At 46.5% G+C, this 72,089-nt stretch overlaps 2 protein-coding genes across 6 annotated transcripts; one reads left to right on the top strand and one right to left on the bottom strand.

The window, feature by feature from the left end:
• Positions 1–33,221: 33,221 nt before the first annotated feature.
• Positions 33,222–52,736, top strand: LOC103653218 (uncharacterized). Of its 5 annotated transcripts, none has more exons than XR_565331.3 (4): positions 33,274–35,255; positions 38,913–38,988; positions 48,204–48,278; positions 48,405–48,978. XR_565331.3 is itself a non-coding variant. In XM_008680179.3 (2 exons), the coding sequence occupies exon 1, from the start codon at positions 33,561–33,563 to the stop codon at positions 35,247–35,249; it is 1,689 nt and encodes a 562-aa protein (XP_008678401.1). In that variant the 5' UTR covers positions 33,274–33,560; the 3' UTR covers positions 35,250–35,255; positions 39,917–39,979. The 5 variants fall into 5 exon arrangements, 1 of the variants encoding a protein (XP_008678401.1); XR_002269083.2 differs by lacking the exon at positions 38,913–38,988 and adding an exon at positions 44,695–44,776; XR_565330.2 differs by lacking the exon at positions 38,913–38,988 and having other exon boundaries at positions 33,222–35,255.
• Positions 46,169–49,900, bottom strand: LOC103655267 (vesicle-associated protein 4-2). The gene is made up of 4 exons (XM_008682046.3): positions 49,738–49,900; positions 46,956–47,026; positions 46,686–46,767; positions 46,169–46,587 (listed from the first exon to the last, which is right to left on the bottom strand). The coding sequence occupies exons 1-4, from the start codon at positions 49,898–49,900 to the stop codon at positions 46,436–46,438; spliced, it is 468 nt and encodes a 155-aa protein (XP_008680268.1). The 3' UTR covers positions 46,169–46,435.
• Positions 52,737–72,089: the final 19,353 nt, after the last annotated feature.

Raw genomic sequence — 72,089 nt, forward strand, 5'->3', positions numbered from 1 at the left:
CCTGGTGTTAAGCCGAAGCTCCTTCAGCCACAACTTCGGAGCCGGTTTATCCTTCCTTTAGACCGCACCTTCATACCATGCACACCTTCATCTCAAAGCCGAAGCCTCCTGTAACAGTCTGTTATACTGAAAAATATGTTGGTTAAGTTTTTGAGGACCTTCGGAAGAGGAAGGCCCCCAACAGGGCACAACTTGCCTTATACTTGAGATCCCATGTACCAAGTTAGTCTTCAGATTCTCGTGACCTCACCGCTATTCGTAGCAATACATACAAATAGTCAAGAAGTACATAAAAATAACAGTACACCTAACAAGAGAACAAACAGTGTAAGAATATTCTATGCGATGCTACGAGAGCGTAGATTCGAGAACCACTAAAATCGGAGTTTCGGTTAAAGAGTTATGATTTTTGGAAGATTTTCATGATTAAATAAGTAAACTATATTCTATGTTGATTAATGTAAATCATATGAGAAAACCTATCAAAGAATTAAATAATTCAACTTTGATCTAAGTTATAACTTGATTCTAGATCATATTTTAGTTAGACTACACTCATAAGCCGACTAACCTTGATTAGAAAGATCTAATCTACTAAACATTGGGGTAACAAATAGCTAACCATAAAAGTATGTGATATGATATAATAATGTTTGCAACAACGTAGTAAATATTTATACGAATATAGCGCAACTAGAACGAATTAAATCGGTGTTTAAACGAAGGAGATATGGATTTCCTAGGTTTCTAGAATTATCTGTATACCAAAAATCAATTTCATTATCTGATTTTATGAATATCATAGCACTAAGGACTGCGGTTACAATTCTTTAGAAATCCAGGGTCGATTTTATAAGGTTTTGGACCTGGTTGTGAAGTTCTTCGAACAAGAGTGGAGCACGGATTTATATTCTAAACAACACAGGGGCTCTTATGAGAACGACCACGACCGAAGGGGTATCGGCAATCGTGAGCCGTCAGATCTATATCAGACCGCCCAGATTAAATCATCCATTATGTGAACCGGTATGCACCCTTGGCCACCAGATCCACGAAGGACGGACACGACTTAAAACAGGGCGAATCATTCTCTACGTCTGATCTGAATTGGATGGTCTAACACGCACACACCGAAGCGGTACGCACAACCAGATCTCGGCCGCCCAACACATAGTCTACGGCCACGATCAAACTGAGCTTGAAAGGTGCCATCTTCTAATATCCACCGCCGATGCCCGATCTAACGGTTCTGGTCGTTCTCCCCAACATTCCCCTTCCACCACCGGCCATCCGTGCGGCGGAGTATAGAGCCCCCGCGGCGTGAGCTCACCGGAATCATGCGGACCGACGATGCAAGGCACCATTCCATCATCTAACGGTTGCTACGCGATGCGAAGTGGTTATAGGAACTTCTGAGGATGTTCTTACCCGCAGTGAGGTTATGGAGAAGCTAGCCCACGACATGAAGCGGATCCTCGGCGGAGTTGGATTCCGACGAGGAATCCCCGTGCTCCAGCTGCACCATAGCGCTCAATCCAACCATGAAATCATGCGGTGTAGTGGGTCAACCTTCTTTGACTAATTTCTGGTCACCTTACAACGACGAGAGGGAGAAGCGACGGCGGCGACCCTACTGTGATCCACGGCAGGGCACAGGGTTTCTAGGTCCCATGGTGGCCCAACTTCTTGGGTTATGAGTCAGGGAGGGGTTGCAGCCTTGGCTTTTATAGCCCAACGAAGTTCTCGACAGGGGCAAGGACCGACCGTGCGGATCACACGCGGCCACCGGGTAGCGCGGAACACGCTGTCTATTGCGGCGTGCGAGAGGACGAAGCTGACCCGTAGGGCCCACATGTCAGAGATAGCAACGGCGCGGTGGCACTGGCGCGCGACGTTGCGAGTTTAGACGCTGACAGCTGGACCCGCCCATCAGGAGGCCACCCGCGCGGTGGGTAGCCGGGCCACGACAAAGCCAGGGCGAGGTGGGCCGGTTACCAGGTTTTAGCCCAAAAGTCGTTTTCGCTTTTTTACCCTTTTCTTTTATGTTTTGCATTTCTTTCTACATTTCAAAATCTATTATTTGAATTTAAATTTGTTAGTGAGTTTGACACATAGGTCAAGTGCACAATTAAAAATACCAGTATGAGAAGATATATTTATTTATATATCATTATTACTTTCCTTATAGTACATATTTTTTTCCTTTTTCTTTTCTTTTCTTTTCTATTTCCTATTTTCAAATTCCAATTATATTTAAATTCAAATCAAGTTATAATTTGCACAACAAAAATATTCCAACATGAATGCAAGGGTCATGTATTAAGTTTATTCATTTATTTATTACCTTACTTATTTATTTAGGCAATGTTTTCAATATGCAACACATAATATTCATTTTACAGAAGTATTTTGAATGTGTAGTTCATTAGAAGTTCATTCCAAAGTTTCAATATTTATTACTCATTTTATTTTATGAGGAAATACTTTCTAATATATAATCAATTTTATGAGAGAATACTCTTATTTAGATTTCTGGATTATATGTATATATATTTCTAAATCCCAAAATCAGGATTTTGGGTGTTACATAATACGGGCCATATACAAAATACATCATAAGCACAAGAGTGGGAATAGAACTATATGACCAGCAAGTAAACCAAAAACAAAGTGAGATAAAAAAAATTGTAAGGTGAGTATATAGATAGTAATATAACATAGAATTGGTCAATATGACCAACTTTTGAAGTGACACCAAAGGTCAAGGTAAGGGTAGGGGTCTATAGTCCTTGATACTTTGATACCACTTATGTCACACCTGGTTTTAGAAGGCAAACCGAATGCGAACCATGTACGTGCCAGGATCAGAAACTCACGTACATGGCGATTACATAATTAGACATCATCACACATTGCTCAAAATAAATAGCGGAATAGGTACTTTATTACATCGAGATGTCCAAGACATCCACAGAGTCATTAACATAACATCGTAATTAACATTATCAAAGTGTGGAAAGCGAAAGTAGCAGATAAGGCCTTCACAAGTAGCTGAAAGGCGTTTGCCACTAACATAACTAAAACTCGTCGTAGTCCTGGAACTCCTCAAAGTCCCCCATGTTGCCTGCATCTCCTCCTAAGCACTGAATATAGTGGGGACAACCTGGGGTGGGGTGGTTTTTAAAGCAAGGGTGAGTAGACATCAACGTACTCAGCAAATGTCCCGTTTGGTTAAAGTGGACTAGCTGTATGTATAGTTAAGGTTAAGCAGTTGCTTTTAGTTGGTCAAGTATTTATTACTAACAGTATAGCCAAGTTTTAGTAATAAACCCAGTTATTACCCAAAAGTACTCCCTCCAAGAGGAAATACCAGAGACCAGAATTATAACCATCAATATTATTCATCATCATAAAGGTATCCAAAGTTCTTCTAATCAAAGAGGATCCCAAGACTGCTCTTAACCGTGAGCACAGATGACATACCAGTTTCTAACACTCTACAGAGGTTGCACACTTTACCATGAGTCGTGATTTCTGTTCTGCCCGGAGATCATGACTCCCTATTGATCACTACCAAGGTGACCTGGCAGGGTCTCACTACGTAGCCTTTACAAAGACTTCCCTGGTGCATAGCTACTCGTTAGGTTTCGTCAGTCGTACAAACACAGTACCCCTCCCTAAGGTGGGTGACTAACAAAACCAAATCGAATGAACTGTAGCACCCACCCTTAGCAGAACGAGCACTATACCCCGGCCCCCATTGACGGCCCTCCGGCAAAGCTAACTACACCACCAGGTTCATCTAATTATTCAGCTAAGGGCATCCCATTCCACCCTCATGGTTGACTGTTATCCCGGGTGGTCACTCAACGAACAGGTCCTTATGGAGAGGTACTCAGGAAAACAACCCAAGTCCCCTAAAGTATCACAAGATCATCATTAGGATAACATCATCATATCATAAATATTCACATCATGTTCATTGATTAAAGTAAAGCAATAGCATAAAGCTAACCATAATAACCCAAAAGGTAAGCAAGGACAAGATAAATACAGACTAGTAAGTCCTTAGGTTTCAATAAAGTAATACGGGACGGTGAATTATTAAGTAAGTAGGACATAATAGGTCAGAGGACACTTGCCTTCACCAAGTTGTTGCTTAGGAAGATCTTCGACAACACACTCAGGAACCACGGGCTGCTCGTTGTCTAAATAAAGCGATCATGCATTTAATACATTTGGATAAAGACAAACGAATAATACACCAAACATGTACAAATAGGTGAACACATCTCAAAAGAACAATATAAACTAAAGAGGTAAATTGGGTTCTAGGGTGAACTAGCACACTTAGAAGTTTGTGATTATCTAAGTATTATCTATCTCCATAGATTACATAATTTAATTCCACTTATTTTAATGAGGCACAAAGATTATACCAGGGATAGATTCATAATATTATTAATCTCACAAAGTTGAACATCTAATTACCATTGGGGTTTCCTTTTTATTTTTCCTATTTAATAAATAAACCATTACCTAAACTAATCTATAGTCTATGCATAAAATTAGAATGTGCAGACAGTGAACGATCATAATTTTAACAGATAGAGAATAATCTCATGAACATTTTGCAATTTGAATCACTCAATTTGGAGTTCATATGCAAAAGATATGAAATAAACAAGTTTTGGAATTTAAAACCCTAAATTAGGTCTAATTCTATGATTAAATAAAAGTCTAAGGTTCTATCTGCAAGAATACAGGGGCCTGCGCGCGAAACCCAGGGATGACAGGTTGATTCTTACAAAGCCGAGGGTTTCTTTAACAAATTTACCGCGCGAAGGGGTACGGGTTGTGCCAGCCATTCGATCTCCGATCAACGACCCGGATTAGATTTGAGCGCGAGCGCGCGCGGGCACACAGCGAGCGCTGGCAGGCGGGCTAGGGTGGTCAGTGGCTGGGGATGGAGGTGGGCTGGCTGGTCGGGCCCAGCGCCAGGGGGCGCTGGCGACCAACAGATGGAGCCCAGGGGCAGGGCGCGCTTGCGCGAAGCAGTAGCCAGTGATCCGAGCCATTTGGATAGGTATCAGACGGTCGAGATCAGACACCGGGGGTTAACGGCTGCAGGCGCTACCGCTCCTGCCCACGACGGTAGGTCGCCGGAGCTGGGGCAGGTGCAGGCTACAGGGGCTCCGAGGTCACCGTAGATGGCTAGGATCGGCAAGAAGGACCCAGCGAACTCGCTGGTGGGGTTCTGGCCACAAGATCGAGACTAGGGGCGAGAGAACGGTAGAGGGAAGGCTCCAGACAGATCGGGGTAACTCCGGCGAGGAATCCCGGTCGCGAGGAGGCGGAATCGGGCGCGCTAAGGCTTGGACTGGCTCCGGTAAGGGAATGCTATGGACCAACGCAGGGGCACGGTGCGAGGCTTAATTGGCCAGTCACCGCGCGGGGCGCGATGAACCGACGCGAATGAACTCCGGCGAGGCCAATTTGGCTAAGATCAGGCGCGAATAAGGAAAACCAAGCATGGGAATGAGTTCTTCACCTTGGGACGGAGCTCGGGGTGGCTTGGCGTAGCTTCTGGCGGGCTGGACGGCCAACACAGCGTACGCGTGTCTCCGGCGAGCGCGAGCGGCGAGGGTAGAGCGTGAGAGAGAGAGAGTGAGCTTGCACGAAATGAAGCAGGGGAGAGAGAGCGGGTGCGCGCGGTGCTCAAAAGGGAGCTGGGGTGCGTGGGTAGGTGACGTGGCTGGGGTTCTCGGTGTGCGTCCGCGCTGGTCCACGGCGGTTCGCGGGGAAGGCGGATCTGACAGGGAGGCCCCACGACGCAGCGAGAGGAAATGAGCGCGCGGAGGGAATGGCTCGGCGCACTGACGGGTTGGGCCCGCGAGACAGAGAGGGAACGCGGGCGCGCGGGCGAAGGCAACCTGCGCCGACAGACCGGCCCCACTAGGCGGAGGGAGAGAGCGCGGGGGCATGAGCGTGGCACCGACAGGCGGGAGCGAGGGCGGACGCGCGCGCGGCTGGACTGGGCCGGCTGGGCTGAAATGCGGTTTTCCATTTTATCCGAATTTCCAATTGATTTTATTTATATTTTCTCTAGTGAACACAATTCAAATTATTCAAACGTGTGCATCAAATCAAAGAATAATTTAGGCTCATCATGATGCAACAATTCATGCCTTACTTAGTTTTGACAAAATAAATAATTAACCCCTAACCTAATTAACTTAACTCTAAACAAAAGGAAGAGAGAGGATGTCACACCCGGTTTTAGAAGGCAAACCGAATGCGAACCATGTACGTGCCAGGATCAGTTATTCACGTACACAGCAATTACATAACATGGACATCATCACACAGTGCTCAAAATAGTATTAATAAGGGAAATAGTCGATTACATCATACGTCTGAGACGTCCATATAGTCCTTACAGTAAATCAAAGTGCGGAAAAGAAACGTAGATAACCGCGGCCTTCACAGGCAGCCGACTGGGGGTTGCCGCTAACCCACACCTAGAACTCGTCGTAATCTTGGAACTCCTGGAAGTCTCCTTCCACAGCTTCATCTTCGCCTGAGCAGTGGTTGCAATGCTGACAACCTGGGGATGGGGGGGTTTGGTGTGTAGAGCAAGGGTGAGTACACATCAACATACTCAGCAAGCATCCTGTTTGGCTGTAGTGGACTAGCTTTATGTGGGGGATAAGTCAAGCAGTTGCTTTTAGTTGGTCAGATTATTACTTACTAGTAGAAAGCCAAGTTTTAGCATTAACCCAAGTTATTAACCCCAACGTACTCCTTTCCAAACGGAAAGAGTACCACTTACCAGCACCATAGTCGTAACCAGAATCATCAATCTCATAACCACCTGTACCAAAGTATCTCTGATCAAGTATCACTAATCACTGGAGCTCCCTTGGCCGCTCATAACCGCGAGCACGGCTGATATATCAGTTTTCAAACACTCTGCAGAGGTTGTGCACTTTACCCACAAGCCGTGATTCCCTCTTGCCTCGGGCCGATCAAACCCTTAAACACTACCAAGGTGAACAGGCAGGGTCTCACTACGTAGCCTTTACAAAGATTCCTCGGGGCTGTAGCCGCCCGTTAGGTTTCCTAAATGTACCGCACTCCTCCCCAAGGGACGAATCAACCTTGGCAGAGCGAGCCGCATACACCGAGCCCCATTGACGGCACGACGGCGAAGCGAACTACACCCCGGATCCTCTAATTATTCAGCTAAGGGCACCCCATTCCACCCTCATGGTTGCACTGTTTTCCCGGGCGGTCATCCATAGAACAGGTCCTTACGGAGAGGCACTCGAGAAACCGCTCGAGCCCCCTTAAAGGCCACGAGTACAACATCATAAGAAGAGAAGGGAAAACAGCGTATCATAGATAATCTCATCATGTTCATTAATTAGAGTTGAGCAATAGCATAAAGCTAAACAATAATAATCCAACCCGAATAGGTAAGCAAGGACAGGGATAACAAAGCTAGTAAATCCTTAGGCATAAATGTATAAAGCGGGAGGTGAATTAGAGAATGAATAGGACAGAGATAGGTCAAGGGACACTTGCCTCCACCAACCGACTGCTGCTCAGGGGCTTCTCCTGCGAGCTCTTCGGGTTCCTCGACCAGGTCGCTCTCTATGTGAACACAATCATACATTCATATTTCAAAACAGAAAGGCAAACAATACACCATACAAGAAGGTGAAACCCATAATCATACGCACGACATATGGCTTAGTGCTAACGACCCTTCGAAGTAGTGAGAATAACGTAACCCTTACCATACTCGACAACTCGCTATATTCATGATAAGAGGGAGAACGAACTTAGCCACTACATTTCATGTAGTCATACTAACAGACATTAAACATAAGTGTAAAGATAGCTATTATCTAAGCATAAGTAACCCATCCCCAATTATTGCCGCTTCTCGACACAGTTCGACTAGTACTAACACTTTTAATTGGCGAAGAACATCGTAGCGCGACCATTCCCATCTAAAAGATAAATGGCTAAGCGTGATGGTTAGGCGTTGTACGGGCGAGTAGACTACGCGAGTGAGCGAGCGGGATCGCGGACCGCTGCCGCACACACGAGCGAGTGAACGAGGCCACCACGAGCAAAGCGTGTGGGCTGCCGCGAGCGAGCTGGGACGCCCGGGAGCACGCCACGCCGCGACGTCGCGGCCGAGCCACGCGAACAAACCGTGCCGGGCGGGGCGGGGCGCCGTGGCCGAACTCCAGCCACCGCGGCCGAGCTAGGGAGCAGGCGAGCTGCGCCGCCACGGCCGAGCTGGGGGCAGGCGAGCTGCGCCGCCACGCCAAGCTGGGGGCAGGCGAGCTGCGCCGCCACGCCAAGCTGCGCGCAAGGCTGGGGCCGGGTCGACCACGGGCGGGCAAGCCGCCACGGCCGCGCGCAACGCCGAGCCGGGGCTGCGGCGGGTACGCCGCGCCGGGCGAGCCGGGGGCCGCTGGCGGGCACGCCAGCCAGACGGACGCGGGGAAGAAGGGGAAGGGGAGGCGAGCGCGCAGGGGCCGCACCCCATGGGCGAGCGCCGGGGGCCGGACGCGCAGAGGCCGCGCCCCATGGGCGAGCGCCGGAGGCCGGACTGAAACGGAATTAGGCTTACACCTAGTTCCTAAATAGTTTTGGTGGTTGAATCGCCCAACACAAACAATTGGACTAACTAGTTTGCTCTAGATTATATGTTTTACAGGTGCCAAAAGTTCATCTATAACTATGCTAAATCGACTGTCCGGAATACCGTAGATTATTCCGGACAGGAGAAGCTTTTTGGAAAAACAGGCCAAGCGCGGACCGTCCGGGCCCTTGCGGCGGACCGTCTGCAACACTAGAATGACTCTCGGACAGAACCAATGCAAAAATACAAGTTTCCATTACGGACTGTCCGAAGGAAAAGCAAAGACCGTCCGAGCCCTCGCGCGGACCGTCCGGCCTTAGGCGCGGACCGTCCGGTCGGTAAGAAACCGAAAAACCCGAAGGTAACGGGTTCGGAGAAATGAATTATAGGGGGCCTCGCGGACCGTCCGGGGTGCACGACCGGACCGTCCGCGACTGGCTCTGTCTGACATCTGACGACGCATTAAATGCAATATAGCCGTTGATATAGCCGTTACTGCTGACCGTTGCATTTTCAGCCGTTGATCTACAGGGGCGGACCGTCCGCACCAGGAGGGCGGACCGTCCGCACTCAGCAGAAAGGCCCAACGGCTAGGAAGTGGTTGGTGGCTATAAATACAACCCCAACCACCTCCATTCAATCCATCCAAGCATTCCAACCTTCAACATTCAATACAAGAGCTAGCAATCCATTCCAAGACACATTCAAAGCCTCCATCTCTCCAAGTTTCACAATTGAGAAAAGAGATCATTAGTGATTAGTGGCTTGAGAGAGAAAGTGATCCGTGTGTTATTTGTCGCTCTTGTCGCTTGGCTTTTTCAATCGTGCTTTCTTGATTCCTTCATTGCGATCAAACTCACTTGTAATTGAGGCAAGAAACACCAAACTTGTGGTGGTCCTTGTGGGAACTTTGTGTTCCAAGTGATTGAGAAAAGAAAGCTCACTCGATCCGTGGATCGTTTGAGAGAGGGAAGGGTTGAAAGAGACCCGGCCTTTGTGGCCTCCTCAACGGGGAGTAGGTTTGCAAGAACCGAACCTCGGTAAAACAAATCTCTGTGTCTCACTTGCTTATTCGCTTGGGATTTGTTTTGCGCCCTCTCTCGCGGACTCGTTTCTTTATTACTAACGCTAACCTCGACTTGTAGTTGTGTTTATATTTGTAAATTTCAGTTTCGCCCTATTCACCCCCCCTCTAGGCGACTTTCAATTGGTATCAGAGCCCGGTGCTTCATTAGAGTCTAACCGCTCGAAGTGATGTCGGGAGATCACGCCAAGAAGGAGATGGAGACCGGCGAAAAGCCCACTACAAGCCAAGGGAGCACTTCATCGGAAGAGTCCCGCACCAAAAGGAGGGAGAAGAAGAAGAGCTCCTCCATCAAAGGGAAGGAGAAGAAATCTTCTTCTCACCACAAAGAGAAGAAAGAAAAATCTTCTTCCCACAAGCCGCATCGGAGTAAGGACAAGCAAAAGAGGATGAGGAAAGTGGTCTACTACGAGACCGACACTTCATCAACATCAACCTCCGGCTCCGATGCGCCCTCCGTAACTTCTAAACGCCAAGAGCGTAAGAAGTTTAGTAAGATCCCCCTACACTACCCTCGCATTTCTAAACATGCACCTTTACTTTCCGTCCCATTAGGCAAACCACCAACTTTTGATGGTGAAGATTATGCTAGGTGGAGTGATTTAATGCGATTTCATCTAACCTCACTCCACAAAAGTATATGGGATGTTGTTGAGTTTGGTGCACAGGTACCGTCCGTAGGGGACAAGGATTATGATGAGGATGAGGTGGCCCAAATCGAGCACTTCAACTCTCAAGCGACAACGATACTCCTCGCCTCTTTAAGTAGAGAGGAGTATAACAAAGTTCAAGGGTTGAAGAGCGCCAAAGAAGTTTGGGATGTGCTCAAAACCGCGCACGAGGGAGACGAGCTTACAAAGATCACCAAGCGGGAAACGATCGAGGGGGAGCTCGGTCGGTTCCGGCTTCGCAAAGGGGAGGAGCCACAACACATGTACAACCGGCTCAAGACCTTGGTGAACCAAGTACGCAACCTCGGGAGCGTAAAATGGGACGACCACGAAATGGTTAAGGTTATTCTAAGATCTCTCATTTTCCTTAACCCCACTCAAGTTCAATTAATTCGTGGTAATCCTAGATATACTAAAATGACCCCCGAAGAAGTTATCGGGAACTTTGTAAGTTTTGAGTGCATGATCGAAGGCTCGAGGAAGATCAACGAGCTTGATGATCCATCCACATCCGAAGCTCAACCCGTCGCATTCAAGGCGACGGAGGAAAAGAAGGAGGAGGCTACACCAAGTCGTCAACCAATAGACGCCTCCAAGCTTGACAATGAGGAAATGGCGCTCGTCATCAAGAGCTTCCGCCAAATCCTCAAGCAAAGGAGAGGGAAAGACTACAAGTCCCGCTCCAAGAAGGTTTGCTACAAATGTGGTAAGCCCGGTCATTTTATTGCTAAATGTCCTATATCAAGTGACAGTGACCGAGGCGACGACAAGAAGGGGAGAAGAAAGGAGAAGAAGAGGTACTACAAGAAGAAGGGCGGCGATGCCCATGTTTGTCGGGAGTGGGATTCCGACGAAAGCTCAAGCGACTCCTCCGACGACGAGGACGCCGCCAACATCGCCGTCACCAAGGGACTTCTCTTCCCCAACGTCGGCCACAAGTGCCTCATGGCAAAGGACGGCAAAAGGAAGAAGGTAAAATCAAGATCCTCCACTAAATATGAAACCTCTAGTGATGAAAATGCTAGTGATGAGGAGGATAACTTGCGTACCCTTTTTGCCAATCTTAACATGGAACAAAAGGAAAAACTAAATGAATTAATTAGTGCTATTCATGAAAAGGATGACCTTTTGGATTCCCAAGAGGATTGTCTTATTAAGGAAAACAAGAAACATGTTAAGGTTAAAAATGCTTATGCTCTAGAAGTAGAAAAATGTGAAAAATTATCTAGTGAGCTAAGCACTTGTCGTGAGATGATTGACAACCTTAAGAATGAAAATGCTAGTTTAAATGCTAAGGTTGATTCCCATGTTTGTAATGTTTCAATTCTCAATCCTAGAGATAATAATGATGATTTGCTTGCTAGGATTGAAGAATTAAACATTTCTCTTGCTAGCCTTAGAGTAGAAAATGAAAATTTAATTGGTAAGGCTAAAGAACTAGATGTTTGCAATGCTACCATTTCCAATCTTAGAGATAAAAATGATATTCTTCATGCTAAGATTGTTGAACTTAATTCTTGCAAACCCTCTACATCTATTGTTGAGCATGTATCTATTTGTACTAGATGTAGAGATGTTGATATCAATGCTATTCATGATCATATGGCTTTAATTAAACAACAAAATGATCATATAGCAAAACTAGATGCTAAAATTGCCGAGCACAACTTAGAAAATGAGAAATTTAAATTTGCTCGTAGCATGCTTTATAATGGGAGACGCCCGGGCATCAAGGATGGCATTGGCTTCCAAAGGGGAGACAATGTCAAAATTAGTGCCCCTCCTAAAAGATTGTCCAACTTTGTTAAGGGCAAGGCTCCCATGCCTCAGGATAACGAGGGTTACATTTTATACCCTGCCGGTTATCCTGAGAGCAAAATTAGGAGAATTCATTCTAGGAAGTCTCACTCTGGCCCTAATCATGCTTTTATGTATAAGGGTGAGACATCTAGTTCTAGGCAACCAACCCGTGCCAAGTTGCCTAAGAAAACTCCTAGTGCATCAAATGATCATAACATTTCATTTAAGACTTTTGATGCATCCTATGTATTAACTAACAAATCCGGCAAAGTAGTTGCCAAATATGTTGGGGGCAAGCACAAGGGCTCCAAGACTTGTGTTTGGGTACCCAAAGTTCTTGTGTCTAATGCCAAAGGACCCAAAACCATTTGGGTACCTAAAGTCAAGAACTAAACTTGTTTTGTAGGTTTATGCATCCGGGGGCTCAAGTTGGATACTCGACAGCGGGTGCACAAACCACATGACAGGGGAGAAAAGGATGTTCTCCTCCTATGAAAAAAACCAAGATCTCCAACGAGCGATCACATTTGGGGATGGAAATCAAGGTTTGGTCAAAGGTCTTGGCAAAATAGCTATATCTCCTGACCATTCCATTTCTAATGTTTTTCTTGTAGATTCTTTAGATTACAATTTGCTTTCCGTATCTCAATTATGTCAAATGGGCTACAACTGTCTTTTTACTGATATTGGTGTCACTGTCTTTAGAAGGAGTGATGATTCAATAGCATTTAAGGGAGTATTAGAGGGTCAGCTATACTTAGTAGATTTTAATAGAGCTGAACTCGACACTTGCTTAATTGCTAAGACTAACATGGGTTGGCTCTGGCACCGCCGACTAGCTCATGTTGGGATGAAGAATCTTCATAAGCTTCTAAAAGGAGAACACATTTTAGGACTAACAAATGTTCATTTTGAGAAAGACAGGATTTGTAGCGCATGCCAAGCAGGGAAGCAAGTTGGCACTCATCATCCGCATAAGAACATAATGACGACCGACAGGCCACTAGAGCTCCTGCACATGGATCTATTCGGCCCGATCGCTTACATAAGCATCGGCGGGAGTAAGTACTGTCTAGTTATTGTGGATGATTATTCTCGCTTCACTTGGGTATTCTTTTTACAGGAAAAATCTCAAACCCAAGAAACCTTGAAGGGATTCTTGAGACGGGCTCAAAATGAGTTCGGCTTAAGGATCAAGAAAATTAGAAGCGACAACGGGACGGAGTTCAAGAACTCTCAAATTGAAGGCTTCCTTGAGGAGGAGGGCATCAAGCATGAGTTCTCTTCTCCCTACACTCCACAACAAAATGGTGTAGTGGAGAGGAAGAATAGAACTCTATTGGACATGGCAAGGACCATGCTTGATGAGTACAAGACTTCGGATCGGTTTTGGGCCGAGGCGGTCAACACCGCTTGCTACGCCATCAACCGGTTATATCTACACCGAATCCTCAAGAAGACATCATACGAACTCCTAACCGGTAAAAAGCCCAACATTTCATATTTTAGAGTCTTTGGTAGCAAATGCTTTATTCTTGTTAAAAGAGGTAAAAAATCTAAATTTGCTCCCAAGACTGTAGAAGGCTTTTTACTTGGTTATGACTCAAACACAAGGGCATATAGGGTCTTTAACAAGTCCACTGGACTAGTTGAAGTCTCATGTGACGTTGTGTTTGATGAAACTAACGGCTCTCAAGTAGAGCAAGTTGATCTTGATGAGATAGGTGATGAAGAGGCTCCATGCATAGCGCTAAGGAACATGTCCATTGGGGATGTGTGTCCTAAGGAATCCGAAGAGCCTCCAAAAGCACAAGATCAACCATCCTCCTCCACGCAAGCATCTCCACCAACTCAAAATGAGGATGAGGCTCAAGTTGATGAAGTAGAAGATCAAGCAAATGAGCCACCTCAAGACAATGGCAATGATCAAGGGGGAGATGCAAATGAGGAAGATAAGGAGGATGAAGAACAAAAACCGCCACACCCAAGAGTCCACCAAGCAATCCAACGAGATCACCCCGTCGACACCATCCTCGGCGACATTCATAAGGGGGTAACCACTAGATCTCGTGTTGCACATTTTTGTGAACATTACTCTTTTGTTTTCTCTATTGAGCCACACAGGGTAGAGGAAGCACTCCAAGATTCGGATTGGGTGGTGGCGATGCAAGAGGAGCTCAACAACTTCACTAGAAATGAGGTATGGCATTTAGTTCCACGTCCTAACCAAAATGTTGTAGGAACCAAATGGGTCTTCCGCAACAAGCAAGATGAGCATGGTGTGGTGACAAGGAACAAAGCTCGACTTGTGGCGAAAGGATACTCCCAAGTCGAAGGTTTGGATTTCGGTGAAACCTATGCACCCGTAGCTAGGCTTGAGTCAATTCGTATATTATTGGCCTATGCTACTTACCATGGCTTTAAGCTTTATCAAATGGACGTGAAAAGTGCCTTCCTCAATGGACCAATCAAGGAAGAGGTCTATGTTGAGCAACCTCCCGGCTTTGAAGACAGTGAGTATCCTAACCATGTCTATAAGCTCTCTAAGGCGCTTTATGGGCTCAAGCAAGCCCCAAGAGCATGGTATGAATGCCTTAGAGATTTCCTTATTGCTAATGGCTTCAAAGTCGGTAAAGCCGATCCTACTCTATTCACGAAAACTCTTGAAAAAGATTTGTTTGTATGCCAAATTTATGTTGATGATATCATATTTGGGTCTACTAACGAATCTACTTGTGAGGAATTTAGTAGGATCATGACACAGAAATTCGAGATGTCAATGATGGGGGAGTTGAAGTATTTTCTAGGATTTCAAGTGAAGCAACTCCAAGAGGGCACCTTCATTAGCCAAACGAAGTATACCCAAGACATTCTCAACAAGTTTGGAATGAAGGATGCCAAGCCCATCAAGACACCCATGGGAACTAATGGGCATCTCGACCTCGACACGGGAGGTAAGTCCGTGGATCAAAAGGTATATCGGTCGATGATAGGTTCTTTACTCTATTTATGTGCATCTCGACCGGATATTATGCTTTCCGTATGCATGTGTGCAAGATTCCAAGCCGACCCTAAGGAAGCTCACCTTACGGCCGTAAAACGAATCTTGAGATATTTGGCTTATACTTCTAAGTTTGGGCTTTGGTATCCTAGGGGATCCACATTTGATTTGATTGGATATTCGGATGCCGACTGGGCAGGGTGCAAAATCAATAGGAAGAGCACATCGGGGACTTGCCAGTTCTTGGGAAGATCCTTGGTGTCTTGGGCTTCGAAGAAGCAAAATTCGGTCGCTCTTTCTACCGCCGAAGCCGAGTACATTGCCGCAGGCCATTGTTGCGCGCAATTGCTTTGGATGAGGCAAACCCTGCGGGACTACGGTTACAAATTAACCAAAGTCCCTTTGCTATGTGATAATGAGAGTGCAATCAAGATGGCCGACAATCCCGTCGAGCATAGCCGCACTAAGCACATAGCCATTCGGTATCACTTTCTTAGGGATCACCAACAAAAGGGAGATATCGAGATTTCTTACATTAACACTAAAGATCAATTAGCCGATATCTTTACCAAGCCTCTTGATGAACAAACTTTTAACAAACTTAGGCATGAGCTAAATATTCTTGATTCTAGGAATTTATTTTGTTAACTTGCACTCATAGCTCATTTGTATACCTTTGATCATGTCTCTTTCATATGCTATGACTAATGTGTTTTCAAGTCTATTTCAAACCAAGTCATAGGTGTATTGAAAGGGAATTGGAGTCTTCGGCAAAGACAAAGGCTTCCACTCCGTAACTCCTCTTTCGCCGTTGCTCCAAGCTACTCTCCGTTCTAAGGGGAGAAAACATGAGCACCAAGCAAAAGGACTTCGTCTTTGGTATAATCTTAACTCCTTCATTTATGACCAAAGAGGAAGATAGCACTTCGAGGGCTCTAATGATTCCGTTTTTGGCGATTCATGCCAAAGGGGGAGAAAGTAAGAGCCCAAAGCAAAAGGACCGCACCACCACCAATTTCAAAAACTTAGTGTTGAATATTTTCAATTGGTATCCTATTATGTTCAAAAGAGGGAGAAAGGAGTATTTCAAAAATGATATATCAAAACCCTCTTGAACACTAAGAGGAGGATCTCTTTTAGGGGGAGTTTTGGTTAGTCAAAGGAAAAGCATTTGAAACAGGGGGAGAAAATTTCAAATCTTGAAAATGCTTCTCAAAATCTTATTCATTTACCTTTGACTACTTGCAAAAGATCTTTGAAAAGGATTTACAAAATAGTTTGCAAAAACAAAACATGTGGTGCAAACGTGGTCCAAAATGTTATATAAGAAAGAAACATTTCATGCATATTTTGTAAATATTTATATTGGCTCAACTTCAAGCAACCTTTGCACTTACATTATGCAAACTAGTTCAATTATGCACTTTTATATTTGCTTTGGTTTGTGTTGGCATCAATCACCAAAAAGGGGGAGATTGAAAGGGAATTAGGCTTACACCTAGTTCCTAAATAGTTTTGGTGGTTGAATCGCCCAACACAAACAATTGGACTAACTAGTTTGCTCTAGATTATATGTTTTACAAGTGCCAAAAGTTCATCTATAACTATGCTAAATCGACTGTCCGGAATACCGTAGATTATTCCGGACAGGAGAAGCTTTTTGGAAAAACAGGCCAAGCGCGGACCGTCCGGGCCCTTGTGGCGGACCGTCCGCAACACTAGAATGACTCTCGGACAGAACCAATGCAAAAATACAAGTTTCCATTACGGACTGTCCGAAGGAAAAGCAAAGACCGTCCGAGCCCTCGCGCGGACCGTCCGGCCTTAGGCGCGGACCGTCCGGCCTTAGGCGCGGACCGTCCGGTCGGTAAGAAACCGAAAAACCCGAAGGTAACGGGTTCGGAGAAATGAATTATAGGGGGCCTCGCGGACCGTCCGGGGTGCACGACCGGACCGTCCGCGACTGGCTCTGTCTGACATCTGACGACGCATTAAATGCAATATAGCCGTTGATATAGCCGTTACTGCTGACCGTTGCATTTTCAGCCGTTGATCTACAGGGGCGGACCGTCCGCACCAGGAGGGCGGACCGTCCGCACTCAGCAGAAAGGCCCAACGGCTAGGAAGTGGTTGGTGGCTATAAATACAACCCCAACCACCTCCATTCAATCCATCCAAGCATTCCAACCTTCAACATTCAATACAAGAGCTAGCAATCCATTCCAAGACACATTCAAAGCCTCCATCTCTCCAAGTTTCACAATTGAGAAAAGAGATCATTAGTGATTAGTGGCTTGAGAGAGAAAGTGATCCGTGTGTTATTTGTCGCTCTTGTCGCTTGGCTTTTTCAATCGTGCTTTCTTGATTCCTTCATTGCGATCAAACTCACTTGTAATTGAGGCAAGAAACACCAAACTTGTGGTGGTCCTTATGGGAACTTTGTGTTCCAAGTGATTGAGAAAAGAAAGCTCACTCGATCCGTGGATCGTTTGAGAGAGGGAAGGGTTGAAAGAGACCCGGCCTTTGTGGCCTCCTCAACGGGGAGTAGGTTTGCAAGAACCGAACCTCGGTAAAACAAATCTCTGTGTCTCACTTGCTTATTCGCTTGGGATTTGTTTTGCGCCCTCTCTCGCGGACTCGTTTCTTTATTACTAACGCTAACCTCGACTTGTAGTTGTGTTTATATTTGTAAATTTCAGTTTCGCCCTATTCACCCCCCCTCTAGGCGACTTTCACGGACGCGCAGAGGCCGCGCCCCATGGGCTCGCCACGCTGGGCGCAGGGCGAGGGGAGCGAACGCCGAGCCGAACCGGAGAAACGGGCGGGCCGCGCGCCATCGCGCCATGCCGCGCGCGACGGGGAAAATCGAGGCCGCGGACCGGGGTTAGAACACGCCGCGCGCGACGGGGAAGAAGAGAGGGGAAGAAGGGGAAGGGAAGGGGGAAGACGGGGACGAGCTCACCTCGACGATCGTTGCGGCGGCGATCTTGCACGGGCGCGAGGCAAGAAGGGCGAGCTGCGCGAGGTGAGAGAAAAACGGACGCTGCGGGATTGGAGGGGATGAACAGGAGGCGGTTTTCCACGGCTTCCAGGCGGGTCCCGCGCGCAGAGGCGGCGGCCAAAAACCGCCCGCCCGCACCAGCCGGACGCGCACGTCGCGCCCACGCGCAGAGGCGGCTGGGCCGCGCCGAGTGGGCTGCCAAGCGGCCCAAAGCGGGGAGGGGAGCGGGGGACGGCTGCGCGCCAGACTGGGCCGCGCCAGCCGAACGGCCCAAGGCGAGGGGGAGGAGGGCGGCTGGGCCGCGCCGAGCCAGCCCACAACAAGAGAGAAAAAAAGGGGGGAGAGAAGGCCAAACTGGGCCGCGCGCAGGAGAAACGGCCCGAGATAAAGAAGAAGAGGGTTTTCTATTTATTCTTTTTCCTATTCTCGCCATAATCCATCACTAGAATGTATGATTCCCAAACTCTCTCAATCAAACAACAAAAACTCGTGATCCAACATGATGCAACAAACAAGGTAGAAAATCTCTAGGGTTTATTATTGTCATTTGACTTGAAATTTTGGAAATAGGTAGGGTTTTTGCGAAAAGAAAGGGGAAAGAGGTAACGCCCGAATTTAGCGAGCGATATAGAAAGAAAAAAAATCAACTCGAAATTCGGGGCGTTACAAACCTATCCCCCTTAAAAGAATCTCGCCCTCGAGATTCAGGGTTGGCTAGCAAAGAGCTCAGGGTATTTGGCCATCAGATCATCTTCACGCTCCCAGGTTGCTTCTTCCTCAGAGTGATGATTCCATCTGACCTTGCACATTCTGGTGGTCTTCCTTCGGGTGACTCGGTCTGCAACCTCAAGGATTTGCACTGGCCTCTCAACGTAGGTCAAGTCCTCTTGGACTTCAAGATCTTCCACTGGCAACTGCTCTTCTGGCACACGCAAACACTTCTTCAACTGAGACACATGAAAGACATCATGCACAGCAGACAAATTCTCTGGCAAACTGAGCTGATAGGCCACTTCTCCACGTCTTGCAAGAATCTGATACGGACCAATGTAGCGGGGTGCTAGCTTGCCTTTCACTCCGAATCTTCTGACTCCTCTGATCGGTGACACTTTCAGATAGACAAAGTCTCCGACTTCAAAACTCAGCTCCCTTCTTCTTGTGTCTGCGTAGCTTCGCTGCCTCGATTGCGCTATCTTCAGATTCTCCCGGACCATCTTGATGTTCTCTTCAGCTTCAAGTAGAATGTCTGGCCCAAACACTTGCTTCTCTCCAGGCTGATCCCATTGCAACGGAGTTCTGCAACTCCTTCCATAGAGCGCCTGAAATGGTGACATCTTCAAGCTGGCCTGGTAACTGTTGTTATAGGAAAATTCTGCATAAGGCAATCTCTTATCCCATCCGGACTGATCTTGCAACGCACAGGCTCTCAACATGTCTTCAAGAATTTGGTTGGTCCTTTCGGTCTGGCCATCTGTCTGCGGATGATAAGCCGAACTGAAATTCAGATACGTGCCCAAAGCTTCATGCAACTGCCGCCAGAAATGAGAGGTGAACTGCGTTCCTCTGTCTGACACTATCTTCTTTGGCACACCATGAAGACAAACGATCCGAGACATATACAATTCTGCCAATACTGCACTGTTGTAGTTGGTCTTGACAGGTATGAAGTGGGCTGACTTGGTCAAACGGTCCACTACTACCCAGATGGAATCGTAGCCGGCTCGAGTGCGAGGCAATCCGACTATGAAATCCATACCGATTTCGTCCCATTTCCACTGAGGGATCTGCAACGGTTGCAACAATCCAGCAGGTCTCTGGTGCTCTGCCTTAATTCTTCGGCAACTATCGCACCTAGCCACATGCTCTGCGATCTCCCTCTTCATTCCGTACCACCAGAATTTCTTTTTCAGATCCTGATACATCTTCTCACTGCCAGGGTGAATCGAATAGGCCGTCTCATGAGCTTCCTTGAGAATCAACTCCCGAATAGACTGGACATTGGGAACACACAAGCGGTCTTTGAACCATATCACGCCTTCTGCATCTTCTCGAAAATCTTTGCCTCTGCCATTTAGAATCAGTCGCCGGATCTCACTGATTTTCTCATCATTCTTCTGCGCTTCTTTGATTTCGCGCTCCAAGGTAGGTTCCAACTCGACTGTGACTCCTCGCGAATTATTCAGAAATCCGAGACTCAACCTGTCAAACTCCTTGGCCAACTCATAAGGCATCGGACGAGCGACCATCAGATTGACTTGACTCTTTCTGCTCAAAGCATCTGCCACTACGTTCGCTTTGCCTGGATGGTAATGAATCTCCAACTCATAGTCTTTAATCAACTCTAACCATCTTCGTTGCCTCATGTTCAACTCTGACTGGGTGAATATGTACTTCAGACTCTTGTGATCTGTGTAAACATCGCATTTCTGTCCATACAGATAGTGCCTCCATGACTTCAGTGCATGAACCACCGCCGCCAACTCTAGGTCATGGATTGGGTAATTCTTCTCATGAACCTTCAACTGTCGGGACGAGTAAGCCACAACCCTTCCCTCTTGCATCAACACACATCCCAAACCTGTGTAACAAGCATCACAATACACCGAGAAGGGCTTGTGCACATCAGGCAAGACTAGGACAGGCGCTGTAGTCAACTTCTCTTTCAGCGCTTCAAAGGCCTCTTGGCATTTCTGGGTCCACTTGAACTCGACTTTGTTGCCTAGCAACGCTGTCATTGGTTTCGCAATCTTCGAAAACCCTTCAATGAATCGCCGATAGTATCCGGCCATTCCAATGAAGCTCTTGATTCCTCTAGCATCTGTTGACGCTTTCCAGTTCAAAATGTCTGCCACTTTCTTCGGATCCACAGCCAATCCTTCTTTGTTGATTATGTGACCCAAGAACAGGACTTCACTGATCCAGAACTCACACTTGCTCAACTTTGCATACAGCTGGTGCTCTCGCAATCTCTGCAACACCATCCTCAAATGATCTGCGTGCTCTTCTTCGCTTTGAGAATAAACCAGAATGTCATCAATGAATACCACCACAAACTTATCAAGGTAATCCATGAATACACTATTCATCAAGTTCATGAAGAACGCTGGCGCATTGGTCAAACCAAAAGACATCACTGTGAACTCATACAACCCATACTTGGTAATGAAAGCCGTCTTCGGAATGTCTGAAGGTCGGATCCTGAGCTGGTGATAACCTGACCTCAGATCAATCTTGGAGAACACACTGGCTCCTCTCAACTGGTCGAACAGATCTTCAATCCTGGGCAAAGGATACTTGTTCTTGATCGTGACCTCATTCAAAGCTCGATAATCGATGCACATCCTCTTGGTGCCATCTTTCTTCTCCACAAATAGGACAGGGGCGGCCCAAGGCGAGGTGCTTGGCCGAATGTAACCTTTCTCTGACAGCTCATCAATCTGCTCCTTAAGTTCAACCAACTCTGGTCTAGATATTCTGTAAGCTCTCTTGAAGATAGGGGCGGTTCCGGGAAGAAGCTCTATGGCAAACTCAACTTTTCGCTCTGGTGGCATACCCGGTAAGTCCTTTGGAAACACATCTGGGAACTCGGACACAACCTTGATACTCTCAATCGGGTCTGCTTCACTGCTATCAACAGCTAGCTGATAACAACTTCCTTTCTTTGGCTCAGGCGGGACTAACTCGGTCACCACTTCCTCTCCTAGTGGGGACACCAACTTGATTGTCCTTTTATCACAACTGATAATTGCCTGGTACTTATCTAGCCAATTCATCCCTAGGATGACATCTATTCCCTGAGTACCCATTACTATAAGATTGGCGGGAAACGCTATCCCCCTTATTTCCACACTTATATTCAAACAAATGCTATCGGCTCGAATCCTACCACCGGCTGAGTCAATTTGAATGGGGGTTGACATGGTAGTAATTGGAAGATTATGTGCTTCTACCCATGATGCAGTAATGAAAGAATGTGTTGCTCCAGTATCAAATAACACTTCTGCGATATGGGAGTCGACTGGGAACATACCTACTATCATGTCGGGGGTCTCCTGAACTGCTTCCGCCTCCAAGTGATTCAGTCTTCCATGATTATAGCGCGGCTGAGGGTGATTGCCTGCTCCAGGCTGAGGCACATTCTGCTTCGCTGGGGCATTAGGGCCTGACTGCTGCTGGGCTGCCTTCTTCGGACATTGCATCACCCAGTGGCCTTGCTCTCCACAGTGGAAACATGCCCTGTTTCCAACCTGAGCTGGCGCTGCCTGACTGCTCTGCTGGTTTGCTGGGGCAGGAAGACGAGGTGCCTGCTGATTCTGCCTTTGAAACTGACCTCCTGACTGATTGCTCTGACGGTTCTGGTACTGATGCTGAGGATACTGCCTTTGGAATTGCTGATGCTGAGGTGGACGCTGGTTCTGTCTAAACTGCTGAGGTTGATTGCCTGAGAAACGAGGACGACTGCTGCTTCCAGGCTGGGGTCCACTGATCTTGCGCTTACGATCCTCCATCTCCTTACGCTTCCTCTCTGTCATGATCGCTCTGTCAATCAGGTGCTGGAACGTCGGGAAGGTATGATTCATCAGCTGATAATGCAGAGGGTCAACCAAGCCTCTCAGGAAACGGTACTGTCGCTTGGCGTCGGTGTTGACATCTTCAGAAGCATAGCGAGACAATTGCAGGAACCTGTCCCGGTACTCACTGACAGACGATGACCCTTGCTTGAGAGCCAGGAACTCCTCCTTCTTCACTGTCATCAGACCTGCAGGTACATGGTACTGACGGAAGCTCCCTCTGAACTCTTCCCAGGTGATGGCGTCAGGGTGAGCATGGGTGGCGAGGTAAGACTCCCACCATGATTGGGCTGCTCCTCTCAACAGACGGGGACCATACAAAACTTTCTCCCTGTCATCGCACTGAGCGGTATGCAACTCCCGCTCCACAGTGCGCAGCCAATCTTCAGCATCCATAGGGTCAGAAGAATGAGCGAACGTTGGTGGATGACCTCTCATGAATTCAGCACGCTTGTCTCTGGGCATCTGAGGCATCTGAGGTTGAGGTGGGGCCTGCTGCTGCTGCTGCTGAATGGCGGCCAAAGTCTGACCGATGGCTTGAACTGCCTGAGTCTGCATCAGAAACATCTGCTCGATCGACATCGGGGGCGGGGCGGCAGATGCTGCTGCTGGGGCACCTCCTCCTGTTGAGCGGCTCGCTCCTGCTGAGCACGCCTTCCTCCTCTGCGCCTGTTCTCTGACATCTGCAGAATGCAACCACACATCAGAACTGATCTGGCAAATCTTGCAGCATAGGAAAAGAGTATAGAATCCTTCAACAGCATTGAACAAATGAGCATCTTCACTGATCTCCAACACAGACCACACAGCTTCTCAGATAAAGAGGAAAGTGGAATAAAAGGTTTCCCAACTATATAACCAACTCCATTAACATAATAGGTAAACCAAAATGCAGGGGATACCCACACTCTGGTGACAATCATTACAAGGATCCAAACCAGACATAGTTCATCATGACAAACACAAATGCACAGGATATAGCAAACTACCCTGTCTAACTAAGACTAACTAAGAGCAAGACTAACGCTAAAAAATAGACTGAGACTAAGAGTAAAACTTCTGTATTAAGCACTTATTACAAGACTCCACGCTGACAATCTATGGTTCCAAGTCTATCTTGGTCTTGCAGTCGGGGTTGCCATAAGACTGGTGTCCACGCCGAGGGGAGCGGTACGGGTGCTGAGTCCCAACGGGAGCGGGGGAACCACCATCCAGGTGACGACGTTCCGCGCGCTCAGCCCGCAACAGGGCGATCTCAGCACGAGCCCTACTCAGCTCATCTAATGCATGGTCCAGCTCCGTGTTTAGCACGGCGGCTAGGTTGACTGTGCTGCTCAACCTAGGATTGCCCTCACCGACAGGTGAGACAATCACGCCTCCTGTGCTGCCAGATGGACGGCGGGGGTAATACTTCAGGTCAAGACCGTCAGCTACCCCACCGAAAACCGAGCAGTAGTGCGAAAGCGCACGCCGTGCAGCATCTTGCATGGCTGCCTCAGCTGAGTCCCGCTCAGAGATAGAATAGTGCTCTGAGCAGGCCTCCGCACCCTGGAGACTGTTCTCCGGACGGCGCACCAAGCAGGTTGCCTCCCAGCGGTCCGGGTAGACCCCGCGACTATGCTGGTAGACCACACAGCGATACTCGATGGACCAAGTACGCCGGTTAAGTACCTGACGTAGCAGGGTGTCAAGCGCGTCGTGGAAGTGACACCCGCGAGCAGCGTCGCGAGTGATGGGTCGAGCAACCCATCCTTCCGGCTCATGGCTAGCAGAGAAGTCGATGTCGTGGCTCGAGTTGTCGTCGCCACATCCGTCGTCTGGGTCTCCTCCAGCAGCTACTCCAGAGGCTGGGGCGCCCAGTGGTGGTGCAGGGGGCGCCTCCAGGGGAAGCACGGGGGAGCAGCTCCTCACGGACTCTATCTCCTGCTGGAGCGAGAAGGAAGAGCCCTGCTGCTCCTGTCGTCGACGTTCCTGCTCCTCATGCAGGCGGTGGTGCAGTCTCTCCAAGTGGCTGGACTGTCCGGCCACGGGACGGCGAAGCGGACGCTCAGCAAGGCGGGAGGGTAAGAAGGGGATGACGGACTTTCGTGCAGTGTGTCTAAGTCGAGCCATCTACAAAAGACATCGCAAGCAAAAGGGTGAGAACAGAATTAATATGACCAGCAAATAATGAATCATAAGTAAATGAAGGATTAGAATAAAACATGATTTTCAGCAAGGTATAATATATAGTAGAACATAGGTGTGGTCGGTATGACCAACTTTTGAAGGGATATCAAAGTCAAGGCAGAGACAGAGGTCTATAGTCCTTAGAACGACCACTCTACTCTAGGTTAGCGGTCCTACAGTCAGCCTGGCTTTGATACCACTTATGTCACACCCGGTTTTAGAAGGCAAACCGAATGCGAACCATGTACGTGCCAGGATCAGTTATTCACGTACACAGCAGTTACATAACATGGACATCATCACACAGTGCTCAAAATAGTATTAATAAGGGAAATAGTCGATTACATCATACGTCTGAGACGTCCATATAGTCCTTACAGTAAATCAAAGTGCGGAAAAGAAACGTAGATAACCGCGGCCTTCACAGGCAGCCGACTGGGGGTTGCCGCTAACCCACACCTAGAACTCGTCGTAATCTTGGAACTCCTGGAAGTCTCCTTCCACAGCTTCATCTTCGCCTGAGCAGTGGTTGCAATGCTGACAACCTGGGGATGGGGGGTTTGGTGTGTAGAGCAAGGGTGAGTACACATCAACATACTCAGCAAGCATCCTGTTTGGCTGTAGTGGACTAGCTTTATGTGGGGGATAAGTCAAGCAGTTGCTTTTAGTTGGTCAGATTATTACTTACTAGTAGAAAGCCAAGTTTTAGCATTAACCCAAGTTATTAACCCCAACGTACTCCTTTCCAAACGGAAAGAGTACCACTTACCAGCACCATAGTCGTAACCAGAATCATCAATCTCATAACCACCTGTACCAAAGTATCTCTGATCAAGTATCACTAATCACTAGAGCTCCCTTGGCCGCTCATAACCGCGAGCACGGCTGATATATCAGTTTTCAAACACTCTGCAGAGGTTGTGCACTTTACCCACAAGCCGTGATTCCCTCTTGCCTCGGGCCGATCAAACCCTTAAACACTACCAAGGTGAACAGGCAGGGTCTCACTACGTAGCCTTTACAAAGATTCCTCGGGGCTGTAGCCGCCCGTTAGGTTTCCTAAATGTACCGCACTCCTCCCCAAGGGACGAATCAACCTTGGCAGAGCGAGCCGCATACACCGAGCCCCATTGACGGCACGACGGCGAAGCGAACTACACCCCGGATCCTCTAATTATTCAGCTAAGGGCACCCCATTCCACCCTCATGGTTGCACTGTTTTCCCGGGCGGTCATCCATAGAACAGGTCCTTACGGAGAGGCACTCGAGAAACCGCTCGAGCCCCCTTAAAGGCCACGAGTACAACATCATAAGAAGAGAAGGGAAAACAGCGTATCATAGATAATCTCATCATGTTCATTAATTAGAGTTGAGCAATAGCATAAAGCTAAACAATAATAATCCAACCCGAATAGGTAAGCAAGGACAGGGATAACAAAGCTAGTAAATCCTTAGGCATAAATGTATAAAGCGGGAGGTGAATTAGAGAATGAATAGGACAGAGATAGGTCAAGGGACACTTGCCTCCACCAACCGACTGCTGCTCAGGGGCTTCTCCTGCGAGCTCTTCGGGTTCCTCGACCAGGTCGCTCTCTATGTGAACACAATCATACATTCATATTTCAAAACAGAAAGGCAAACAATACACCATACAAGAAGGTGAAACCCATAATCATACGCACGACATATGGCTTAGTGCTAACGACCCTTCGAAGTAGTGAGAATAACGTAACCCTTACCATACTCGACAACTCGCTATATTCATGATAAGAGGGAGAACGAACTTAGCCACTACATTTCATGTAGTCATACTAACAGACATTAAACATAAGTGTAAAGATAGCTATTATCTAAGCATAAGTAACCCATCCCCAATTATTGCCGCTTCTCGACACAGTTCGACTAGTACTAACACTTTTAATTGGCGAAGAACATCGTAGCGCGACCATTCCCATCTAAAAGATAAATGGCTAAGCGTGATGGTTAGGCGTTGTACGGGCGAGTAGACTACGCGAGTGAGCGAGCGGGATCGCGGACCGCTGCCGCACACACGAGCGAGTGAACGAGGCCGCCACGAGCAAAGCGTGCGGGCTGCCGCGAGCGAGCTGGGACGCCCGGGAGCACGCCACGCCGCGACGTCGCGGCCGAGCCACGCGAACAAACCGTGCCGGGCGGGGCGGGGCGCCGTGGCCGAACTCCAGCCACCGCGGCCGAGCTAGGGAGCAGGCGAGCTGCGCCGCCACGGCCGAGCTGGGGGCAGGCGAGCTGCGCCGCCACGCCAAGCTGGGGGCAGGCGAGCTGCGCCGCCACGCCAAGCTGCACGCAAGGCTGGGGCCGGGTCGACCACGGGCGGGCAAGCCGCCACGGTCGCGCGCAACGCTGAGCCGGGGCTGCGGCGGGTACGCCGCGCCGGGCGAGCCGGGGGCCGCTGGCGGGCACGCCAGCCAGACGGACGCGGGGAAGAAGGGGAAGGGGAGGCGAGCGCGCAGGGGCCGCACCCCATGGGCGAGCGCCGGGGGCCGGACGCGCAGAGGCCGCGCCCCATGGGCGAGCTCCGGAGGCCGGACGCGCAGAGGCCGCGCCCCATGGGCTCGCCACGCTGGGCGCAGGGCGAGGGGAGCGAACGCCGAGCCGAACCGGAGAAACGGGCGGGCCGCGCGCCATCGCGCCATGCCGCGCGCGACGGGGAAAATCGAGGCCGCGGACCGGGGTTAGAACACGCCGCGCGCGACGAGGAAGAAGAGAGGGGAAGAAGGGGAAGGGAAGGGGGAAGACGGGGACGAGCTCACCTCGACGATCGTTGCGGCGGCGATCTTGCACGGGCGCGAGGCAAGAAGGGCGAGCTGCGCGAGGTGAGAGAAAAACGGACGCTGCGGGATTGGAGGGGATGAACAGGAGGCGGTTTTCCACGGCTTCCAGGCGGGTCCCGCGCGCAGAGGCGGCGGCCAAAAACCGCCCGCCCGCACCAGCCGGACGCGCACGTCGCGCCCACGCGCAGAGGCGGCTGGGCCGCGCCGAGTGGGCTGCCAAGCGGCCCAAAGCGGGGAGGGGAGCGGGGGACGGCTGCGCGCCAGACTGGGCCGCGCCAGCCGAACGACCCAAGGCGAGGGGGAGGAGGGCGGCTGGGCCGCGCCGAGCCAGCCCACAACAAGAGAGAAAAAAGGGGGGGGAGAGAAGGCCAAACTGGGCCGCGCGCAGGAGAAACGGCCCGAGATAAAGAAGAAGAGGGTTTTCTATTTATTCTTTTTCCTATTCTCGCCATAATCCATCACTAGAATGTATGATTCCCAAACTCTCTCAATCAAACAACAAAAACTCGTGATCCAACATGATGCAACAAACAAGGTAGAAAATCTCTAGGGTTTATTATTGTCATTTGACTTGAAATTTTGGAAATAGGTAGGGTTTTTGCGAAAAGAAAGGGGAAAGAGGTAACGCCCGAATTTAGCGAGCGATATAGAAAGAAAAAAAAATCAACTCGAAATTCGGGGCGTTACAGAGGAGGTCTAGGGAGAGAGAAAAAGGGTAGCACCTGAATTCGGTAGGCATTTAGAGAAGAAATTTTATACCCCAAATTCAGGGTGTTACAAGTCAGTTTTTCCAAATGAGCAGTCTATGCACACTTGAACAGTTAAACTACAACCATTTCAAAAATGTGATATTGTGGGAGATGAGTTTTTTCAATTTTAATGGAAACATGCACCAATATACAAAGGATGATACTAACCATCTAGATATGAAACATGTCACTATATCCCCTATTTTGAAATAAATTAATGGTATTTTACATGGTTCCCTAAAACCCCTAAATATCATTTTCTGTATAATCACGAGAAGCACCCACCAAAAAGGGAGGGGAAACATAATCTACATCTTAAAGAAACAAAAATAAAGAATATCAACTATTGGAAGAGTTTGTACAAAGAAGCTAGAAGTTTTCTTACTCATTGTACAATGTCCAAGCTAACTTTCTCCTAACCCTCTACTGGCTTTGTTGATCCGTCCATATATAATCCCGCTTATTGTATGATAATGTTCTTCTTCTTTTTCTAGTAGCCTGGCTCTTCTCAATTTTAGGATAGCGCCTGCTCACCTCTTGGTGGCTTGGGGTCGAGGAGTGCGAACTCAGCGATCTTGTCATCGGGCACGACCTTCTTGGTACTCTGTAATCATACACGAATATTTAACACACCCTAGGAATTTGGAAAAAATGATACTAACGAGAAAGTCTTTATCTTTAGCTCTTTGTATTTGAAACTACTGGTATTTTGCAGATGGTCCAAAAGCCTGTCTAGTCAACTAAGATATTGATTCGTTCTACGAGATGGTTGGCGTCACTTCTCATGTTAGTGCCACCAATTACATATCCAAGAGTCTACGAGTGATACTTCATTAATTCCTTGGTAACATTGTGTGTCTAGCACAATGAATATAAAGAGCACATAATTAAGGATAGCGAATAGTTACCCTTCAGTTTTACAATTCTTACTGAATAGGTGACTCAAAACATCTAACATCATTCAGTTGTGTTACAACACATGCTCCATTTTAAGTTGGTGAGTACTGAGTAATTTTGGACTGTTGGTACGCACATATTGTGGCCCATATATAACAAAACTGAAGTGGTTCAGGTGGCCTTCTAAAAGAAATAAGAAATTGTTTGCTGTTAGTTGGATCGCTGCCGACGATATCAAATGCGGTGGTAGTAGAGCATAGCAATTGCACTCTGGATTGTTCCACTGCAACGAAGCATGTAACTAAAGAGGACGATTGAAATAGTTCACTGTTACACGAAACATCTAATATAATTAATTGAAATATCAAGTGGTGTGATCAAAGCTAAAACTTGACAAAGAAAAAGGTTAAAACCAAATAGTGAACTGAGACACCATAAGCTTCATGTTTGATCTGTGATTAATGATTAATATGGTTCATACAGGAGGGGTGAAGAATTAACGCACTGTATAAGAATGAATGGACAAAATAAGTATAAGGAGTTCCATTCGTGGGATTACGATCCTGTCGAACAGGTCGCCCCTATTGACAAGCTGAAGTACCATATAAATCTTGGTCTTGCTAGCAGCGATCTGAATCAAGAAGTAGTAAAAACATGATCAGTTACAATACAAATCATAGATGACAGGTTGAGCTCAAAACAATAATGCAATTTTGGATTTGCAGTAATTGCATCCCAGACCTAGAATTGGAAAGAAAATGAGATGAAAATAGATGGTAACTTTACAACTGCACATGATATTCACTCATTTAGAATAAAACATCGCAAGTTTTTAATATCAGATTAGTAATCACAACATCAATTTAAATATGTTCCTGATCACAGATTCAGAGATCAATGCCTCTTGCAGGGCGCTAGCTACAACAGTTGCTACGAAATCTCTTCGTTCAAAAGTTTCCTAAAACTTGGTAGAAATTGTATTATAAACTCTGGTAAAGTCAGCATCACTAAATGAAGACTGGGAGCCAATAAAGTAAAACTACAATTGCTTACCTTGCTTATTTTTGTGAGTTTATCAGGAAGTGCATAAAGGAATGCTGCCATCAATCCATTTAGGACCGTGAAAATGTTATTTTTTGAGCTGTGGTCTTTGCCTTTACCGAGGTAGGGGGTTCATATTCTTTCGAGGCTATATGGGCCTCTTGCCAACAGACGAATCATTGTTATTGGATTGTTCCATTGTAGCATCACTTAGCTGCCTCGACATTGCTTCCTGATGATAGAGACAAAGAAGAAATGTTTACTGTACATGAACAAACACATTATGCTATACACCACAAGGACACAACTCTCTGTTGTACACATGCAAAATGGTTACACAACAATGCTACCTAAATGGGTGACATCAATCTTTTATCTATTCATGGATCAGTTATGTGGGAAGACAACTGATAGAGTGCTTGACACCTTGTACTTCGTTATTGTCACAAAATCAAATAATCATATTGCAGTAGATTGAAACCTGATGGAAATAAACACAATAATCTCCTCTAATCCTAGGCTGTTGTTTATATAACAAAATCAAATAATTATAGACTGTTATTCACCGATTTTTCACTAACAAATATAAGCTCATCACAAACCAAAGGATAAGAATTATCAAACCTGCATGACAATAGATGCTGAAATTTGATGACTTATCCCCAGCTAGAAAAAGAAAGGTTTGGTTCTGAGAAGAAATCGCCAAGGTCATATGCACGAAGGTAACTACAGGCTATTAGATTCCCCAAAAAAACCCAGGCACAGCTCGCCAGCGTGTAATCCGAGGGAGGAATGGAATAGACCTGCTGGGAGCGTGGAGAAGCTAAGGTAAGAGTCTGGGATGAGGCGGCGGCGGCGACTGAACCCGGGGAGCGGGATGAAGTACCCCACGCGGCTGAGCACGATGAGCACGATAGTGACGGCTAGCCGCCGGTGGATCTCGCTGCAAAAGAAGGCCTCCGCCACCGCCCCCAGCCGCGCTAGATCTAGGAACTGGTTCCGGTACCCGTGCCCTTCCGGTTCCGGATCCCCACCTGCTCGCCGGGCCCGTCGGTCATCGCCTCGGCCTGAGGGGGAAGCGCGAAGCGTGTTGCAGTGTAGGCCTCGCAGGGGCGGGTGGATCACAGCCTTGCAGGAGACGTGAGGGGGAGCAGTTGCTGCACGGAGGGAAGCATCACATGAAGGACGGCGCAGAGGCAAGGCAGAGCTGGGCATGGATGCCGGAGCCGGGGAGACGGGGGCACATTATCACCGTGTGGATTAAGGATGAACGACGCGGGACTGGGAGAGCGAGTATCATCGTGGGCGGGGGGGGGGGGGGGCTTGTTGGGTGTGGACGACTTCGTTTCTGTCTTAATAGTAGTATATCTATACTATACTTAAAGCACCAGTTTCAACGGTCGTCCTGCGTCATCTTTTTACAAAAAAGTCAGTATGTTAAAAAACGGTGCAGGAGGTGGGGTTTGAATCCACACCCTAATGGAAGAAGGGTGGAGGACACTGGGCAAAGCTGTCTAACCAGTAGAACAACATAATCAGGTGTTTATAATATTCAATATAAACTGTACATATGTATATATGATTTTTTTATAATAATAAAATAATCGTGCTGGGCCGGGCCAGCACCATGGGCCGAGGCTACGGCCCAAGCACCGCACGGCGCTCGTGCCGGGTTGGCCCAGGGACTATTATATGGGTCGTGCCTCGGGCCGGCTCGCCAGACACGGCCCATTTGGCCATCTATACCTCCGCACGATAATGATAGTCCTCGCCTCAGTTGTTACCACCTCGTTCACCATTCTACTTCTTTTCTCTCTCCCTCATGCCTCCACCTCCGCGCCACCCCATTCTCGACAGAGGGCATAGGAGCAGGCGCCTCCTCCCCGTATTCGTCCGACACCAGCCCCGACACCGACTCGCGCAGTGGCTATTGCACGTCCACGAGGACGTTTCACATCATGCGCACATCATCGTTTTCACCGTCGTTGGACGTCCCGTTCATCTTCCCTGCATTCGCCCTGTTCTTCCACCTCCAACCTGTTGCCCCCGCCAACGGTCGCAGCTGCGAGCCGACCGACGCTCGTCGACACGGGTACGGGGCGAGTCGGTCATGCTTCTGGTCTTTCTCCGTGCGTGTCGTCAAGGAGGACATGGTGGCGACTGCCACACTTAGGTTATTTTAGCGATGAGGAGTCCAGGTCTGAGATATTGGACAACTAAGGCCCGTAGCGTGGCAGCAGTCGACATATGCTACGGAGTTGGTGGTGTTGTTGTGTCGCTTCGGCGGGTCCAGTGTTGGGAAGACACTTGCATTCTCTCGCCCTTCTCGGACTGACGCCTAGTGTGGATGCCTCTTGGTTTGGAGCTGCTCCGGCTGAGCTTCTTTCTCCACTTGCGTGCTCTCTCCCTATATATCTAGCGGTATACTACCTATGTCGCCTCCAGATGTCTAGGTCTTCATCGTGTCCTTCTCCGGCAACGAACATGTATGTTCGCCTCTTCCCTTCCCCTCCTGCTCTATGAAACATTGAAGGTGGGGGAGGCAAGAAATGTGAGTTTCTGATTTGTTCCTTATGGTAACTGTGCGTTTATAAAAAATATTATTCGAAGAGTGAAGACGACTAATAAAAAATCTTGAAATCTTTTTGATAGATAATTTACGTGGATATTATTGTGAGCCATCGCAACGCACGAGTAATCGACTAGTAGATATTTAAACTTCACTATGAACGGTATAAATCAATATCAATGTTTTTAGGTAAACTATGGGGATGTTTAGATGGCCGCCTAAGCCGCCGCCGCCCGCCACACTTCCCACGCCACCAGTGTGGCGCTCGTTTTGAGCGCCACAGGTGTGGCGCGGCGTGGCCGCCGGCGCGCCGATCCAAACTAGCCCTATGTATCTGCGCACCGTTTAACATGTCGCCGCCGGTTGGAATTCCCTACTCCATTCCGAGCTGCCGCCATCGCCACCACTGCGCCGCCAATTCGAATCGGATCCCCACTCCGTTCCGAGCTGCCGCCATCGCCACCGCTGCGCCGCCGATTCGAATCGGATCCCCACTCCTTTCCAAACTGCCGCCATCGCCACCGCTGCGTCGCCAATGGGCTCGACGTGCCTGTCGTGCGGCGAGGGCGCGGTGGTGGCAGACGCGGACTCGGGCGTGCTCGTCTGCACCTCATGCGGCATCATCCAGGACGCCGGCGGCGCGGAGTTCGTCCACCAGTCCACCTTCAACGAGTCGGGGGGCCTCGATCGCCGCGTCTCCTCCCTCGTCCGCAACGACTCCGACTCCGCCTACCGCGACCAGAAGCTCGCCATCGCCACCGCGGGCATCACCTCCATCGCCACCCGCCTCGGCCTGTCCCACACCCGCGCCGAGGAGGCGCTCCGCATGGCCAAGTCCGCCACCGACGGCCAGCTCGCCACCCCGGGCAGCGCCTTCCTCCCTGCCCTCGCCGCCGCCTGCGCCCTTCTCGTCGCGCGGTCCCACCGCCTCCCGCTCTCCCTCGCCGAGGCCGCGGAGGCCGCCTTCTGCTCCGCGCCCGCCCTCGCCGACCTGGTCTCCCGCGTCACCGCCCAGCTATCCCTCCCTCCCCTCCCATGCTTCGACTACACCGCCGCGCTCGACCGTGCCGTGCACCTCTCGACCTCGCTCAACGCCGCCGCGCCCGACAAGACGGACGCCATTCTCGCCCAGGCCCGGTTCCTCTTCCGCTGCGCATCCAAGTGGTCGCTCACCACGGGGCGGTTTCCACTTCCCCTCGTCGCGGCTCTGCTCGCCTTCTCTGCGGAGGTGAACGGGGTCACTTCTGTCTCTTTGGAGGACATTGCAAGGGACATCTCGGCAGGATTGAGGACCAGCCTGCTCCGATACAAGGAGCTCGTTGACGCCCTGGTGCATGTCGCGGGGCACCTGCTTCCATGGGGTGCCGATGTCAATGCCAAGAACCTGCTCCTCAACGCTCCGGTCTTGCTCCGGCTCATGGAGATGCGGTCACAATCGGACCCTTCTGAAGAGTTTCTTATGAGCTGCGCTCCGAACATTGCTGCAATTGTGCAGGCTAACTCTAAAGTTGATGACGAAGTGTCTAAATACCTTCACATTACTCCAGTGGGTTCTGATGACTTTGATTTCGATAATCTTGAGCCAGAGGAGAAAGAATTTGAAAATCAGAATATCTCAGAGAAGGGCCTATCAGATGCTTACCAAAATGTCTTAAATAGGCTTGCCCAGCTACAGAAACTTGGGAAGGTTGGTAAAGGTACTGACAGGAGGAAGCGATTGAAAGGAGGACTGGAGCTGGAGCCATGCATGGACACAGTGAATAATGGTTGGAGAAAGGACATGCTGCTTGAGGATGTGGTGGATATTGACGTTGGCTATGATGCACCTCCACCATCGTTTACTGCTGGTTTGGAGTTGCAGAAGCAGAGGAGAGCACGTATTGAAGCTGCTAAGCAGCGAATTGATGCAACTAGGAAGGCTCCTGCTGCTCCAGCTGCAAAAGCAAATAACTCAGAAGACGTTGTAAGAAAAAAATTGACCATGAAGAATCGAGGGGGAAAGAAGAAGGATGATATCGATCATATCCTTCCCAGTGACAATATGACAGGTTGTTCAGGTGCTAGGAAAAAGAGACGAAGAGGTTCCTGTGACAGTATTGATTGGGAAGATTGCATCATTGAGCTCCTGCTACTGCATGGTGCAAATGAAGCTGAGATTGAACAAGGCCAGTACAGAAGATTGTTGGAGTTGCATGTATTCAGTGCAGTAAGTGGGGAGAATTGAAAAATGGTAATGCTATGTCTCAAGTCCTCAATATATGATCTCAATCATTCTTAATGAACATAGCCTCTTACTGTTATAATTTTTTGCATTCTTTTAGTGATATAGAAAGCTCATGCTGATTACTGAGTGTAACTTTTTTAAGTTAGAGCAAGATAGTTGTGGGAAAACATATGTTATGATAGTGATATGGTGTTGCCACCGTGGTGTGCATAGAGGAGAGTGTAGTAGCAGATGAGATTGAGGGATGGAACGGAGTGGATAGGGATCCCGGCTGGAAGTGGACTGGTGCTGTCACCAAGGCCAGATTGAATGGCGGTCACCTTGACCGAAGCAGTCCCCCTTAATTAGAGCATCTCCAAGAGCTCCTAGAAATCTCCCCTAAATCAAGTTTTTTTGGGAAAAACACAAAAACGCGTTTTCAATAGTTCCCCTAAAGTGTTCACAACTTTTTCTTAGCCCTTAAAACTTCCTAATTTGTAGCTACAAATGAAGGGGTTTTTGGGCTCCCCAGAAACAATCCACCGTTTTAAGGGATCTGTTGGAGAAAGGATTAAAATGTACCTCTACTAATTTTTTAGATGCCCCTTAAAACTGATTTTCAAGAGTCATTTTCTGGGAAGCTCTTGGAGATGCTCTTAAAGAGACTTGTTCGATAATCTTTTAGGTACATACTACAACCCCTTTTAGCTCCTTTTATAGCCCAGGAGCCTTATTTGCTCATTTACTAACTAATTGAGATAAGCCCATCCCAACCCCTTTTAGCCCTTTTATAGCCCTGGAGCCTTATTTGCTCATCCGCTAACTAATTGGATAAGCCTAGAGGCTGGTGGGCTAGCCCGAAGCACGAAAATAAAAGGACGACCCAAGCATGGCATGACCTGAAATAATTTTGGGCTGGCCCGGCCTGAAATTATGTATCGGGCCGTGCTTGGGCCGAGTTCACGGCCCACGGGCGTACACGAGCACGACCCGTTTACGAAGGCACGAAATAACCCATTTACAGGAACAAAAAGGCCCATATTCATTTGGTCATCCGCATCTAATCATGGAAATCATCCTCTCCAAGTTGGTCAGCCGCATGCTTAATTATGGAGATGAGGTGTCAACCACCCATTGGTTTCGTGTCCTTTGATTTTTTAATTACAAAGCTTGAAATGTTAATATCTACTAAATGATATGTGTTTTTAATTTCGGGCTTTGTTGTGAATTTCGGGATTTTATGTGAATTTCGGGCCGACCGAAATGAGCCCGACACGTTTAACCAATAACGTGTCGGACCGCGGGCTAAGCCCATGGGCTAGCCCATCACGGCCCATAATAATTACGAACCCGACACGACTTGGAATTCAATCGGACCGGGCAGCCCGAATGTACACCTATAGATAAGCCCATCCCTAACTAACCAGGGATAAAGATGATTCACTAACTACTTATGTTAAACCCACTGCTAACTAACCAGGGATAAGGATGACTCCCTGTTATTCTCATCTACTAACTGAAACAAACTAGCAACCACTAACCTCCTGGCCCCCTCTTGAGCCACGGTTGCGCCGTTGGTACTGGCATCCAAGAAAAGTCACAACAGGTAGAGAATAGATATTTTTTTGAACGTAATGATAGGTGCTCTGCCTTTCCATTAAGAAGAAGATTAGAATTGGCCCAGTTTTAAGGAAAACTAGGCCCGAAACCTATACAGAGTGCCCAAACAACACAAGCGGTGGCAACCCCTCACACAAAGCCCATCCAGAGTCATTGTTGCCGAGCTCAACACATGGTATGAGCAACTCCGACTTCGCCAGGTGGGCCGCACAAGGCCAAAGAAACACGACGACGCCTACACCTTAAACCTGGCATAGAAGGAGGAAGACCGCGACACGCCATCGTTGCCAAGCCTCAACACACCCACACTCGAGGCGGCTCCGATTCTTCACCAACGATCTTGATCCAACACCCACCTCCGGTTTTTTGCCCGACCTCCAAAACAATCCAGACCACGAGGAAGGGGGTTCACCTCATGTCATCGTTGCCAAGCCACATCCCCTAACGTAGCAGCTTCGACTTCACGTTGCAAACCCCACCTCCACCCGCAATCCAGACGCCGAGAAGCGAAAGTATCAGTTGAAGGCAACGTCGAGGCCGAGACGAACTCAAACATGATGCCTTCAGGAGGGGGGGTGACTTCTAGGACGCCAACGTCACATGTCCAAGAGGGATCACACTTTCGCCCATGGAAGACAGAGCAATGCGACGCCCTCAACAGGGGGAAGTGGCGCCCATGGGCGTCACCGTCGCTGAGGCTTTCGCCCAAGATGCCCTCCAGCACTCGAAAGGCTAGGATCCCAAATCAAAGCATGTAGCCTCCACCGTCGCCACCACCCTGGCTTCCGCGCAAAACCCCTCCAGAGGGGCACCTACGCGTCGACTGCCGCAGCAGCCGCAAAGCTGCGTCGACTACCATCCCCTCCGGCTGGGTACACAGAACCAGGGAACAACTTGCCTTGTGCGGCTGTGCGCCACAGTCCACCATGATGCCGTTGCGGATTGCGCATAGCCGTCGAGGAGAGTAGAGCCCATGGAGCACGCGCCAGATCAGCGACTACAAGGCCTTGTCCCCGCTGTACCACTAGCAGCCCGCGTAGGCCTGAGTGCTGTGCTCCCGATGGTTGGATCGACGCACTGTGATGCAGGCCACTCCATCCAAAGCCTCGCTGCCCCGGTCGGCGATGATCTTCTCGCGGCCCGCCTAGGTGACCGTGCCCGCCCAGATCCACCAGAAGGAGGGGAAATGGCCTCGCCGTCGCTGTCATCGTGGGCCGCATGGGCATCCCGTGTCCTGCTCGGGCGGCGGCTAGGGTTTGTAGCCACGCCCACACTATCAGCAGCAGGCTACCACCCCTGCAGCCACATGCTAGCCGCGAGAGCGCGGGCGCCACCGCCACAGGCCACGATTGCTGCCATGCCCCTCCTCGACGGCGCTGAAGGAGAGAGGGTGACGCGGGGGCTGGCCAAAAACGCCCCGCCGCCACCATCACCGCGAGCTCTCTGGCAGCTAGCTACAGAGGCGGTGAACAGATAGAGAGGGGAGAGAGAGTAGGAGCCGGCAGCTAGGGTTTCACCGCCCGTGTCGCCCAAGCGGGGCTTTTCCTTACGAGGCGTTTGGATCCCTTCATTTTAGAGAAATTGAAATTCACTCAATAAAGTAACTTATTTAGTTTGAAATTTGACATTCCACCACTTTCTAAAGTTCAGATATAAGCCTATCTCAAATTCATGGGTGGAGGATGGAAAATGATTTTTTGCATTAGTAGAATTTGTTTCTACTCTGTAAATTACATGACACTATTCGTCTCACTCCTCTATAGTAAAAATGTAGCACATAAATATCTCCAATATCTTGCTAATAATAGTATACAAATATATTTTGCATAAAACCGAATTAGCTTAATTGATATATGCTTAAATTACTATTATTAGAATGGAATTCAATTCCAATGATCCAAACGGGGCGTTAGAAAATAGATAATGATAACACAGAAAATATTCTTTTTGTGCGCCCTACTAATGAAGGCAGTGATAAAAGTTAGAAGTGATACAAACAATTCTATGCACTTGTGTAACCTGTGGTCTATTTTAGACCTTATTATCTTCTTCTTAATATACTAGGTTAATGCCCGTGCGTTGCGACAGCAAAATCGATCGCGAGAAGCAAGAAAGAGAAATATACCTACATGCTTTGCACGTACGTGACCACGAAGCTCGTGATTTAAAGAAGTATTTATAACATTCTTGTTATGTAAAAACTTCGTTTGCTGGCCAAATAAAAAATAGAAGGGATCGAACTCAAGAAACACATGGTAATTCTTGATTTAGAAGCACGAGTTGATCGTTCAAAGTTCTAGTGACAATCTAAAGGAAATGTGAGCAACTTACATTTGTTACTAAAAGAAGCTAGATCAGTATATAGCTCCAGGTTGCTCCAGAACCAAATTATTGGGATGACAAGTCTTCTCAGACAAGCGTACAACAGTAACCATAGACTCTGTATCTTAAAACAACAATATTTCCAATCAAATTGAGCTGGCTAAGATGCCTTCACGAGGTCAAAGACAGCGATGAATGGCATCAGACGGGAGTTTTTTGCTATTTTGGTATTCAAAACTAAACGCTTCTCTCTAATGGTACTCTTAATATTAGATTATTTATAATAGTACTTTTAAGTGGAGTGTTTTGCTAAAATAATATTTAGGGTGCTTTTAATTCTTTTTATTTTTCTTTTCAGTTTTTTGCTTTCGGAATTGACCATTCTGTTAGTTTTTCCATAAACATTTGCTTTCTGTAATCTAGTTGATTGTTGAGGCGTAGAATCGCGAGCATGTCAGTGCGGTGCCTGACTGCGTCGTGACCGTCTGGTTAGATATCCCGTCGCCTGAACATGCTGCACCTGTCCACTGTGTTCCTTAAAAGGGGGAGAACGTGGGGCATGGACTAGTGGCGGCGGGAGATCCGGGCATTAGGCCATGTAATTGCTTTTTACTTTAAATAACAGAAAAGCAAAAGGTTGCGCTGCGGCAGTTGCGCAGACCCATCTCATTTTCCCTCTGTGCTTGTGTTCTCATACCTGGGGTTTTCTCTGGCGGCGCTCGCTCCACCACGGCGACCGCGCCCAGAAGCCCGACTCGCCGCCCAACACCGTCGTCTGCAAAGCCAGCTGCCGAGTCCAGGATCCAACATCTGGTATCAGAGGCAGGGGAAGTTCTACAGTGGTTGTGTGAGCCCGCCGTGAGAATTTCGGAACAAGAAGCGTGTGATCCCACGCCGGTCTTTGCAGAAGACGATGGCGGACACACGCACAGGATCCGGCGCTGCGACTTCAGTCATCAAGGAGAGCTCCCTGGGATGGCCAATGCTAACTCGATCCAATTATGCAGAGTGGGCTATGTTGATGAAAATCAATTACGAGTCGATGGAAATCTGGGATGTGATAGACCCGGGTACCAACGTCCGACGCTCACAGGATCGACAGGCTATGGGTGCGTTGATGAGATCCGTACCTAAGGAGATGTGGGGAACTCTCGGTGCAAAACAGACAGTGAAGGAAGCCTGGGAGACAGTGATGGTGATGAGGATTGGAGCTGATCGGGTGAAAGAGGTAAATGCACAGAAACTCTTGAAAGAATTTGAGAACATCGAGTTCAAAGAAGGGGAGAGTGTAGAAGATTTTGGTATGAGAATCATTAATCTCGTTACCAATATAAAATCCCTTGGGGAAACTGTAGATGATGCTCGAGTTGTGAAAAAATTTTCTGAGAGTGGTTCCACCTCGTTTTAATCAAGTAGCAGTTTCGATTGAAATGTTCTGTGATACAAAGACACTCACTGTGGAGGATTTAGTTGGTCGTTTACATGCAGCTGAAGATAGGTTTGAGAATAATTTGGATCATGTCACCGACAAAGCAGGGAGGTTACTATTAGCTGAGGAGGATTGGCTTGAAAAACATAAGCATCGTTTTCAGGCCAATACAAATAAAGACAGTGGTAGTAATGCTTCAAGTCAGTGGAAGGCAAAGGCTTCACATCGATCAGATGGTGGGAGTTCAAGCAGCTCAAACAAAGGGAAGCTCACGTCACAGGGAACACCAAGGAGGAAAGGAAGATGTCGCAATTGTGGTATTTACGGACACTGGGCACAAGACTGTAAAAGACCCAAGAGGGAGAAGAAAGAACAGAAGCAACCGGAAGCAAATGTGGTTGTTGAAGGTGAAGAGCATGGAGCACTCCTGCTAGCTGAACTAGAGAGAGTTGAAAGTGTGCCTTCACAGTTTGTTCATCTTTCAGAAGAGAAACTGGTGCCAAAAATGTGTCCAGAAGGGATGTGGGTGCTGGACACAGGAGCCAGTAATCACATGACTGGTTCAAGGTCAGTACTGACACATCTCAATAATAATGTCCGTGGCTCTGTGAGATTTGGGGATGGATCTGCAGTAGAAATATGTGGACTTGGATCTGTAGTGATACAAGGTCGACAGGGTCAACACAAGGTTTTAACCAGAGTGTATTACATCCCGAAGTTAAAAAGTAATATTGTCAGTCTTGGACAATTAGAGGAGGCTGGTTGCGACATCAGGTTATTTGATGGGTGTCTAAAAATATTTGACCCAGACCACAATCTGTTGGTCAGTGCACCCCGCACTGATAACAGACTCTACACAGTAAAGCTAGCTGTAACACCTCCTGTTTGTCTACTAATGAAGCTGAATGACACTGCGTGGAAGTGGCATGCCAGGTATGGACATCTCAATTTTAGAGCTCTTCGTGAACTTGGCAAGAGACAAATGGTTGTGGGAATGCCTGTAGTAGATCGAGTTGAACAAGTATGTGATGGCTGCACTCTAGGAAAGCAGCATCACACTCCTTTTCCAAAGCAGTCCTCTTTTAGAGCTAAAAAGGGACTGGAGTTGTTTCATGCAGATCTTTGTGGACAAGTCAGGCCACAGACACTAGGGGGAAAGAATTATTTCTTACTGGTTGTAGATGATTTCAGTCGTTTCATGTGGATAGAGCTGTTAAGAACCAAAGATGAAGCGTTATTCTATCTAAAGAAGATAAAAGAGAGGGCTGAGGTTGACCAGGAAGGCAGGTTGAAATCATTGAGAACTGATAGAGGAGGTGAATTCAATTCGAGCCAGTTTTCTATTTTCTGCAGTGATCAAGGGATAATGCATTACACTACCACTCCGTACTCCCCTCAGCAGAATGGGGTGGTAGAGAGGAGAAACCAGTCTGTGGTTGAAATGGCAAGATGTATGTTGAAAAGTAAGGGTGTCCCTCCTAGATACTGGGGAGAGGCAGTCTCTACTGCTGTGTATTTGCTGAACAGGTCACCTACTAAAAGTGTACAAGGGAAAACACCGTATGAGGCCTGGCACGGCAAGAAACCTCAAGTGGGACATTTCAGAACTTTTGGCTGTATTGGACATGTCAAGAAAATAGGCCCCGGAGTAGATAAGCTGGCAGATAGATCCACTAAAATGGTCCTGTTGGGCTATGAACCAGGGACAAAAGGCTACAGAATGGTTGATCCAATTACTGAAAAATTGTGCATCAGTAGGGATGTGAAGTTTGAAGAAGATGAGGCATGGAACTGGGACAGTAATAACAAAGATCAGTTGACTGAAGTTGGCTCAGAAAACTCAAATTTTCAGTTTCAGTTCACTGTTCCCAGTCAGGCTATGTTGTATCCTTCTGGTACAGGTGAGGAGGGTGAGAGTTCTGGGGGTGGTGAAGTACCCTCAGTGTCACCACTACCACAATCACCTGTGACCCCTCAAAATTCAAGAACTCAACCTATACTTTCAGGATCACAAGCACAAAATCCAGGCTCAGTTTCAGTTACTAGTTACAATTCACAGCCATCTAGTTCAGAAAGTTCAGGAATGGTTCCTGCGAAATATAGGACATTGACTGACCTGTTTGAAAATACTGAAGAAATACTCGATTATGAGTACAGTGCTGTATGTATGTTAGCAGTGGATGAACCTGTGGATGTTGAAACAGCTCTGAAGAGTCTGAAGTGGAGAGAAGCTATGCAATCAGAACTCAAATCAATAGAAGCCAACAACACTTGGTTTTGGTCTGATCTGCCTAGAGGTCACAAAGCCATAGGTTTGAAGTGGGTTTTCAAACTTAAGAAAGATGCTGCAGGTAATGTTGTCAAACACAAAGCGAGACTTGTTGCCAAAGGGTATGCACAGAAAGAAGGTGTGGACTATGATGAAGTTTTTGCACCAGTGGCTAGATTAGAGACCGTCAGAGTTCTGTTGGCACTGGCAGCACAAGGAAACTGGCAGGTACATCATATGGATGTAAAGTCAGCTTTCTTAAATGGCAACCTGCAAGAAGAGGTGTATGTATTGCAACCACCAGGTTTTGAAGACCTAAAAGGAATTAGAAAAGTTCTGAGATTGAAGAAGGCTTTATATGGCTTGAAACAAGCTCCAAGAGCTTGGAATGCCAGACTTGACTCTGAGTTAACTCTTCTGGGTTTTGAGAAATGTAAGGTGGAACATGCTGTGTACAGGAAAGGGACTGGTCATTCTTTGTTGGTGGTAGGAGTTTATGTTGATGATCTTATTATCTGTGGGCCCTCTGTGACAGAAATCACAATTTTCAAGCAGCAGATGAAGCATACTTTCAGCATGAGTGACTTAGGCTTGCTCAGTTACTATTTAGGTATGGAGGTCAGGCAATTGGAGAGTGAGATTACAATTTGCCAGAGCTCTTATGCAGCAAAGATCGTTGATCAGTGTAATATGACAGGATGTAATCCTACAGACACTCCCATGGAACAACGAACAAAGCTCACATCCGGTGCAGGAGGAACTGAAGTTGATCAAACAAGATATAGAAGTATCATTGGCAGTCTAAGGTATTTGGTGAATACAAGACCTGATTTGTCTTTCTCAGTTGGACTTGTTAGCAGGTTCATGGAGACTCCAAACAAAGAGCACTGGAATGCTGTGAAAAGGATTGTGAGGTATATAGCTGGAACAATCAATTTTGGAGTAAAATTCAAAAAAGGAGGAGGAGGGGGTCTGTCTTTACTAGGATACACTGACAGTGACTGTTCGGGTGATCTAGTTCACAGGAAAAGTACCTCAGGTATTCTATTCTTTTTGGGCATCAATCCAGTAACCTGGTCATCTCAAAAACAAAGAGTGGTTGCTCTATCATCTTGTGAAGCAGAATACATTTCAGCAGCATTGGGTGTGTGTCAGGGGGTCTGGCTAAGTATGCTGTTAGCCGATATTACAAAAGAAGAGGTGCAGAAGTTTAGTCTACTCATCGATAATATGTCAGCAATAGAACTAAGCAAGAATCCAGTGCACCATGATAGGAGCAAACACATTGACACTCGCTACCATTACATCCATGATTGCATTGAACAAGGCATGGTAGATGTAGACCATGTGGGAACTGATCATCAGCTTGCAGATATACTGACCAAGCCATTGGGCAGAATCAAGTTCGTGGAGCTCAGGACAAAGTTGGGAGTGGCTCCGGTTCAACTAGATTAGGGGGTGATTTGTTAGTTTTTCCATAAACATTTGCTTTCTGTAATCTAGTTGATTGTTGAGGCGTAGAATCGCGAGCATGTCAGTGCGGTGCCTGACTGCGTCGTGACCGTCTGGTTAGATATCCCGTCGCCTGAACATGCTGCACCTGTCCACTGTGTTCCTTAAAAGGGGGAGAACGTGGGGCATGGACTAGTGGCGGCGGGAGATCCGGGCATTAGGCCATGTAATTGCTTTTTACTTTAAATAACAGAAAAGCAAAAGGTTGCGCTGCGGCAGTTGCGCAGACCCATCTCATTTTCCCTCTGTGCTTGTGTTCTCATACCTGGGGTTTTCTCTGGCGGCGCTCGCTCCACCACGGCGACCGCGCCCAGAAGCCCGACTCGCCGCCCAGCACCGTCGTCTGCAAAGCCAGCTGCCGAGTCCAGGATCCAACACATTCTACCCCTGCTTAATGTAAGAGGAACCCTGCGCGTCATCCCCTGCTTAATCTTCCAGTTTTTGCTACCTGTTCAGGTGCGGTGCACCAAGTGTTTCCCAAACCCTGCACGTCGCCCCCTCTTAATGAGATGTGGTCTTTACTCAGTGTTAATTTTTTTTGTGTGAAATTATTTTGTGCTTCTTAGAAGTGAATTAGTTTGATGAACTCAATTTGCTAGCAACATTCAGTTGATCAATTTGTTAGGAACATTCAGTTGAATCATACATATATACACACACACATACGTTCTTTGTCTGAGGTGATATGATCCGTAAAATTTATTGATGTTGGTGTTAATTCCGGAAGCAAAAAACTGAAAACAAATATAAAAAGAGTTAAAAGTACCCTACAAACCATTTTAGCAAAACACTTCACTTAAAAGTACTATTATAAATAATCTAATATTAAGAGTACCATTAGGGAGAAGCGTTTTGTTTTGAATACCAAAATAGCAAAAAACTCATCAGACGGACCCTATCCAAAGCATCTTGTCCTTCTCCACTTCGATGATAGCTCTCACCACCTCTCCCTTGCTGTCCTCCATGATGTGAAGTCATCAAACTAATCAGTCACATATGCCAAGCATTTGCATGTGCAAGGGCAATAATTTTCATGCCTAAGAAATGTAATGTCAAAAACATTTTTTGTGCAAAAGCATCATGAATGAAATAAACATGAAGGAATATGAGAAAAATGATATGATTTGAGAAACTAACATGATTACTTTTTCCTATTCATACACATTACAGTCCGACAGTACTATCAATTTCTAAAATATACCTTTCTAGCATAAGTTATTTTTTACATTCACGGCTCAATTCTCCACTTAAGCAAAAAATTGCATCAATTTACTAAATGAACTGAAAAGAATCAGGAAGAACATATAAGAATAATTGGACTGCAAAAACTTTGAGCTAAGCAAATCATGCAATGAAGTTCACAAATTCAAAGTGATTGAAGGAAGCCGCGCCATTAGAGGGAGCCGCTGCAGGGCTGGCCGTCGAAGGAAGGAGCGCCATCGAATCAAGTCGCGGCTGCTTGATTTTTGGATGGAAGGAAGCCTCCGCTGCTCGATCCGAGGATGGAAGGAACCGCCGCTGCTTGATTCGAGGGTGAGGGATCCGCGGGCGGGATTCGGGGGATACCGATGTTTTTTTACCGAACTTCCGTTTCCGATGATTCCGAAATACCGATGTCGTTTATGTTTCCGGAATTACCGTTTCTGATTTTGTTTCCGATAAAAAATATGAAAACGGTAACGGTTTTAGTGTTTTCCGATCGTTTCCATCCCTAGGTGTCGTCCCCCATAGGAATAGGCGGCCAGCAGTAGGAGATAAGGATAAAGTTTAGATCTCAGATTAGAAGATAAGGATTAGATGAGATCTCATATTAGATCTCTTAGATCAGGATACAGATTAGTAGGGAGATAAATACTTGTAAAATGCTATCCTATGGAATCAAGCAGAAGCAATTACTTTTGCCCGCTTCCCTCAGGGAGCAGGGCGAAACCTAGCCACGAGTAATCTCTCACTCTCTGATCAGCCACGGAGCCCCTGCGTCGTGCTCGCTCTCGCCCCTCCACGTCCCATCTATACAACAACCTCTGTAGCATCCCAGGTAGGAATAGTAATCTATCAGAGTCTGCCGAGGAAGGTGGAGAGAGGATTTACCAATTCAGGGACATACTCCACCGGCCCTTTGACTTTCAGGCTGACAATCTTAAACTTAACCTTGCACTTGTCCAAGGGCTTCTCATTGTTCTCCGGATGCTCAACAAACTTGAAAACTGCACTTGATGTAAGGGAATGCACGGATAGGTCGTTATAACTTGCGAGCACCACAGCTAGCGATTAATATTAATTCATTGGTGTCAAATTCAGTTACCTGTTGCTATGATACTTTCCCCTGGAGCAAGTACGCCGCCGGGAGGCCTCATGAAGCAACTCTTTGGTGCAGTCGTTTGGAACTGGAACATCAAACATGCTTAGAATCAGTGCTCTGCTGATGGGAACTGAGGGTTTAACAATTGGACCAGTTGCGGTAGTTAGTGGTAAAGCTGCCTAGGAACAGACTGGTTGGAAAATTTGCAAAAGAACATTTCAGCAAAGCATGTAGCTATAACATGTAGTTAACTAAGAGACAATTGGTTGTTACCTTGAAAGCCACATGAGACTTGCTGATGTTCTTGATCCTAACAGCGCTCCGGACTTGCTTACCGGGTTCATCTGTAGACAGTCACAATTAGAGACCAAAATTAGTCGAAAACAGCTGGATGGGGAAAAAATGCAGTAAACTGCATATCTGCCATGCCCTTTAACTATCCGTCGATTTAATCTCCATATGGCACAGAGCGGCGGTCCCCCAGAGCGGCATGTGGCACAGCCCCAAGTGGCCGGTGCCCTGCTCCTCCTCCCGCTAATCTCTACGGGGCTGGCCAACGAGGGTGAGGGATCCGCGGGCGGGATTCGAGGGAGGCGCTGCGGCGCTGGCCAACGAAGGAAGCCGCGGGGGGAGCGCGACACAGAACCAGATGTGGACGCCTACAATACAAACATAAGGAATAGTAGAGAATCGCCTAGCTTACCAATACAATAGCTAGTGCTTAGATTAACAATTGATCACACTTAGATTTACACTAACATAAGGATTGAAGATGTCCAGACAGCTGCTGAAGTCCACTTGCCTGCGTGATGTAGACGTAGGTACATCAAATTCTCTAGGGACATCGGTGACGAAGACTACAACACCTAGGAGCATATGCTGTTAGAAAGCAGAATGTTTTGTGAGAGACAGTGTGTTTTTGCCTTATGAAAAGAAAACAATGTCAATCTAGGAGTTTATGTTGAGCTGACACGGAACACTTTTAGGGTTGAAGCCATATGTGTCTATCTTGCCTTCAAGAATTGAGTAATAATCAGCAGTACCAGGCTTAAAACATAAGACTCTTGATGCTCAATGTCTAGCTATCATGGATATAGGACTATAGGAGCATATTTGCTTCAGGTGCTCAAAAATTGAAAGGGCTTAAGGATATTCTTCCAGTGTTTCGGTGGAAAGAACACCCTACAGATTGATCGCTTTGTAGGGTTTTGTTTTCCTTGAACACAAACACTTTGTGGGTTGAGTATATGCTGCTGCCATCTCTCCCCTTCTGAAATTCTGCTGGATGTGGATCTTATCTCTTTGTTGTGCATAGACATCTAGTGAGTTAAAAACTCAGATATTTTCGTATCGTAATTTTTAGATATCCGTTTCCTTCTGTCAGAACCTTAGCTTACAATAGAGTAGTATTCTTTGTCGACTTACCAACTCAAACTATGACTGATATTTTGTTTGTTTTATACAATATGATGTGCATTGTATCACATACTAATTTCAGTTGCTTGGATTTTGTTTCTGTAGTCTCAAGTGTTCGCCGTTGCCTTCGCTGTATTAGCTGCTGGTGCTATAGTTCTGACACTCAATGTTCTACTGCTGGTACGCCCCTCCTCTTCTCTATTCTCTCTTATTGTATCTGGCCACAGCGCCCATATTGCCATATCAGCTTATACCTGAGTACCTGACATTGCAATATTTGGTGATGGCTGTAATGGTTTGGTACAGGGTGGGAACATCATCTTCTTCCAAAGCCTCAGTCTTCTCGGATACTGTCTGTTCCCGCTGGACGTGGGGGCTCTGATTTGCATGCTTAAGGACAGCGTCATACTAAAGATGGTTGTGGTGACGGTAACATTGGCATGGAGCTCTTGGGCAGCATACCCCCTCATGAGTGCTGCTGTTAACCCAAAGAGAAAGGCCCTGGCGCTGTATCCCGTGTTCCTCATGTATATCTCAGTTGCATGTCTCATAATTGCTATAGATTAAGGCGGGCATGGTTTCTACAGAACTAACAGAAGAATTACAGGATTTTGTTTTCTAGCTGGATCATCAAAATGCATATTATTTTCTTTTTTTGGCTGCGTATAGATCTGGGTTCACATTGTTATTGTAGTTTTTGCTGGCTGCTTCAATACTTTATTTCATTTTGTTTAAGAAAAAAATCACAGGGATTTAGAATGTAGTCAATCAAATGTATGAATGTTGTATAGCCATACAGATATCTTGCTGTTTCGCATCTATGTGGATAATCTGGAATGGACTGCTGAAGCCTGAATAAGTGAATTACTCTGTTTTACCATTTCGTTTGGGGGTGTGGACTGTAGAACAGTTAGGGGGTGTTTGGTTTGTGGAATCACTTCATCTAAAATGTAGTGGTGCATCATGGGTCCATTCCTCAAATTTGGTGGGATGACCTTATTCCTCATATTAGTACTAACTAAATAACTATAAGGAATGAGGTAATGATGGATCAACTCAATCCATTCCACAAACCAAATAAAAAAGTGAGGAGTGAGAAGACGATAGATTAGATCATTCCTCAAACCAAACAGCTTATTAGTTTTCTCGGATCTCGTTTTAAGCGAAGTTGTTGAGGTTGATATCCAATTGAGCTTACTCCGTTTGTGTGTGAGTAAATTTGTTTGCCCAACGTCTATCCGTCGATTTAATCTCTATATAAGAACAGTCGCCCAAAGTTCGTATAATAAAAAAAATCCCCTTTTCTCGACGAATAGAAGTTCTGTCCGACGGAAGTTGAAAAGGAACAGCAACTTTCACCGAGCAAGCAAAGAGACAGTTGCAGAAGCAGAAAAATTGAGGAAATCAAACGAAAGGCGACGCGTTGACGAGACAGCGCGATCGAATCTAAGAACTCGTATAACAGCGGGAGACGGGATGCAGCCACGGTGAAAGAATGATAAGAGGAGCAAACGGTTGAAAGGCGCCTTCTTCTCCACGGGCCATCCGTGCTAGTAGAAAGGAAACAGTAAACCACCAGAGCAGGAGCAGTCGAGAGGCGGCAAGAAAATTAACAGGGCGCCGCGCACAGATTGCTTACATGGGAAATAAAGCTTAGCGGGCGGGTCGAGGCGGAGGCGGCGCCGGGTGGGGAGCAGCGACCGGATCACCTTGACGCCGCCGCCGCCGGACCCTGAGGGCGCGCGGGCGGCGTCGCCCTTGGCTGCCGGCTGCGTGGACGCGGCGGTCCCCCAGAGTGGCATGTGGCACAGCCCCAAGCGGCCGGTGCCCTGCTCCTCCTCCCGCTAATCTCTGCGGGGCTGGCCAACGAGGGTGAGGGATCCGCGGGCGGGATTCGAGGGCGGCGCTGGCCAACGAAGGAAGCCGCGGGGGAGCGCGGAGGAAGCGCGACGGCAGAACCAGATGTGGACGCCTGCAATACAAACATAAGGAATAGTAGAGATTTAAGGCGCAGTTCCCTTGCACTTTCGATAAAAAAAACTTTTTACATTGATATACATCTTATGAATGACATGCATTTATTCATAGCTGAACCCACTGAGTGAAAACTAGGTTCGTGCAATGTACATTTCCGAAGAGGACTGTGTTAAAATGCCATGTTAATTGAAATCAGTTTATGATGTGCCTTTTATTGACTATTGAACACTTGAGTTTCTCTTGAACAATGCTATTCACATGATCTGCGTCCGACCTATTCCATCCAGCCAATTACAGTGCTTAGGAATCATCCACATGGCCCACCCAAGAAGCAAGTCTATAGAAGTTGTACCTAGGTTGGGCACATGGTCATTTTGATTTATCTTCTTATCTACTAGTTAATATATATATTAATGATAGAAGGAAAAAGATGTCTCCAAGCAACAGATATCAAGAAATGTAAAGGAGAAAAATAATATAAAGTAGATCTTACTGAAGGTTGAACTCCTAAGAATTGACTCCTAGGTTATTCATGATATGTGCTGCCCAGGTACTCAGACGTTTTATTTACACCAGTTAATGTTCTAGGGGTTAAGTTTCGTAGCTGGAGTTCCTATAATGAGGAGCTCAAACATTCCTACTTTACAAACAGATCTTTCTCTAGATTTGGATAATTGTCTAGATATAATGCACATGCTCAGTTAGGTATGAACTTAGTGTTCAGTGCAGAAATAACAATGACTGGTTAATTGATGATCCAGTTATTCCTTTAGGCTCTTGGAGAATTAGTTCTATATGGTGCAGTTTATAATTGCACATGAAGGTAACTATACCTTGACAGTTTAATATATTCTGAATTTGGTCTCTTTGCCAACCAGTTTAATGTATTCTTGTCCTCCTTGGCTATTGAAGCTGAATTTGGTCTCTTTGCCAACCAGTTTAATGTATTCTTGTCCTCCTTGGCTATTGAAGCTAAAAGAATAGTGCTTCACACTCTCCTAATTGCCATTGTTTCCTATTTACCTGCTGTGTTTCTTCGATCTTCACATGCACACCCATATAACACCCACTATAGTGTTTTAACTAGTATAATATATTATAATGAATTGCCTTAATACATTTGACATTTGAGTGTGTCCAGGTATGTCAAAGATGGAAGGCCCTTTTGGCATTGTGAGTTCTTCTACTGGTGGCTCACAATACTTTGAGGAACTGTACCAGTACTTACAAAGATGATATACAAAAGAACATATCCTATGTAATCAATCATATTAGTGCAACCGTGCAATCAAGTGATCTGGTGTATCCGATCAAAATCCAACGGTAACTGCTATTTTATATTTAACCTCTTCCACCTGAAACCTAGTACCTATTTTATATTTAACTTTTTCCACCTAAAATAGTAGTCATCGTAGTATGTTGATTGGATGCACCAAATTATTTGATTGTATGGTTGCATCGACATGATTGATTGCATAGAATATCTTCCTAAGATATAATGTGCAATCAAAACGTGTTTTGACCTTTTTATTTTGGTATGCATTTGCTAAACTTACAAAATGTGATGTGTTTGCTAGGGTTGGCATCTATGTGATCCATATGCTAGATTTGTTTTTGAGGCTTTGCAAAGGCTGGTGTCAAAAATAATTGTCATGTCCAACTTTGACATGCCTTCGACAAATTTTACAAGCACTGAAATGTGATGTGACCGCTGGTTTGATTCAGTTGCTGTATGTGCTGAGGTACTGAAATGTGATGTGACTGCTGGTTTGATTCAGTTGCTGTATGTGCTGAGGTTGGTTTCCGTTTCAGAATATTCCTTAGACGGGCTTGTTTAACTAGATCTGATCATGGACCACCTGACGCGCCCGAAAAAAAATGGCTCAACCCGACCCGACCAATACAACGGGCGGGTACTGGTCATAACTTTTAACCTGTAATAATTCATGGGTCGAGTACGGACCATAATTTTTGACCTGAAACCCGATCCAACCCGAAAAACCCTGATCCGACACGTCAAATAGAGAGACACAAGCCAACCCGACACGACACTAGACACGGATTAAGTATGGGTCATGCTAATTGGTCCACGGTCCAATCTTGACCCGATCTGAACCCGACCCGACGTTTGAATAGGTCTATGTTTAACTAATCTTTTTAGTTTAGCTTTGGCCTTGTATCTATGAGCTTGTTTGTAAACTTTAGCTGCAAATTTCCTATCAATGTCATAAACTTTGTATCTATGTGCTTGTTTTTAAAATTTAGCTGCATTTTTCCTACTAATGTTGTCATAAACTCTGTCCATTGATGCTCAACTTTCAGGTAGCAGCAAAAAAGTCAAACCCTGCAATATTCTTGACGGTCTATGAGATGTTAGGAGCGAAACTGAAACCTGAAGAATATGTGCATATTGGTGAGGACAGTAGGAACCACTTATTGGGAGCTAGGGATGCTGGTTGCGATACCTTGTTTTTGAGACTGATGTTTCTCCTTCGAGGAGGTATATTATTTGAGGCAATTCCATATTTGACACTAAAAAAGTTTATGATTCTTTTCTTGGCCTTTGAAATATAAACCTTTTTTATTTGACACTGTAAATTTGGTTCCCTATATGACACTACTTTAATTTATCTCTAACGGAGTTAACTTTTATGTGAAAAATGATTTTACCCCTATTAAAAATTGTTAGAACCCTGTTAGGGTTAGCCGATGCTTATTCCTCAGATACCGTCATTGTTTCTTCTTCGAGAAAACAAGTTGACGACCCGTAGGCCTTCCACCTCCACGCGACATTGCTCCGTCAGGGTTTAGTCCTCTTGTAATTACCTATATACCCCTATGTGTAATGGGCTTGGCCTAGCCGCCTAGCTACTTGGCCTATATTATTGCACTTCGAACCTTGATTAGGGTTATTGTTTTCCACATGGTATATAGCTAGGTTCTACTTCTCTTCTCCCTCCCTCAGCCACCATCGACCTCTCTCGTCTCCCTGCCCGTCGTCAGCCTCCCTCCCCTCACCTGTCGGCCGCCGACCCCCTCCGATGGAGTTTCCTGCCCCCTGCTGCCATGAGTGCCATTGCCACGGGCGGGCGTGCTGGCGAGGGCGTGGCCCCCTCCGCCGTTGCGGGCGCTGGCACGCTCCTAGCCACCGTCGCCTCAGCGGGCGCAGGGTGCACTGCTCGCTCCCCACGACGTCGCCTCCACATCGGTCGTGTGTGGCCTCCTCCCCTCGCTGCCACCTAGAGCGCTGACTGTGACGATATCCAATCTATAAGGGCACAAGTACCAAAAACATCTGCTTCCACATTTGTCTGAACATACTTGATCCCATATAGACCCGGTAGATTGTCGAGTATCCCAAAGGACCTCGGTAAATCAACTCAACCAAGATCGTAGATTAAGTAAATACACATTCACATACTGGAGTTTTGTAGCAGAAATAATATTACAATAAGTTTATAAATAAGGACAAAACTTACTTAGTTCGCAGAAATAAGTTTATAAAACATACTGGAGTTTTGTAGCAGAAATTATTCTAGTAGTATCCCAGGTGCACATCGCGGATTCCAAAGGGGCAACCATACCCAGGGATCGCCTGACTACCAGAGGGTCAGTGTAACACCCCAGGTGTTACTCAGGGTTTCTCCTCAGTACCCATATTGTGACCCATTATCACATGTGGTTTAGTTGGAGCAAAAGGCACCAAACTTGAGGAGCTAAAATTGATCAAGTCTTTTTCACCCTAAGAATCATACCCTGACCATATGAAGCTTAAGGAAGAAGGGAAATGCCAAAACCCTAAATCCCTTTCTTTAGAGCAATGGAACACTGAAAAGAAACTCAATAAAAGACCAAGAAAATCACATTGTCATGACTTTGGCCAATTATAAAAGTTGTAATACAACTAATAACCTACAAAAGATAGTAAGAAAGTTAGCTCAAAAAGATTTTGCAAAATCCCTAAATAAGCCATTCAAGCCGAGGGCCCCAAAGAAAATCAGGATTTCTCCTAACTAAATTTCAGCCCTCTTACAAAGATTGCCCGCGTTTATGAGGATTTTGGATTCAAAACCATGGGCTCCCATTGACAAATTTGTGTTAAACTAACCCCTCTACCACATATCTAAAGATGGCATTGGGATTCGGGTCTTAGACACGACAAAACCAGGTATTTGCCTCGGGCTCGGGCTGTGAGACAGATCCAATTATAGCGGAGCGCCCTCCCATTTTCCCGAAGGTGGCAAGTTCAGCTTCGAGTTCCCTCGTGCACCCAGTCCGGTGCGCCAGACCAGTGTGCCTTTGGGATGTCTTTAGCTCTCTTTATTTGAACCCATCTTTGGTCTTTTTATTGGCTTGTTGTGAACCTTTGACACCTGTAGAACTCATAATCTAGAGCAAACTAGTTAGTCCAATTATTTGTGGTGGGCAATTCAAACACCAAAATCTATTTAGTAAAAGGTGTAAGCCTATTTTTCTTTCAATCTCCCCCTTTTTGGTGATTGATGCCAACACAAACCAAAGCAAATATAGAAGTGCATAATTGAACTAGCTTGCAGAATGTAAGTGCAAAGGTTACTAAGCATTGAACCAATAAATTCTCATAAGATGCACATGGATTGATTTCTTTATTTTTAACATTTTGGACCACGCTTGCACCACATGTTTTGTTTTTGCAAATTCTTTTCAAGGTCCTTTTGCAAATAGTCAAAGGTAAATGAATAGGATTTTGAGAAGCATTTTCATGATTTGGAAATTTTCTCCCCCTGTTTCAAATGCTTTTCCTTTGACTAAACAAAACTTCCCCTCAATGAAATTCTCCTCTTAGTGTTCAAGAAGGTTTTTAGATATTAATTTTGAAAGAGTCATACTAATTATATCAAAAATAAGAAAAATAAGATACCAATTGAAAAATTCCTTTAATACAAATTGAAAGACTACATTTTTGAAATTGGTGGTGGTGCGGTCGTTTTGCTTTGGGCTAATATTTTCTCCCCCTTTGGCATGAATCGCCAAAAAACGGATACTTGTGAGTGAAATATAAGCCCTTTTATAACTACTTTCTCCCCCTTTGGCAAACAAGTGGCGCGGAGCGACGGCGAAGGATGAGTGAGTCAATGGAGTGGAGTGGAAGCCTTTGTCTTCGCCGAAGACTCCAATTCCCTTTCAATCTATGACTTGGTTTGAAATACACTTGAAAACATATTAGTCATAGCTTATAAAAGATATATGATCAAAGGTATATTAATGAGCTATGTGTGCAAAACATCAAAAGAAATTCCGAGAATCAAGAATATTTAGCTCATGCCTAAGTTTGTTAAATGTTTGTTCATCTAGTGGCTTGGTAAAGATATCGACTAATTGTTCTTTGGTGTTAATATATGCAATCTCGATATCCCCCTTTTGTTGGTGATCCCTTAAGAAATGATACCGAATAGCTATGTGTTTAGTGCGGCTATGTTCAACGGGATTATCCGCCATGCAGATTGCACTCTCATTATCACATAGAAGAGGAACTTTGGTTAATTTGTAACCATAGTCCCTGAGGGTTTGCTTCATCCAAAGCAATTGCGCGCAACAATGGCCTGCGGCAATATACTCGGCTTCGGCAGTAGAAAGAGCGACGAAATTTTGCTTCTTTGAAGCCCAAGACACCAGAGACCTTCCCAAGAACTGGCAAGTCCCCGATGTGCTCTTTCTATTAATTTTACACCCTGCCCAATCGGCATCCGAATAACCAATTAAATCAAATGTGGATCCCCGAGGGTACCAAAGCCCAAATTTAGGAGTATAAACTAAATATCTCAAGATTCGTTTTACGGCCGTAAGGTGAGCTTCCTTAGGGTCGGCTTGGAATCTTGCACACATGCATACGGAAAGCATAATGTCCGGTCGAGATGCACATAAATAGAGTAAAGAACCTATCATCGACCGATATACCTTTTGATCTACGGATTTACCTTCCGTGTCGAGGTCGAGATGCCCATTGGTTCCCATGGGTGTCTTGATGGGCTTGGCATCCTTCATCCCAAACTTGTTTAGAATGTCTTGAATATACTTCGTTTGGCTAATGAAGGTGCCCTCTTGGAGTTGCTTCACTTGAAATCCCAAGAAGTACTTCAACTCCCCCATCATAGACATCTCGAATTTCTTTGTCATGATCCTACTAAATTCCTCACATGTAGATTCGTTAGTAGACCCAAATATAATATCATCAACATAAATTTGGCATACAAACAAATCATTGTCAAGAATTTTAGTAAATAAAGTAGGATCGGCCTTTCCGACTTTGAAGCCATTAGTGATAAGAAAGTCTCTTAGGCATTCATACCATGCTCTTGGGGCTTGCTTGAGCTCATAAAGCGCCTTAGAGAGTTTATACACATGGTTAGGATACTCACTATCTTTGAAGCCGGGAGGTTGCTCAACATAGACCTCTTCCTTGATTGGTCCATTGAGGAAGGCACTTTTCACGTCCATTTGGTAAAGCTTAAAGCCATGGTAAGTAGCATAGGCAAGTAAAATGCGAATTGATTCTAGCCTAGCTACGGGTGCGTAGGTTTCACCGAAATCCAAACCTTCGACTTGTGAATATCCCTTGGCCACAAGTCGGGCTTTGTTCCTTGTCACCACACCATGCTCATCTTGTTTGTTGCGGAAAACCCACTTGGTTCCTACAACATTTTGGTTAGGATGTGGAACTAAATGCCATACCTCGTTCCTAGTAAAGTTGTTGAGCTCCTCTTGCATCGCCACCACCGAATCCGAATCTTGAAGTGCTTCCTCTACCCTGTGTGGCTCAATAGAGGAAACAAAAGAGTAATGTTCACAAAAATGAGCAACACGAGATCGAGTAGTTACCACCTTTTGAATATCGCCGAGGATGGTGTTCACGGGGTGATCTCTTTGGATTGCTTGGTGGACTCTTGGGTGTGGCGGCTTTGGAACTTGTTCATCTTCCTCATCTTGATCATGGGAATCTCCCCCTTGATCATTGCTCTATTCTTGAGGTGGCTCATCTTCTTGATCTTCTCCTTCATCATCTTGAGCCTCATCCTTATCTTGAGTTGGTGGAGATGCTTGTATGGAGGAAGATGGTTGATCTTGTGCTTGAATGGGCTCTTCTGATTCCTTAGGACACACATCCCCAATGGACATGTTCCTTAGTGCAACGCACGGAGCCTCTTCGTCATCTAGCTCATCAAGATCAACTTGCTCTACTTGAGAGCCGTTAGTCTCATCAAACACAATGTCACAAGAAACTTCAACTAGTCTAGAGGACTTGTTAAAGACTCTATATGCCCTTGTGTTTGAATCATATCCCAGTAAAAAGCCTTCTACAGCCTTAGGAGCAAATTTGGATTTTCTACCTCTTTTAACAAGAATAAAGCATTTGCTACCAAAGACTCTAAAATATGAAACATTGGGCTTTTTACCGGTTAGGAGTTTGTATGATGTCTTCTTGAGGATTCGGTGTAGATACAACCGGTTGATGGCGTATCACGCGGTGTTGACCGCCTCGGCCCAAAACCGATCCGAAGTCTTGTATTCATCAAGCATGGTCCTTGCCATGTCCAATAGAGTTCTATTCTTCCTCTCCACTACACCATTTTGTTGTGGCGTGTAGGGAGAAGAGAACTCATGTTTGATACCCTCCTCCTCAAGGAAGCCTTCGATTTGAGAGTTCTTGAACTCCGTTCCATTATCGCTTCTAATCTTTTTGATCCTTAAGCCGAACTCATTTTGAGCCCATCTCAAGAATCTCTTTAAGGTCTCTTGGGTATGAGATTTTTCCTGCAAGAAGAACACCCAAGTGAAGCGAGAATAATCATCCACAATAACTAGACAGTACTTACTCCCGCCGATGCTTATGTAAGCAATCAGGCCGAATAGATCCATGTGCAGGAGCTCGAGTGGCCTATCAGTCGTCATGATGTTCTTATGTGGATGATGAACACCAACTTGCTTCCCTGCCTGACATGCGCTACAAACCCTGTATTTCTCAAAATTAACATTTGTTAGTCCCAAAATGTGTTCTCCCTTTAGAAGCTTGTGAAGATTCTTCATTCCAACATGTGCTAGTCGGCGATGCCAGAGCCAGCCCATGTTAGTCTTAGCAATTAAGCAAGTGTCGAGTTTAGCTCTATCAAAATCTACCAAGTATAGCTAACCTTCTAACACTCCCTTAAATGCTATTGAATCATCACTTCTTCTAAAGACAGTAACACCTATATCTGTAAAAAGACAGTTGTAGCCCATTTTACACAATTGTGAAACTGAAAGCAAGTTATAATCTAAAGAATCTACAAGAAAACATTGGAAATGGAATGGTCAGGTGATATAGCTATTTTACCCAATCCTTTGACCAAACCTTGATTTCCATCCCCGAATGTGATAGGTCGTTGGGGATCTTGGTTTTTCTCATAAGAGGAGAACATCTTCTTCTCCCCTGTCATGTGGTTTGTGCACCCGCTATCGATGATCCAACTTGAGCCTCCGGATGCATAAACCTACAAAACAAATTTAGTTCTTGATTTTAGGTACCCAAATGGTTTTGGGTCCTTTGACATTAGATACAAGAACTTTGGGTACCCAAACACAAGTCTTGGAGCCCTTGTGTTTGCCCCCAACATACTTGGCAACTACTTTGCCTGATTTGTTGGTTAGCACATAAGATGCATCAAAAGTTTTAAATGAAATGTTATGATTATTTGATGCAGCAGGAGTTTTCTTTTTAGGCAATCTAGCATGGGTTGATTGCCTATAACTAGACGTCTCACCCTTATACATAAAAGCATGATTAGGGCCAGAGTGAGACTTCCTAGAATGAATTTTCCTAATTTTGCTCTCGGGATAACCGGCAGGGTACAAAATGTAACCCTCGTTATCCTGAGGCATGGGAGCCTTGCCCTTTACAAAGTTAGACAATCTTTTAGGAGGGGCATTAAGTTTGACATTGTCCCCCTTTTGGAAGCCAATGCCATCCTTGATGCCAGGGCGTCTCCCACTATAGAGCATGCTTCTAGCAAATTTAAAATTTTCATTTTCTAAGTCATGCTCATTAATTTTGGCATTAAGTTGAGTTATGTGATCATTTTGTTTCTTAATTAAAGCTAGGTGATCATGAATAGCATCAACATTAATGTCTCTACATCTAGTGCAAATGGAAACATGCTCAATAGTAGATGTAGAAGGTTTGCAAGAATGAAGTTCAACAATCTTAGCACGTAAAATGTCATTCTTATGTCTAAGATCGGATATGGAAGCATTGCAAACATCTAATTCTTTAGCCTTAGCAATTAATTTTTCATTTTTATTTCTAAGGCTAGCAAGAGAAACATTCAATTCTTCAATCTTAGCAAGTAATTTAACATTATCATCTCTAAGATTGCAAATTGAATCATCACTAACATTTGAATCAACCTTAGGAATTAATCTAGCATTCTCATTTTTAAGGTTGGCAATAATATCATGGCAAGTGCTTAGCTCACTAGATAATTTTTCACATTTTTCTACTTCTAGAGCGTAAGCATTTTTAACCTTAACATGCTTCTTATTTTCCTTAATTAGGAAGTCCTCTTGGGAGTCCAAGAGTTCATCCTTCTCATGAATAGCACTAATTAATTCATTCAATTTTTCTTTTTGTTGCATGTTTAGGTAGGCAAAAAGGGTGCGCAAATTATCCTCCTCATCACTAGCATTATCTTCATCACTAGAGGATGCATATTTAGTGGAGGATTTTGATTTTACCTTCTTCTTTTTGCCGTCCTTTGCCATGAGGCACTTGTGGCCGATGTTGGGGAAGAGGAGGCCCTTGGTGACGGTGATGTTGGCGGCGTCCTCGTTGGAGGAGGAGTCAGTGGAGCTCTCGTCGGAGTCCCATTCGCAGCACACATGGGCATTGCCGCCCCTCTTCTTGTGGTACCTCTTCTTTTCTCTCCTCTTGCCCTTCTTGTAGTTATCCCTGTCACTGTCACTAGATAGTGGACATTTTGCAATAAAGTGACCGGGCTTACCACACTTGTAGCAAACTTTCTTGGAGCGGGGCTTGTAATCCTTCCCCCTCCTTTGCTTGAGGATTTGGCGGAAGCTTTTGATGATGAGCGTCATTTCCTCGTTGTCGAGCTTGGAGGCGTCGATGGGGATTCTACTTGGAGTAGAATCTTCTTTCTTCTCCTCCGTTGCTTTGAATGCAACGGGTTGTGCTTCGGGCGTGGAGGAGTCGCCTTGCTCGATGATCTTTTTGGAGCCTTTGATCATTAGCTCAAAGCAAACAAATTTTCCTATCACTTCCTCGGGAGACATTAGTGTATATCTAGGATCACCACGTATTAATTGAACTTGGGTAGGGTTAAGAAAGACGAGTGATCTAAGAATAATCTTGACCATTTCATGGTCATCCCATTTTTTGCTCCCGAGGTTGCGCACTTGGTTCACCAAGGTCTTAAGCCGGTTGTACATCTCTTGTGGCTCCTCCCCTTGGCGAAGCCGGAAGCGTCCGAGCTCTCCCTCGATCGTCTCCCGCTTGGTGATTTTGGTCACCTCGTCTCCTTCATGCGCGGTCTTGAGTACGTCCCAAATCTCCGTGGCGCTCTTTAATCCTTGCACCTTGTTATACTCCTCTCGACTTAGAGAGGCGAGGAGTATAGTGGTGGCTTGAGAGTTGAAGTGTCAGATTTGGGCGACCTCGTCCAAATCATAGTTCATCCCCCGGTGATGGTACCTGTACTCCAATTTCAACAACATCCCAAATGCTAGTGTGGAGTGAGGTTAGATGATGCCTCATTTTATCACTCCACATATTATAATCTTCACCATCAAACATAGGTGGTTTGCCTAATGGAACGAAAAGTAATTGAGTATGTTTGGAAATGCGAGGGTAGCGTAGGGGGATCTTACTACACTTCTTGCGCTCATGGCGCTTAGAAGTTACGGACAGCGTGTCGAAGCCGGAGGTGGATGGCGACGAAGAGTCGGTCTCGTAGTAGACCACCTTCCTCATCTTCTTTTTCTTGTCACCGCTCCGACACGACTTGTTGTGTGAAGGAGATCCCTTCACTTTGTTGGCGGACTCCCTGGATGGAGCCTTCCCATGGCTTGTGGCAGACTTCTCGCCGGTCCCGATCTCCCTCTTGGTGGATGCTCCCGACATCACTTCGAGCGGTTAGGCTCTAATGAAGCACCGGGCTCCGATACCAATTGAAAGTCGCCTAGAGGGGGGGTGAATAGGGCGAATCTGAAATTTATAAGCTTAAGCACAACTACAAGCCGGGTTAACGTTAGAAATATAAGCGAGTCCGAGAGAGAGAGAGGGTGAAAAACAAAACGCGGGCAAATAAAGAGTGAGACACGATGATTTGTTTTACTGAGGTTCGGTTCTTGCAAACCTACTCTCCGTTGAGGTGGTCACAAAGACCAGGTCTCTTTCAACCCTTTCCCTCTCTCAAACGGTCACTTAGACCGAGTGAGCTTCTCTTCTCAATCACACGGGACACAAAGTCCCCGCAAGGACCTCCACACAATTGGTGTCTCTTGCCTTGGTTACAATTGAGTTGGTCACAAGAAGAATGAGAAAGAAAAGAAGCAATCCAAGCGCAAGAGCTCAACTGAACACAAATGTCGCTCTCTCTAGTCACTATTTGATTTGGAGTGATTCCGGACTTGGGAGAGGATTTGATCTCTTTGGTTGTGTCTAGAATTGAATGCTATAGCTCTTGTATGGTGTAGGAAGTTGGAAAACTTGGATGCAATTGAATGTGAGGTGGTTGTGGTATTTATAGCCCCAACCACCAAAAGTGGCCGTTGGAAGGCTGTCTGTCGCATGGCGCACCGGACAGTCCGATGCGCCACCGGACACTGTCCGGTGCGCCAGCCACGTCAGCCGGCCGTTAGGGTTCGACCGTTGGAGCTCTGATTGGTGGGGCCTCTGGCTGTCCGGTGGTGCACCGGACAGGTCCTGTAGACTGTCCGGTGCGCCGTCTGTCGCTACTCTGACTCTGGCGCGCACTGTAGTGCATTGAATGCGTTTGCAGTCGACCATTGGCGCGAAGTAGCCATTGCTCCGCTGGCACACCGGACACTGTCCGGTGCTTCACCGGACAGTCCGGTGAATTATAGCGGAGCGCCCTCCCATTTTCCCGAAGGTGGCAAGTTCAGCTTCGAGTTCCCTGGTGCACCGGACACTGTCCGGTGGCACACCGGACAGTCCGGTGCGCCAGACCAGGGTGCCTTTGGGATGTCTTTAGCTCTCTTTATTTGAACCCATCTTTGGTCTTTTTATTGGCTTGTTGTGAACCTTTGGAACCTGTAGAACTCATAATCTAGAGCAAACTAGTTAGTCCAATTATTTGTGTTAGGCAATTCAAACACCAAAATCTATTTAGGAAAAGGTGTAAGCCTATTTCACTTTGGCACCTGTAGAATGTATAATCTAGAGCAAACTAGTTAGTCCAATTATTTGTGTTGGGCAATTCAACCACCAAAATCATTTAGGAAAAGGTTTGACCCTATTTCCCTTTCAGAAGCATTGTACGCCAAGGTCGTGAGCCCTGTTCTATTGCCAGGGAATCGATGGGTGAGAGCACCTAGAGGGGGGGGGGGGGTGAATAGGTGATCCTGTAAAAACTTCAAACTTAAGCCACAAAAACTTGTTAAGTGTTAGCACGATTATTTCCAAGTGGCTAAGGTGAAGTCTCAACAATCTCAACAAAACGCAGTACCACAAGAGAATCAAGCACAGAGTGACACAGTGGTTTTATCCCGTGGTTCGGCCAAGACCAACGCTTGCCTACTCCACGTTGTGGCGTCCCAACGGACGAGGGTTGCAATCAACCCCTCTCAAGCGGTCCAAAGACTCACTTGAATACCACGGTGTTTTGTTTTCCTTTCACTATCCCGTTTGCAAGGAATCTCCACAAATTGGAGTCTCTTGCCCTTACAAGTATATGATCACAAATGAAACACAGAGTAAGGGAGGGAAGCAACACACACAAATCCACAGCAAAAGCGCACACACACGGCCAAGAATCGAGCTCACAAGACTATCTCAGAGTTCTCACTTAGAACAGAGCTCGAATCACTTAGAAACACAAACAAATGCGCAGAGACTTAGTGTGGATGATCAAGAATGCTCAAAGGTTGCTTGTGTGTCTCCTCCATGCGCCTAGGGGCTCCTTTTATAGCCCCAAGGCAGCTAGGAGCCGTTGAGAGCAAATCCGGAAGGCCATCCTTGCCTTCTGTCGTCGGGGGCACCGGACAGTCCGGTGCACACCGGACACTGTCCGGTGCCCGATTTGTTTCCTTAAACGGCGAAGACGACCGTTGCAGACCGTTGGCAGATCTGGCGCTGTTGGCGCACCGGACATGTCCGGTGCACACCGGACAGTCCGGTGCCGTCTTCCGACCGTTGGCTCGGCCACGTGTCCCGCGCGGATTGCGCGGCCGACCGTTGGCCCTGGCCGACCGTTGGCTCACCGGACAGTCCGGTGCACACCGGACAGTCCGGTGAATTTTAGCCGTACGCCGCCGGCCAATTTCCCGAGAGCGGCCAGTTCGAGTCGCGCCAGCCTGGCGCACCGGACACTGTCCGGTGCACACCGGACAGTCCGGTGCTCCAGACCGAGCTGGATCTTGGCAGCACACAGCCAAGTCCCTTCTCCTTTTCTCTATTCTTCTTCTTTCTGTTTCTAACACTTAGACAAATATATTAGTACTTAAAACCAATGTACTAAGGCTTAGAAACATACCTTTACTTCATGATTTTCACCTTGTTCATCCATGTACATAAATTCCCAATTAAGCACATGTGTTGGCACTCAATCACCAAAATACATAGAAATGGCCCAAGGGCACATTTCCCTTTCAATCTCCCCCTTTTTGGTGATTTATGCCAACACAACATAAAGCAACTAGAACAAGTGCAAACTCACTTCAAATAAAATAAATTTAAGTTTTATTCAATTTTGGCATATATGGATCATCCTTTGCCACCACTTGGTTTGTTTTTGCAAATCAAACTCAAATCTCTATCTCTAAGTCAAACACACATGTTGAAGTATAAAGAGAGTCATTCCAAAAGAGATTGATCAAAGATTTCAAAAACTCCCCCTATTTCCCATAATCAATACTTCTCCCCACAAGAAGCCAACTTTTGACAAGAGAGACAATAAAAGCTTTTGACACAACAAAAACTCTATTCTACTATTTTCAAAATCTCTCAAGTGGTAGCTGATCCATTTATCGCTTTGGCCTTTATTTTCTCCCCCTTTGGCATCAAGCACCAAAACGGGATCAATCTTGGCCTTTTAACCTCATTGCCTCACCAAAGTCTTCAATTAAGAGCAAATGGCAATTAAGAGTTAATGAGATGGACTTGGAATAAGTTACCCTCTCATCGGAGTGCAGTGGAAGTCTTGCATGATCCAAGTCCACCTTTTCCCTTTCAATCCTCCTTCGAGACTAAATTATCAAACTCAAGCACATGGTTAGTCTCAAAGGGTCAAGTTGTAGCACATCTCCCCCTACACATGTGCATCACTTTGCAACGGACTTGTGAGGTCCAGGGAGTGTTTGTACAACTTGAGCACCATAATAAGCAACATAATGCAAAAAGGAACATGATCAAAAGCATAACTACATGTATGCTACAATTCAATCCAGGTTCCGCGAATCTAAGACATTTAGCTCACTACGCAACCTGCAAAAGGTCTTCTCATCTAGAGGCTTAGTGAAGATATCGGCTAGCTGGTTCTCGGTGCTAACATGAAACACTTCGATATCTCCCTTTTGCTGGTGGTCTCTCAAAAAGTGATGCCGGATGTCTATGTGCTTTGTGCGGCTGTGTTCAACAGGATTTTCCGCCATGCGGATAGCACTCTCATTATCACATAGGAGTGGGACTTTGCTCAGATTGTAGCCAAAGTCCCTGAGGGTTTGCCTCATCCAAAGTAGTTGCGCGCAACACTGTCCTGCGGCAACATACTCGGCCTCAGCGGTGGATAGGGCAACGGAAGTTTGTTTCTTAGAGTTCCATGACACCAGGGACCTTCCTAAGAATTGGCACGTCCCCGATGTACTCTTCCTATCGACCTTACATCCAGCATAGTCGGAGTCTGAGTATCCAACTAAGTCAAAGGTAGACCCCTTTGGATACCAGAGCCCGAAGCAAGGCATAGCAACCAAATATCTAAGAATTCGCTTCACCGCCACTAAGTGACACTCCTTAGGATCGGATTGAAATCTAGCACACATGCATACGCTAAGCATAATATCCGGTCTACTAGCACATAAGTAAAGCAAAGAACCTATCATTGACCGGTATGCTTTTTGATCAACGGACTTACCTCCTTTGTTGAGGTCGGTGTGTCCGTCGGTCCCCATCGGAGTCTTTGCGGGCTTGGCGTCCTTCATCCCAAACCGCTTTAGCAGATCTTGCGTGTACTTCGTTTGGGAGATGAAGGTGCCGTCCTTGAGTTGCTTCACTTGGAACCCAAGGAAGTAGTTCAACTCGCCCATCATTGACATCTCGAATTTCTGCGTCATCACCCTGCTAAACTCTTCACAAGACTTTTGGTTAGTAGAACCAAATATTATGTCATCGACATAAATTTGGCACACAAACAAATCACCATCACATGTCTTTGTAAAAAGAGTTGGATCGGCTTTCCCAACCTTGAAAGCATTAGCAATTAAAAAGTCTCTAAGGCATTCATACCATGCTCTTGGGGCTTGCTTAAGTCCATAGAGCGCCTTAGAGAGCTTACACACATGGTCGGGGTACCGTTCATCCTCGAAGCCAGGGGGTTGTTCCACGTACACCTCCTCCTTAATTGGCCCGTTGAGGAAAGCGCTCTTCACATCCATTTGGTACAACCTGAAAGAATGGTGAGCGACATATGCTAGCAAGATTCGAATTGACTCTAGCCTAGCCACAGGAGCAAAGGTCTCCTCGAAATCCAAACCTGCGACTTGGGCATAACCTTTTGCCACAAGTCGAGCCTTGTTCCTCGTCACCACCCCGTGCTCGTCCTGTTTGTTGCGGAACACCCACTTGGTTCCCACAACATTTTGCTTCGGACGAGGCACCAGTGTCCAAACTTCATTGCGCTTGAAGTTGTTTAACTCCTCTTGCATGGCCAACACCCAGTCCGGATCTAGCAAGGCCTCCTCTACCCTGAAAGGCTCAATAGAAGAGACAAAAGAGTAATGCTCACAAAAATTAACTAATCGAGATCGAGTAGTTACTCCCTTGCTAATGTCACCCAGAATTTGGTCGACGGGATGATCCCTTTGAATCATCGCTCGAACTTGGGTTGGAGGTGCCGGTTGCACTTCTTCCTCCATCACTTGATTATCTTGTGCTCCCCCTTGATCAAGCGCCTCCACTTGAGGTACCTGTTCGTCATCTTTGGTTGGGGGATGCACCATAGTTGAGGAAGAAGGTTGATCTCGTTCATCTTGTTCCTGTGGCCGTACTTCTCCAATCGCCATGGTCCGTATAGCGGCCGTCGGAACATCTTCTTCATCTACATCATCACAATCAACAACTTGCTCTCTTGGAGAGCCATTAGTCTCATCAAATACAACGTCGCTAGAGACTTCAACCAAACCCGATGATTTGTTGAAGACTCTATACGCCTTTGTATTTGAGTCATAACCTAACAAAAACCCTTCTACAGCTTTGGGAGCAAACTTAGAATTTCTACCTTTCTTCACTAGAATGTAGCACTTGCTCCCAAATACACGAAAGTAAGATACATTGGGTTTGTTACCGGTTAGAAGCTCATACGAAGTCTTCTTGAGGAGGCGATGAAGGTAGACCCTGTTGATGGCATGGCAAGCAGTGTTCACGGCTTCCGTCCAAAAGCACTCGGGGATCTTGAATTCTCCTAGCATCGTCCTCGCCATGTCAATGAGCGTCCTGTTCTTCCTCTCTACCACACCATTTTGCTGTGGTGTGTAGGGAGCGGAGAACTCGTGCTTGATCCCTTCTTCTTCAAGGAACTCCTCCACTTGAAGGTTCTTGAATTCGGACCCGTTGTCGCTCCTTATCTTTTTCACTTTGAGCTCAAACTCGTTTTGAGCTCTCCTGAGGAAGCGCTTGAGGGTCCCTTGGGTTTCAGACTTATCCTGCAAAAAGAACACCCAAGTGAAGCGGGAAAAATCATCAACAATAACTAAACCATACTTACTTCCCCCTATGCTTAGATAGGCGACGGGTCCGAAGAGGTCCATATGCAGCAGCTCCAGGGGTCTTGAAGTGGTCATCACATTCTTGCTGTGATGTGCTCCTCCCACCTGTTTCCCTGCTTGACAAGCTGCACAAGGTCTATCTTTTTCGAATTGAACGTTAGTCAAACCTATCACGTGTTCTCCCTTTAGAAGCTTGTGAAGGTTCTTCATCCCCACATGTGCTAAGCGGCGATGCCACAGCCAGCCCATGCTAGTCTTAGCCATTAAGCATGCATCTAGACCGGCCTCTTCTTTTGCAAAATCAACTAGATAAAGTTTGCCGTCTAATACACCCTTAAAAGCTAGTGAACCATCACTCCTTCTAAAGACAGACACATCTACGTTTGTAAATAGACAGTTATACCCCATATGACATAATTGACTAACAGATAGCAAATTATATCCAAGACTCTCTACTAAAAATACATTAGAGATAGAATGCTCATTAGAAATCGCAATTTTACCTAACCCTTTTACCTTGCCTTGATTCCCATCACCGAATACAATTGAATCTTGGGAATCTTTATTCTTGACGTAGGAGGTGAACATCTTCTTCTTCCCCGTCATATGGTTTGTGCATCCGCTGTCGATAATCCAGCTTGAACCCCCGGATGCATAAACCTGCAAGGCAAATTTAGGCTTGGGACTTAGGTACCCAACTCTTGTTGGGTCCTACAAGGTTAGCACAAATGTCCTTAGGGACCCAAATGCAAGTCCTGTCTCCCTTGCATTTTGCCCCTAACTTCCTAGCAACTATTTTCCTATCCTTTCTACAAATAGCAAAGGAAGTGTTTAAAGCACAATAAATTATAGAAGGTTCATTCTCTACTTTTCTAGGAGCATGAATAACATTCTTTCTAGGCACATGAGCAATATTTCTCCTAGGCATATCCCTATCATGCTTATAAGAAGAACTAGAGGCAAACATGGTATGAGAATCATAAACATGTGAATCAAAATCATTATAAGCATTTCTAGCATTTCTCCTATCATAATACATAAAAGCATGGTTCTTTTTAGCATTACTAGCCATAGGGGCCTTCCCTTTCTCCTTGACGAAGATGGGAGCCTTATGGCTTGTTAAGTTCTTGGCCTCTCTCTTGAAGCCAAGTCCATCCTTAATTGAGGGGTGTCTACCAACCGTATAGGCATCCCTTGCAAATTTTATTTTATCAACTTCATTCTTGCTAGTCTTAAGTTGGGCATTAAGACTAGCCACTTCCTTATTTAATTTGGAAATTAAAACTAGATGTTCACTACAGGCATCAACATCGAAATCCTTACACCTAGTGCAAATCTTAACATGTTCTACACAAGAATTAGATTTATTTGCTACTTCTAACTTAGCATTTAAATCATTGTTAACACCTTGTAAAGTAGAAATGGTTTCATGACAAGTAGATAGTTCATAAGAAAGCATTTCATTTCTTTTAACTTCTAAAGCATATGATTTTTGTGCCTCTACAAATTTATCATGTTCATCATACAATAAATCCTCCTGCTTTTCTAAAAGCCTATCCTTTTCATTCAATGCATCAATCAATTCATTGATTTTATCTATCTTAGATCTATCTAAGCCCTTGAACAAGCATGAATAATCTATGTCATCATCACTAGACTCACTATCACTAGAAGAAGCATAAGTGGAGTCTTGAGTACTCACCTTCTTCTCCCTTGCCATAAGACATGTGAGACGCTCGTTGGGGAAGAGAGCCGATTTGTTGAAGGCAGTGGCGGCGAGTCCTTCGTTGTCGGAGTCGGAGGAGGAGCAATCCGAGTCCCACTCCTTTCCTAGATGCGCCTCGCCCTTTGCCTTCTTGTATTGCTTCTTCTTTTCTCTTTTGTTCCCCTTTTCCTGGTCACTTTCATTATCGGGACAGTTAGCGATAAAATGACCAAGCTTACCGCATTTGAAGCATGAGCGCTTCCCCTTGGTCTTGGTCTTGCTTGGCTGCCCCTTGCGACCATTTAGCGCCGTCTTGAATCTCTTGATGATGAGAGCCATCTCTTCATCGTTGAGTCCGGCCGCCTCAATTTGTGCCACCTTGCTAGGTAGCGCCTCCTTGCTTCGTGTTGCCTTGAGAGCGAGAGGTTGCGGCTCGTTGATCGGACCATTCAAGGCGTCGTCCACATATCTCGCCTCCTTGATCATCATTCGCCCGCTAACAAATTTCCCAAGAACTTCTTCGGGCGACATCTTGGTGTACCTGGGATATTCACGTATATTGTTCACCAAGTGAGGATCAAGAACGGTAAATGACCTTAGCATTAGGCGGACGACGTCGTGGTCCGTCCATCGCGTGCTCCCGTAGCTTCTTATCTTGTTGATAAGGGTCTTGAGCCGATTGTATGTTTGCGTTGGCTCCTCGCCCCTTATCATTGCGAACCGTCCAAGCTCGCCCTCCACCAACTCCATCTTGGTGAGTAAGGTGACGTCGTTCCCCTCATGAGAAATCTTGAGGGTGTCCCAGATTTGCTTGGCGTTATCCAAGCCGCTCACCTTATGGTATTCATTCCTGCACAAGGAAGCTAGAAGAACAGTAGTAGCTTGTGCATTCTTATGAATTTGTTCATTAATGAACATGGGACTATCCGAACTATCAAAATGCATTCCACTCTCTACAATCTCCCATATACTAGGATGGAGAGAGAATAGGTGACTACGCATTTTGTGGCTCCAAAATCCGTAGTCCTCTCCATCAAAGTGTGGGGGCTTGCCGAGTGGAATGGAGAGCAAATGAGAATGTGAACTTTGCGGAATACGAGAGTAATCAAAAGAAAAGTTCGAATTAACCGGTTTTCTTCTCTCGTAGTCGTTGTGGTCCTCGTCCTTTTTGGAAGAAGTAGACTCGTCGCTGTCGTAGTAGACGATCTCCTTGATGCGCCTGGTCTTCTTCTTCTTCCCTTCCTTCCGTCTTTGGCCCGAGCCGGAGTCGGTAGGCTTATCGTCCTTCGGCTCGTTGACGAAGGATTCCTTCTCTTTGTCGTTGATCACTATACCCTTCCCCTTAGGATCCATCTCTTCGGGCGGTTAGTCCCTTTGTGAAGAGAACGGCTCTGATACCAATTGAGAGCACCTAGAGGGGGGGGGTGAATAGGTGATCCTGTAAAAACTTCAAACTTAAGCCACAAAAACTTGTTAAGTGTTAGCACGATTATTTCCAAGTGGCTAAGGTGAAGTCTCAACAATCTCAACAAAACGCAGTACCACAAGAGAATCAAGCACAGAGTGACACAGTGGTTTTATCCCGTGGTTCGGCCAAGACCAACGCTTGCCTACTCCACGTTGTGGCGTCCCAACGGACGAGGGTTGCAATCAACCCCTCTCAAGCGGTCCAAAGACTCACTTGAATACCACGGTGTTTTGTTTTCCTTTCACTATCCCGTTTGCAAGGAATCTCCACAAATTGGAGTCTCTTGCCCTTACAAGTATATGATCACAAATGAAACACAGAGTAAGGGAGGGAAGCAACACACACAAATCCACAGCAAAAGCGCACACACACGGCCAAGAATCGAGCTCACAAGACTATCTCAGAGTTCTCACTTAGAACAGAGCTCGAATCACTTAGAAACACAAACAAATGCGCAGAGACTTAGTGTGGATGATCAAGAATGCTCAAAGGTTGCTTGTGTGTCTCCTCCATGCGCCTAGGGGCTCCTTTTATAGCCCCAAGGCAGCTAGGAGCCGTTGAGAGCAAATCCGGAAGGCCATCCTTGCCTTCTGTCGTCGGGGGCACCGGACAGTCCGGTGCACACCGGACACTGTCCGGTGCCCGATTTGTTTCCTTAAACGGCGAAGACGACCGTTGCAGACCGTTGGCAGATCTGGCGCTGTTGGCGCACCGGACATGTCCGGTGCACACCGGACAGTCCGGTGCCGTCTTCCGACCGTTGGCTCGGCCACGTGTCCCGCGCGGATTGCGCGGCCGACCGTTGGCCCTGGCCGACCGTTGGCTCACCGGACAGTCCGGTGCACACCGGACAGTCCGGTGAATTTTAGCCGTACGCCGCCGGCCAATTTCCCGAGAGCGGCCAGTTCGAGTCGCGCCAGCCTGGCGCACCGGACACTGTCCGGTGCACACCGGACAGTCCGGTGCTCCAGACCGAGCTGGATCTTGGCAGCACACAGCCAAGTCCCTTCTCCTTTTCTCTATTCTTCTTCTTTCTGTTTCTAACACTTAGACAAATATATTAGTACTTAAAACCAATGTACTAAGGCTTAGAAACATACCTTTACTTCATGATTTTCACCTTGTTCATCCATGTACATAAATTCCCAATTAAGCACATGTGTTGGCACTCAATCACCAAAATACATAGAAATGGCCCAAGGGCACATTTCCCTTTCAATGGGGACGGTTGATATGTGGGGACGGAGTGCCCCTACATATCGTGTGTTTAGGTTTACCTTGCAAGGTTAAAACTCGATTCGAATCGTCTGCTTCTCGCAGCTAATGAGACTGCTTGACCCCTTGTACTACATCGAGTAAAAAGTGGAATGAGGATTCTTAAGATAACATGTTGATTGCACTAAATGATTGTTACCATGTATGCTTAGAAAGGAGAAAACCTAGCTTAATTAAATATGTTAGAACTGGAAAAGCTAAAACTATTTTCAGACTCGGATAGTGCTTTTGGCAAACCAAACCCTTCTCAGCCAAACAACTTCATGGTCTAGAGGTAGAGGAGTAGATTCCTCACACTGGGTAAGTCTAGCTGAGTATTAGTATACTCAGCCTTGCTTGTGGCATCTTTTTTACAAGTACACTGCAGGACATGGTTGAT

This window comes from Zea mays, chromosome 4 (genome assembly GCF_902167145.1).
Source record: "Zea mays cultivar B73 chromosome 4, Zm-B73-REFERENCE-NAM-5.0, whole genome shotgun sequence".
NCBI classification, from domain to species: Eukaryota; Viridiplantae; Streptophyta; class Magnoliopsida; order Poales; family Poaceae; genus Zea; species Zea mays.

Coding starts and splice junctions, on each gene's coding strand:
- LOC103653218 (XM_008680179.3), top strand. CDS start 33,561: ATGGGCTCGACGTGCCTGTCGTGCGGCGAGGGCGCGGTGGTGGCAGAC.
- LOC103655267 (XM_008682046.3), bottom strand. CDS start 49,900: ATGCCACTCTGGGGGACCGCCGCGTCCACGCAGCCGGCAGCCAAGGGC. Junction 47,027..49,737: donor CGCTAAGCTTTATTTCCCAT/GTAAGCAATCTG, acceptor GACTGTCTACAG/ATGAACCCGGTAAGCAAGTC. Junction 46,588..46,685: donor GGAAAGTATCATAGCAACAG/GTAACTGAATTT, acceptor CATCAAGTGCAG/TTTTCAAGTTTGTTGAGCAT.